This window comes from Heptranchias perlo, chromosome 3 (assembly GCF_035084215.1).
Source record: "Heptranchias perlo isolate sHepPer1 chromosome 3, sHepPer1.hap1, whole genome shotgun sequence".
Lineage (NCBI taxonomy): Eukaryota > Metazoa > Chordata > Chondrichthyes > Hexanchiformes > Hexanchidae > Heptranchias > Heptranchias perlo.
In genome coordinates this window covers 2233288-2305041 of record NC_090327.1, presented here as the reverse complement: position 1 = coordinate 2305041, position 71754 = coordinate 2233288, and the positions used below count along the sequence as shown (strand labels likewise).

General features: G+C 49.1%; 2 protein-coding genes across 3 annotated transcripts; one reads left to right on the top strand and one right to left on the bottom strand.

The window, feature by feature from the left end:
- Window positions 1-15886: 15886 nt before the first annotated feature.
- LOC137309373 (actin, non-muscle 6.2-like) lies at window positions 15887-67286 on the top strand. Of its 2 annotated transcripts, none has more exons than XM_067977632.1 (3): window positions 15887-15957; window positions 16061-16209; window positions 65447-67286. In XM_067977632.1, the coding sequence occupies exons 2-3, from the start codon at window positions 16084-16086 to the stop codon at window positions 66449-66451; spliced, it is 1131 nt and encodes a 376-aa protein (XP_067833733.1). In that variant the 5' UTR covers window positions 15887-15957; window positions 16061-16083; the 3' UTR covers window positions 66452-67286. The 2 variants fall into 2 exon arrangements, with proteins under 2 accessions (XP_067833733.1, XP_067833726.1); XM_067977625.1 differs by lacking the exon at window positions 65447-67286 and adding an exon at window positions 21818-22855.
- LOC137309362 (actin, non-muscle 6.2-like) lies at window positions 33242-47203 on the bottom strand. The gene is made up of 3 exons (XM_067977616.1): window positions 47125-47203; window positions 46872-47020; window positions 33242-35071 (listed from the first exon to the last, which is right to left on the bottom strand). Exons 2-3 carry the CDS (start codon window positions 46995-46997, stop codon window positions 34067-34069), a joined length of 1131 nt encoding a protein of 376 aa, XP_067833717.1. The 5' UTR covers window positions 46998-47020; window positions 47125-47203; the 3' UTR covers window positions 33242-34066.
- Window positions 67287-71754: the final 4468 nt, after the last annotated feature.

The following is a 71754-nucleotide window of genomic DNA, read 5'->3' as shown; positions in this document are numbered from 1 at the left end:
CGTGTGTGAGAGTGCATGTGTGTGTGAGAGAGTGCGTGTGAGAGAGTGCGCGTGTGAGAGTGTGAGAGAGTGCATGTGAGAGAGTGCATGTGTGAGAGTGCGTGTGTGAGAGTGCGTGTGTGAGAGTGTGTGTGTGAGTGTGCATGTGTGAGAGTGCACGTATGAGAGTCCGTGTGTGAGGGTGCGTGTGTGAGAGTGCGTGTGTGAGGGTGCGTGTGTGAGTGAGCGTGTGTGAGAGTGCGTGTGTGAGGGTGCGTGTGTGAGGATGCGTGTGTGAGGGTGCGTGTGTGAGGGTGCGTGTGTGAGGGTGCGTGTGTGAGGGTGCGTGTGTGAGGGTGCGTGTGTGAGAGTGTGTGTGTGAGAGTATGTGTGTGAGTGTGCGTGTGTGAGAGTGCACGTATGAGAGTCCGTGTGTGAGGGTGCGTGTGTGAGGGTGCGTGTGTGAGAGTGTGTGTGTGAGAGTGTGTGTGTGAGTGTGCGTGTGTGAGAGTGCACGTATGAGAGTCCGTGTGTGAGGGTGCGTGTGTGAGGGTGCGTGTGTGAGGGTGCGTGTGTGAGAGTGCGTGTGTGAGGGTGCGTGTGTGAGAGTGCGTGTGTGAGGGTGCGTGTGTGAGTGAGCGTGTGTGAGAGTGCGTGTGTGAGTGTGCGTGTGTGAGGGTGCGTGTGTGAGGGTGCGTGTGTGAGGGTGCGTGTGTGAGGGTGCGTCGTGTGTGAGGGTGCGTGTGTGAGGGTGCGTGTGTGAGGGTGCGTGTGTGAGTGTGTGTGAGAATGCGTGTGTGAGAGTGCATGTGCGTGTGAGAGTGCATGTGAGAGAGTGCGTGTGAGAGAGTGCTTGTGTAAGTGCATGTGTGAGAGTGCATGTGTGAGTGTGAGAGAGTGCATATGAGAGAGTGCGTGTGAGAGTGTGAGAGAGTGCGTGTGAGAGAGTGCGTGTGTGAGAGTGTGAGAGTGCGTGTGAGAGAGTGCGTGAGTGAGAGTGTGAGAGAGTGCGTGTGAGAGAGTGCGTGTGTGAGTGTGTGAGAGAGTGCATGTGAGAGATTGCCTGTGGGAGAGTGCGAGAGAGTGCATGTGAGAGAGTGCATGTGTGTGAGAATGCGTGTGTGAGAGTGCATGTGTGTGTGAGAGAGTGCGTGTGAGAGAGTGCGCGTGTGAGAGTGTGAGAGAGTGCATGTGAGAGAGTGCATGTGTGAGAGTGCGTGTGTGAGAGTGCGTGTGTGAGAGTGTGTGTGTGAGTGTGCATGTGTGAGAGTGCACGTATGAGAGTCCGTGTGTGAGGGTGCGTGTGTGAGAGTGCGTGTGTGAGGGTGCGTGTGTGAGTGAGCGTGTGTGAGAGTGCGTGTGTGAGGGTGCGTGTGTGAGGATGCGTGTGTGAGGGTGCGTGTGTGAGGGTGCGTGTGTGAGGGTGCGTGTGTGAGGGTGCGTGTGTGTGTGAGGGTGCGTGTGTGAGGGTGCGTGTGTGAGGGTGCGTGTGTGAGAGTGTGTGTGTGAGAGTGTGTGTGTGAGTGTGCGTGTGTGAGAGTGCACGTATGAGAGTCCGTGTGTGAGGGTGCGTGTGTGAGGGTGCGTGTGTGAGAGTGTGTGTGTGAGAGTGTGTGTGTGAGTGTGCATGTGTGAGAGTGCACGTATGAGAGTCCGTATGTGAGGGTGCGTGTGTGAGAGTGCGTGTGTGAGGGTGCGTGTGTGAGAGTGCGTGTGTGAGGATGCGTGTGTGAGGGTGCGTGTGTGAGGGTGCGTGTGTGAGGGTGCGTGTGTGAGGGTGCGTGTGTGAGGGTGCGTGTGTGTGAGGGTGCGTGTGTGAGGGTGCGTGTGTGAGGGTGCGTGTGTGAGGGTGCGTGTGTGAGAGTGTGTGTGTGAGAGTATGTGTGTGAGTGTGCGTGTGTGAGAGTGCACGTATGAGAGTCCGTGTGTGAGGGTGCGTGTGTGAGGGTGCGTGTGTGAGAGTGTGTGTGTGAGAGTGTGTGTGTGAGTGTGCGTGTGTGAGAGTGCACGTATGAGAGTCCGTGTGTGAGGGTGCGTGTGTGAGGGTGCGTGTGTGAGGGTGCGTGTGTGAGAGTGCGTGTGTGAGGGTGCGTGTGTGAGAGTGCGTGTGTGAGGGTGCGTGTGTGAGTGAGCGTGTGTGAGAGTGCGAGTGTGAGTGTGCGTGTGTGAGGGTGCGTGTGTGAGGGTGCGTGTGTGAGGGTGCGTGTGTGAGGGTGCGTGTGTGAGGGTGCGTCGTGTGTGAGGGTGCGTGTGTGAGGGTGCGTGTGTGAGGGTGCGTGTGTGAGTGTGTGTGAGAATGCGTGTGTGAGAGTGCATGTGCGTGTGAGAGTGCATGTGAGAGAGTGCGTGTGAGAGAGTGCTTGTGTAAGTGCATGTGTGAGAGTGCATGTGTGAGTGTGAGAGAGTGCATATGAGAGAGTGCGTGTGAGAGTGTGAGAGAGTGCGTGTGAGAGAGTGCGTGTGTGAGAGTGTGAGAGTGCGTGTGAGAGAGTGCGTGAGTGAGAGTGTGAGAGAGTGCGTGTGAGAGAGTGCGTGTGTGAGTGTGTGAGAGAGTGCATTTGAGAGATTGCCTGTGGGAGAGTGCGAGAGAGTGCATGTGAGAGAGTGCATGTGTGTGAGAATGCGTGTGTGAGAGTGCATGTGTGTGTGAGAGAGTGCGTGTGAGAGAGTGCGCGTGTGAGAGTGTGAGAGAGTGCATGTGAGATAGTGCATGTGTGAGAGTGCGTGTGTGAGAGTGCGTGTGTGAGAGTGTGTGTGTGAGTGTGCATGTGTGAGAGTGCACGTATGAGAGTCCGTGTGTGAGGGTGCGTGTGTGAGGGTGCGTGTGTGAGGGTGCGTGTGTGAGGATGCGTGTGTGAGGGTGCGTGTGTGAGGGTGCGTGTGTGAGGGTGCGTGTGTGAGGGTGCGTGTGTGAGGGTGCGTGTGTGTGAGGGTGCGTGTGTGAGGGTGCGTGTGTGAGGGTGCGTGTGTGAGAGTGTGTGTGTGAGAGTGTGTGTGTGAGTGTGCGTGTGTGAGAGTGCACGTATGAGAGTCCGTGTGTGAGGGTGCGTGTGTGAGGGTGCGTGTGTGAGAGTGTGTGTGTGAGAGTGTGTGTGTGAGTGTGCATGTGTGAGAGTGCACGTATGAGAGTCCGTGTGTGAGGGTGCGTGTGTGAGGGTGCGTGTGTGAGGGTGCGTGTGTGAGAGTGCGTGTGTGAGGGTGCGTGTGTGAGAGTGCGTGTGTGAGGGTGCGTGTGTGAGTGAGCGTGTGTGAGAGTGCGTGTGTGAGTGTGCGTGTGTGAGGGTGCGTGTGTGAGGGTGCGTGTGTGAGGGTGCGTGTGTGAGGGTGCGTGTGTGAGGGTGCGTCGTGTGTGAGGGTGCGTGTGTGAGGGTGCGTGTGTGAGGGTGCGTGTGTGAGGATGCGTGTGTGTGAGTGCGTGTGTGAGGGTGCGTGTGTGAGTGTGTGTGAGTGCATATGAGAGAGTGCGAGTGAGAGAGTGCGTGTGTGAGTGTGAGAGAGTGTGTGTGTGAGAGTGTGAGAGAGTGCGTGTGTGAGAGTGTGAGAGAGTGCGTGTGTGAGAATGCATGTGTGTGAGTGCGTGTGTGAGGGTGCGTGTGTGAGTGTGTGTGAGTGCATATGAGAGAGTGCGAGTGAGAGAGTGCGTGTGTGAGTGTGAGAGAGTGTGTGTGTGAGTGTGAGAGAGTGCGTGTGTGAGAGTGTGAGAGAGTGCATGTGTGAGAGTGTGAGAGAGTGCGTGTGTGAGAGCGTGAGAGAGTGCGTGTGTGAGAGTGTGAGAGAGTGCGTGTGTGAGAGTGTGAGAGAGTGCGTGTGTGAGAGTGTGAGAGAGTGCGTGTGTGAGAGCGTGAGAGAGTGCGTGTGTGAGAGTGTGAGAGAGTGCGTGTGTGAGAGCGTGAGAGAGTGCGTGTGTGAGAGTGTGAGAGAGTGCGTGTGTGAGAGTGTGAGAGAGTGCGTGTGTGAGAGTGTGAGAGAGTGCGTGTGTGAGAGCGTGAGAGAGTGCGTGTGTGAGTGTGAGAGAGTGTGTGTGTGAGAGTGTGAGAGAGTGCGTGTGTGAGAGTGTGAGAGAGTGCGTGTGTGAGAGTGTGAGAGAGTGCGTGTGTGAGAGTGTGAGAGAGTGCGTGTGTGAGAATGCATGTGTGAGAGTGCATGTGCGTGTGTGAGAGTGTGAGAGAGTGCGTGTGTGAGAATGCATGTGTGAGAGTGCATGTACGTGTGAGAGAGTGCATGTGAGAGAGTGCGTGTGGGAGAGTGCGTGTGTGAGTGTGTGTGAGTGCATATGAGAGAGTGCGTGTGAGAGTGTGAGAGAGTGCATGTGAGAGAGTGCGTGTGAGAGATTGCGTGTGGGAGAGTGCGTGTGTGAGTGTGTGTGAGTGCATATGAGAGAGTGCGTGTGAGAGTGTGAGAGAGTGCATGTGTGAGTGTGAGAGAGTGCATATGAGAGAGTGCGTGTGAGAGTGTGAGAGAGTGCGTGTGTGAGAGTGTGAGAGAGTGCGTGTGTGAGAGCGTGAGAGAGTGCGTGTGTGAGTGTGAGAGAGTGTGTGTGTGAGAGTGTGAGAGAGTGCGTGTGTGAGAGTGTGAGAGAGTGCGTGTGTGAGAGTGTGAGAGAGTGCGTGTGAGAGAGCGTGAGAGAGTGCGTGTGTGAGAGTGCATGTGCGTGTGTGAGAGTGTGAGAGAGTGCATGTGTGAGAGTGCATGTGCATGTGAGAGAGTGCATGTGAGAGAGTGCGTGTGAGAGAGAGTGCGTGTGAGAGATTGCGTGTGGGAGAGTGCGTGTGTGAGTGTGTGTGAGTGCATATGAGAGAGTGCGTGTGAGAGTGTGAGAGAGTGCATATGAGAGAGTGCGTGTGAGAGAGTGAGAGAGTGAGAGAGTGCATGTGAGAGAGTGCGTGTGTGAGAGAGTGCGTGTGAGAGATTGCGTGTGGGAGAGTGCGTGTGTGAGTGTGTGTGAGTGCATATGAGAGAGTGCGTGTGAGAGTGTGAGAGAGTGCATGTGAGAGAGTGCGTGTGAGAGTGTGAGAGAGTGCATGTGTGAGTGTGAGAGAGTGTGTGTGTGAGAGTGTGAGAGAGTGCGTGTGTGAGAGTGTGAGAGAGTGCGTGTGTGAGAGTGTGAGAGTGCGTGTGTGAGAGTGTGAGAGAGTGCGTGTGTGAGAATGCATGTGTGAGAGTGCATGTGCGTGTGTGAGAGTGTGAGAGAGTGCGTGTGTGAGAGTGTGAGAGAGTGCGTGTGTGAGAGCGTGAGAGAGTGTGTGTGTGAGAATGCATGTGTGAGAGTGCATGTACGTGTGAGAGAGTGCATGTGAGAGAGTGCGTGTGAGAGAGTGCGTGTGAGAGAGTGAGAGCGTGAGAGAGTGCATGTGAGAGAGTGCGTGTGGGAGAGTGCGTGTGTGAGTGTGTGTGAGTGCATATGAGAGAGTGCGTGTGAGAGTGTGAGAGAGTGCATGTGAGAGAGTGCGTGTGAGAGATTGCGTGTGGGAGAGTGCGTGTGTGAGTGTGTGTGAGTGCATATGAGAGAGTGCGTGTGAGAGTGTGAGAGAGTGCATGTGTGAGTGTGAGAGAGTGCATATGAGAGAGTGCGTGTGAGAGTGTGAGAGAGTGCATGTGTGAGTGTGATAGAGTGCATATGAGAGAGTGCGTGTGAGAGTGTGAGAGAGTGCGTGTGTGAGAGTGTGAGAGAGTGCGTGTGTGAGAGCGTGAGAGAGTGCGTGTGTGAGTGTGAGAGAGTGTGTGTGTGAGAGTGTGAGAGAGTGCGTGTGTGAGAGTGTGAGAGAGTGCGTGTGTGAGAGTGTGAGAGAGTGCGTGTGAGAGAGCGTGAGAGAGTGCGTGTGTGAGAGTGCATGTGCGTGTGTGAGAGTGTGAGAGAGTGCATGTGTGAGAGTGCATGTGCGTGTGAGAGAGTGCATGTGAGAGAGTGCGTGTGAGAGAGAGTGCGTGTGAGAGATTGCGTGTGGGAGAGTGCGTGTGTGAGTGTGTGTGAGTGCATATGAGAGAGTGCGTGTGAGAGTGTGAGAGAGTGCATATGAGAGAGTGCGTGTGAGAGAGTGAGAGAGTGAGAGAGTGCATGTGAGAGAGTGCGTGTGTGAGAGAGTGCGTGTGAGAGATTGCGTGTGGGAGAGTGCGTGTGTGAGTGTGTGTGAGTGCATATGAGAGAGTGCGTGTGAGAGTGTGAGAGAGTGCATGTGAGAGAGTGCGTGTGAGAGTGTGAGAGAGTGCATGTGTGAGTGTGAGAGAGTGCATATGAGAGAGTGCGTGTGAGAGTGTGAGCGAGTGCGTGTGAGAGTGTGAGAGAGTGCATGTGAGAGAGTGCATGTATGAGAGTGCGTATGAGAGAGTGAGTTTGTGAGAGTGCGTATGAGAGAGTGCATGTGTGAGAGCGCACATGTGAGAGCGTGTGAGAGTGCGTGTGGGAGAGTGTGTGTGAGAGAGTGCGTGTGTGAGTGTGTGTGAGAATGCATGTGTGAGAGTGCATGTGCGTGTGAGAGTGCATGTGAGAGAGTGCGTGTGAGAGAGTGCTTGTGTAAGTGCATGTGTGAGAGTGCATGTGTGAGTGTGAGAGAGTGCATATGAGAGAGTGCGTGTGAGAGTGTGAGAGAGTGCGTGTGAGAGAGTGCGTGTGTGAGAGTGTGAGAGTGCGTGTGAGAGAGTGAGAGAGTGCGTGTGAGAGAGTGCGTGAGTGAGAGTGTGAGAGAGTGCGTGTGAGAGAGTGCGTGTGAGAGTGTGAGAGAGTGCGTGTGAGAGAGTGCGTGAGTGAGAGTGTGAGAGAGTGCGTGTGAGAGAGTGCGTGTGTGAGTGTGTGAGAGAGTGCATGTGAGAGATTGCGTGTGGGAGAGTGCGAGAGAGTGCATGTGAGAGAGTGCGTGTGTGTGAGAATGCGTGTGTGAGAGTGCATGTGTGTGTGAGAGAGTGCGTGTGAGAGAGTGCGCGTGTGAGAGTGTGAGAGAGTGCATGTGAGAGAGTGCATGTGTGAGAGTGCGTGTGTGAGAGTGCGTGTGTGAGAGTGTGTGTGTGAGTGTGCATGTGTGAGAGTGCACGTATGAGAGTCCGTGTGTGAGGGTGCGTGTGTGAGAGTGCGTGTGTGAGGGTGCGTGTGTGAGTGAGCGTGTGTGAGAGTGCGTGTGTGAGGATGCGTGTGTGAGGGTGCGTGTGTGAGGGTGCGTGTGTGAGGGTGCGTGTGTGAGGGTGCGTGTGTGAGGGTGCGTGTGTGAGAGTGTGTGTGTGAGAGTGTGTGTGTGAGTGTGCGTGTGTGAGAGTGCACGTATGAGAGTCCGTGTGTGAGGGTGCGTGTGTGAGGGTGCGTGTGTGAGAGTGCGTGTGTGAGGGTGCGTGTGTGAGAGTGCGTGTGTGAGGGTGCGTGTGTGAGTGAGCGTGTGTGAGAGTGCGTGTGTGAGTGTGCGTGTGTGAGGGTGCGTGTGTGAGGGTGCGTGTGTGAGGGTGCGTGTGTGAGAGTGCGTGTGTGAGTGTGCGTGTGTGAGGGTGCGTGTGTGAGGGTGCGTGTGTGAGAGTGCGTGTGTGAGGGTGCGTGTGTGAGTGTGCGTGTGTGAGGGTGCGTGTGTGAGGGTGCGTCGTGTGTGAGGGTGCGTGTGTGAGGGTGCGTGTGTGAGGGTGCGTGTGTGAGGGTGCGTGTGTGAGGGTGCGTGTGTGAGGGTGCGTGTGTGAGGGTGCGTGTGTGAGGGTGCGTGTGTGAGGGTGCGTGTGTGAGGGTGCGTGTGTGAGGATGCGTGTGTGAGGATGCGTGTGTGAGGGTGCGTGTGTGAGGGTGCGTGTGTGAGGGTGCGTGTGTGAGGGTGCGTGTGTGAGGGTGCGTGTGTGAGGGTGCGTGTGTGAGGGTGCGTGTGTGAGGGTGCGTGTGTGAGGGTGCGTGTGTGAGGGTGCGTGTGTGAGGGTGCGTGTGTGAGGGTGCGTGTGTGAGTGTGCGTGAGAGGGTGCGTGTGTGAGGGTGCGTGTGTGAGGGTGCGTGTGTGAGGGTGCGTGTGTGAGGGTGCGTGTGTGAGGGTGCGTGTGTGAGGGTGCGTGTGTGAGGGTGCGTGTGTGAGGGTGCGTGTGTGAGGGTGCGTGTGGTTGAGGTGGATGAATGTATTTGTCAAACGATGTGGGGTTTATGCCGCTCTCACCTGATGAGGTTGGGAATGCACTGAGGGAGATACAGAGAGAATCACAATGTTCTGGGGAGGGGCTTTGCTCTCCCCCCCTCCCAACTCCCTCCAGATTCCCCCAGAACGAAGTCTCTCACCCTGAGCGGTCCCCTCCCCCTTCACTAATTCTCCCGTCTGCCTCTCCCACACCCAGTACTCTCCTGTGCTCGACTTTTCTCCCATATAAGGTATGGAATGCTCAGTCTACCTGCTGTTTGTTTGGACGAGTTCCTGCCCCCCGGGCACTCTCAGTGGAACAACTCACCCCTCCCGTCTCACTGTCTCGGGTTCAGTCTTCCTGCTCTCTCCCTGCCCATTTATCTCAAACTGTTGGTCACCCGTTGCTGCTTTCCCAGGCTGGACCTGCCCGTCTGGACCGGGGCTGAGGGCAGAGCGGGGCAGCGGGGGGGGGAAGGGGTAGCGTTTCCTCTTGTAATCAGACTATTGGAGGGAGGGCACGGGGATAATGAAATGGTCTCCACACCTCATGGTCCTGTTCACAAGACCACATTTGTCCAGCTGTGATTCCCTCTCCCGAGAGCAGTGGCTCTCACCGGGCTGTGTTCCCACTCGGGGCAGTAACCCCCCTGCACCTCACACAACCCATTCTTCTACATACACCCCAGACGATCAGCGTCAGCCGACTATTCAACCATAGGGAGCATCAACATCAAGCCGGATCCTCGTCTGCCATCAATAGAGACACACTCACTCACACACTCACACTCACACACTCACACTCACTCACACACTCACACTCACTCACACTCACACACTCACACTCACTCACACACACTCACACTCGCACACTCACTCACACACTCACACTCACTCACACTCACACACTCACACTCACTCACACACACTCACACTCACACTCACACACTCAAACACCCACCCAATCACACTTAGACTCACACACACATACACAATCACACTCACACTCACTCACACACACTCACACTCACACACACTCACACTCACACACTCAAACACCCACCCAATCACACTTAGACTCACACACACATACACAATCACACTCACACACACACTTTAATGTACTAAACATGCCTTTAATGTAGTAAAACCTCCCAAGGTGCTTCACAGGATCGATTATCAGACAAAATTTGACACCGAGCCACGTAAGGAGATATTAGGACAGGTGACCATAAGCTTGGTCAAAGAGGTGGGTTTTAAGGATCATCTTAAAGGAGGAGAGAGAGAGGGCGAGAGGTGGAGAGGTTTAGGGAGGGAATTCCAGAGCTTTGGGCCGAGGCAGCGGAAGGCACGGCCGCCAATGGTGGGGCGATTAAAATCATACATACGCACACACATACGTAGACACAAGTACATACTGACACACAGGTTTACACACACACACACATTTACACAGATACTCACTCACACCTGTGTATATGTGTGTGTCGGACGTACAGTAGCAAAGTGCTTATATAACGGTATTAATAATCATGAGTTCAAATCACCTTGTGGCAGTTTTTAAAAATCTGCAATATAAAAATCTCGGATTAGTAAAAGTGACCGTGAAGCTGTCGGATTGTCGTAAAAACCCAACTGGTTCAGTGATGTCCTTCGGGGAAGGAAACCTGCCGTCCTTACCCGGTCTGGGCCTGCACGTGACTCCAGTCCCCACACCAATGTGGTTGACTCTAAACTGCCCTCTGAAGTGACCCAGCAAGTCACTCAGGGCAACCATGGGATGGGCAATAAATGCCGCCTTCCAGCACCGCCCACATCCCGAGAATGAATATAAACACACTGTGGTCCAATAACAATAACTACCTTAACCTGACCTGCGACGCCAGCAATAAGTTGAACGACTTTCTTACATAGAATTTCCAGCACAGAAACAGGCCATTCGGCCCAACAGGTCTATGCCGGTGTTTATGCTCCACACGAGCCTCCTCCCTCCCCTCTTCATTTCACCCTATTAACTATGGTAGGATGAGAATGATGGCTCAGAAAACCATTTAAAGGGTACAGGGGATTCTGAAAGGAGAAGGAGTGTCTCCATTTGTTAACGAGACCCTAACTGATCTCAAAGATTTCTGGATTCATGTGGATTAGGTTCATGACCCTAACCTGCTTAGGGTACGTGTTATAGACTTTTGGGGTCAAGGGGCACGTTGTGACGAGGGACTCCCAATACAAATGGCTAAAGCTTCTGATATCCGTTTCGCGGGGAAGTTTAATTTGCCAACAATCCACTGGCACAACGGTGAGATTTATAGAAATCATACAGGACTGCTTCCTAACTCAAGTGTTAATGAAGTAACCAGGTATCAGTTGTGGCTCACACTCTCTCCTCTGAGTCAGAAGGTCATGGGTTCGAGCCCCACTCCAGTGACTTGAGCCCACATTCCAGGCCGACACTCCCAGTGCAGTACTGAGGGAGTGCTGCACTGTCAGAGGTGCCATCTTTCAAATGAGATGTTAAACTGAGGCCCCGTTTGGCCTCTCAGGTGGATGTGAAGGATCCCACGGCATGACTTTGAAGAAGATCAGGGGAGTTCTCCCCGGTGTCCTGGGTCAATATTTATCCCTCAACCAACATCATTAAAACAGATGATCTGGTCATTATCACATTGCTGTTTGTGGGATCTTGCTGTGCGCAAATTGGCTGCCACGTTTCCTACATTACAACAGTGACTACACTTCAAAAGTACTTCATTGGCTGTAAAGCAGTTTGAGACATCCTGAGGCTGTGAAAGGCGCTATAGAAATGCAAGGGTCGTCTTCTCCTTCAGGATAGCCATGTACTTTGCGTTCAGTGGTGATTCTAACACTGGAATGATATTGCAGGGCTATGGGGAAAAAGTGGTGGGATGGGATTAACTGGATTGCTCGATGGGCCGAATGGCCTCCTTCTGTGCTGTTATGATTCTATGAAACCTCGCTTAAAACACCTTCTCCACCCAGAAAGGTTTAAAAAGCTGTGTCTATCTACTTCGGAGACGCTTAGACTACTGGGTGACCTGATAGATATTTAAAATAATTGGCAAAGGAAGCAGAGGGGAGATGAGGAGAATTCTTTTTTTACGCAGCGGGTGGTGATGATCTGGAATGTGCTGCCCGAAAGGGCGGTGGAGGCAGATTCAATCGCGGCTTTCAAAAGGGAATTGGATAAATAGTTGATTCGGAAGAATGTGCAGGGCTGTGGGGAAAGAGCAGGGGGGAGGGGATGGGACTGAAAATCAGTGATATGCAAGAGGCCCGAATTGGAGGAGGGCAGAGATCTTGGAGGTTTGTGGGGACTAGACTGTGTTCATATTGTCAGATCAGTTCAGGTCAGGGAGGACCAGGGCCGAACGACGTTCGACGTCAGTCGAGGACAGCAGACCAACCGGTCTGGGCCCATATGTGACTCCATTCCGGCACCAACGTGGTTGACTCTTAACTGCCCTCTGGAGTTGCCTAGCAAGCTCCTCAAACTGCTACAAACACAGACTGCAGAGGTCCAGGAGGGAGGCCCACCGTCACCTTCTCGGGGCAACTCAGGATGGCCAATAAATGCCGGCCTTGTCAGCGACGCCCACAATTAATTAAAAAGAAACAAGTCCGATCGCTCGTGTGGAATCCCATCACCCGACCACACGTCCTGCTTTATTTTCCTGTCTTGTTTTCACCAGGTGGTCACCGGGATTTCCCGTTCAAACCCGGGTAGGTGTTTACCGTAAGGCTGTCCCTTTAAATGCCGAGGCGTGCCTGAGACTGCTCTGCTGGTGAATGACCAAATTAGGTAATTTCACTGCAGCTTGTGAAAGTCAGTGCCAGGAATGGGTGTGGTTTAACCCTTGGCGTGCTGGAAGCTTTCCTTCATAGTGTTCCCATTGTTCCAGTGCTTCCCCCCCTCCTCCTCTCCCCAAGGGGCTGACACTTGTTGGCGTACCTGGACATTCGAACCCCACCAGGACCCTGGATCCGACTTTCGGATGAGACGTTAAACCGAGGCCCCGCCTGCCCCTCTCAGGTGGATGGTAAAAGATCCCACAGCCACTGTACCAAGAAGAGCAGGGGAGTTCTCCCTGGTGCTCTGGGCCCAATATTTATCCCTCCACCAACATCACTAAAACAGATTATCTGGTCGTTATCACACTGCTGTTTGTGGGATCTTGCTGTGCACAAATTGGCTGCCACGTTTCCTACATTACAACAGTGACTACACTTCAAAAATACTTCACTGACTGTAAAGATTTTTGGGACGTCCTGAGGTGGTGAAAGACGCGATAGAAATAGAAACATAGAAAATAGGAGCAGGAGTAGGCCATTCGGCCCTTCGAGCCTGCTCCACCATTCAATACGATCATGGCTGATCCTCTATCTCAATACCATATTCCCGCTCTCTCCCCATACCCCTTGATGCCTTTTGTGTCTAGAAATCTATCGAGCTCATTCTTAAATATATTCAGTGACTTGGCCTCCACAGCTTTCTGTGGTAGAGAATTCCACAGGTTCACCACCCTCTGAGTGAAGAAATTTCTCCTCATCTCAGTCCTAAATGTCCTACCCCGTATCCTGAGACTGTGACCCCTCGTTCTGGACCCCCAGCCAGGGGAAACATCCTCCCTGCATCCAGTCTGTCTAGCCCTGTCAGAATTTTATATGTTTCAACGAAATCTCCTCTCATTCTTCAAACTCGAGTGAATACAGGCCGAGTCGACCCAATCTCTCCTCATACGACAGTCCTGCCATCCCAGGAATCAGTCTGGTGAACCTTCGCTGCACTCCCTCTATGGCAAGTATATCCTTTCTTAGGTAAGGAGACCAAAACTGCACACAATACTCCAGATGTGGACTCACCAAGGCCCTGTATAACCGCAGTAAGACATCCTTGCTCCTGTACTCAAATCCTCTTGCAATGAAGGCCAACATACCATTTGCTTCCTAACTGCTTGCTGCACCTGAATGTTTGCTTTCAGTGACTGGTGTACAAGGACACCCAGGTCCCTTTGTACATCAACATTCCCCAATCTATCACCATTTAAATAATACTCTGCCTTTCTGTTTTTCCTTCCGAAGTGGATAACTTCACATTTATCCACATTATACTGCATCTGCCATGTATTTGCCCACTCACTCAACTTGTCTAAATCGCCTTGAAATGGGAGTCTTTCAAGTTTTTCTTTTTATTTGGGCATTCGAACCCTAGCAGGACTCTGGGATGAGTTATCGTTGCTTCCATGAGAGCCGAGACAGCGAGTATTGACCGGCTATTCGACTGCAGAGGGGGAACACTTTCCAGCAGGGTTCCCCGCGTTCTCTTTCCCCCCTCTCTAGCTCAAGGGCGCTGTGGCCAAGTTAAGCCCCTCTGCTGTTGCCTTGGCTGAATTAACTCAACACAAAACAGGGATCAAGGTGAGAATCCCTACGTGGTCAGTTTTTGGTAAAATATTAAAATACCTACGTGGCAAAGAAGCAGAATGCAAAATGGTTAGAAAGGGTTAATTAGTTAGTAACTGAGATTGGTACAGGTGGCCTGGCCCTCCTGCTGGGCCATATGTTTGCGTAGTCAGCAGGCCTGCATTGTCTTATCAATGATTGGTCTTTGATGTGATTCAAGGACTGGTCTGAATGTCTCCATGTTTATGGCAGATCAATATAGGTAACAAGCTTAGCCAAAGTTGAAAGACATTCCAGGTTGGGAGATAAGCAACAGAAGGAACAGGGAAGAACATTCCAGGTTGTAAGGTGAGGAAGTATCCCCTTTGATGTCTAACAGCAACATGGTCAGCACATGGACGATCTATGATTGGCCGGCAATAATGTAAACTCGCATGGCAACCTGTGCCCGGCTTATGATTGGTGTTGACTCTTGTGTTAATGATGTTCCAACCCCTATCAATCTGTATAAAGGTATGAGTTTTTGTCTTTGTCTTTGTCTCCTTATTCTGTTAGAATCGTTCGGATTCTCTCAGGAATCTGAATTGAAGCTGCAGACTAAGACCTGCTATTAAAGTTGTGTTGAACTTTACGGTGTACTCGAATCAGTTCTTGCTGAACCAGACTGAGGGGAAAGAATCCGGTTCGTCAAAGGCTCAGTCCTGCCAGCCTGTGTGAGTCAGCTCCATGCCTGGTGTGTCTTTTAGCGGTTAGACCAGCATGGTGGGGCCTGGTTTCCAGTTTCAAGTCTCATTCACCCATCAGACCCTGTGCTCGCTGACCTACATTGGCTCCTGGTCCATCAACGCCTGGAATTTAAAATTCTCATCCTTGTGTTCAAATCCCTCCATGGCCTCCTCCCTCCCTATCTCTGTAACCTCCTCCAGCCCTACAACCCTCCGAGATCTCTGCGCTCCTCCAATTCTGGCCTCTTGCGCATCCCCGATTTTAATCGCTCCACCATTGGCGGCCGTGCCTTCAGCTGCCGAGGCCCTAAGCTCTGGAATTCCCTCCCTAAACCTCTCTGCCTCTCTCTCCTCCTTTAAGACTCTCCTTAAAACCTCTCTCTTTGACTAAGCTTTTGGTCACCTGTCCTAATATCTCCTTATGTGGCTCGGTGTCAAATTTTGTTTGACAATCGCTTCTGTGAAGCGCCTTGGGATGTTTTACTGTGTTAAAGGTTCTATATAAATGCAGGTTGTTGTGGTTGTCGCACTGAATTAATTATAATTGCCCTCAGAATACGATGGATGTTGAGGGGGGATTGATGGGTCGGCCCCACAGTGAGGCGGTAATTTTAACTTTGGGTGGAAGTGTAAAACGGGGGATATCTGTGGGGGATGGCGGACGGTGAGAGGTGCCCGCCTTCGCCCGTGTGACCTCACAGTGACGGCCAGTGTCGTCCAACAATTCCCCAGAAACAGTCCAGACCGACGGGCCCCACACGAGAGGGGGGTGAAACCCCGACTGAGGATTGGAATTGGAGTGGCTGTGAATCTCCTGGGGGATTTGAGTTGGGAGCGAGTGGCCGCTCTTGTTAAACGTGTCTCCTGCACTGTGTGGATGGGAGGGAGGAACGTGGAGTTCCTCAGGCCCATCGACCAATCCTAATTACTGCTCCGTGCAAGGCCGGAAGCTGCCTGTATCCTACGGGTCAGTTACCCATTCCCGAGTCACCACCTGACAGGGATGGAAATTGGTGAACATTGGAACAGGAGGAGGCCATTCAGCCCCTCGAGCCTGTTCCACCATTCAATTCGATCATGGCTGATCTGTATCTTAACTCCATTTACCCACCTCGATTTCGTAACCCTTAACACCCTTACCCAGTCTCAGTTTTGAAATTTTCAATTGACCCCCGGCCTCAACAGCTTTTTGGGGGGAGAGTTCCAGATTCCCACTCCCCTTTGTGTGAAGAAATGCTTCCTGACATCACCCCTGAACGGCCTGGCTCTAATTTTAAGGTTCTGCCCCCTTGTTCTGGACTCTCCCCCACCAGAGGGAATAGGGTAGAAAGAGAGAAACTATCAACTCCTTTAATCATCTTAAACCCCTCGATTAGATCACCCCTTAATCTTCTATCCTCGAGGGAATACAAGTCTAGTCTGTGCAACCTGTCCTCGTAAATTAAAGAGTTAAATGGTTAAATCCAACAGCAAATATTCATTAATACTGAAAATAAATAACAAAGCAGGGGCGGGGAAAGTTTATGTTTCAAAGTAGGAATAATGCCAATAAGTTACACATAAATTAAATTATTGGGGTCCCTCCCTGATCCTCATTGGCTGTTTCTGGCTCCGTCCCCTCACTCTCAGTGGTTGGCTGCCTCGTGGTCGGAATGGCGGGGGGGGGGGGTTGGAGCCTTGTCCTCTATAAAGGAAGAGGGGTGAGGAGGAGATAGTGTCTGTGGGGAGAGTCTGGGAACAGGAGCAGAAGCAGAATTCTCTACAAGGAGGTAGTGGGATACTGGCTTTAATGTAATGACTAGTTGGTGTAAACCGTGTTGGTTTTGGGGTCTTGTAACTCGATTAATGGGGTTCCTTTTTTCTCTGTTTCAGCCCCTTCCTTTAGTTTGTAAACCATGGCTGATGATGAAATTGCTGCTCTGGTGGTGGATAGTGGATCTGGGATGTGTAAGGTTGGGTTTGCGGGGGACGACGCTCCCAGGGCCGTGTTCCCCTCCATCGTGGGCCGGCCTCGACACCAGGTGAGTCCTTCGACTGAGAAGTATGAACTTGTTCAGTGTAAAGTGGTGCGGGCAACATTCTTGTTTTGGAATAGTTCTTTTGTTTCCTTGTATTAAGATTTGAATGCAGGCTTTATTGTAAGTGTCTCCTTGAGAGGATTGTGATTGTCTGGAACTGTTCTGAGGGGCCTTCTGTCAGTGAAGAGTCATCCTGGTGGATGATTGATGCGATCTTTAGTGGCTAACATTCCCTGGCCAGCCCAGCTTGCTCCATTGGTGATCGGAGACCCCTGTTCTTGCGGACTTTGGATCCAATTGGTCTGTGTTTCAAGTGTAAACACGGGAGTATTTCCACGATCATATTCTGGTCTTGCTGTGGCAGGAGTTTGACTGAATCTAGCTGCAATGTAAAAGTATGTTTTCAAGGAGTTGTATGAGGACCAAATTGGCCTGTAGCCAAGTCTTCAAATACTGACTGACCAATTGATGAGATGACTTGGTCTGACTCACCTTGTCACCTCCAGGTTTCCATCCCTGACCCTCCACCTCCTCCAAATCCAGATGCTAACCCTTCACCAAAACATGGGGTTAGCTTCCACATGTCTACTGGTGATGTCCAGCTCTACCTCTGGACTCCTGTGCTGTTAGACTGCTTTTTCCAACCTCCATTGCCCTGGACTCATTGCAGAAAGACTGAAGGCAGCCTCTCTGTGCCTCTGCTATTAACCCTGCTCCCTCGCCACTGACTCTGCCCCTCCCCTATCACTTGCTTTTAGTTTTCGCCATTCTTGGGGTGTGGCTGGTATTTATTGCTCCCCCGCCCAGTTGCCCTGAGACGATGGGAGGCGATCGAACTACATTGCATCCGTGAGGTTGAGCTGCGTGGCTAGCATGTTTCAGGAGGTGGTCACCTCACAGCTTGAGAATGCAGGCAGAGAGGGACTGGGTGACTGCTAGGCAGACAAGGAGGACCAGGCAGGAAGTGCAGGAGTCCCCTGAGGGCATCGCACACTCTCTCCAATATTCAGTTCTGAAGACTGGTGAGGGAGAGGGCTTCCCTGTGGAGTGCAGCCAGAGCCACGACCATAGCACCATGGGTGGCTCAGCTGTATGGAGGGGGGGTGAAAGGGGAACAGGCAGGTGTTTCTGCAGCTGCAGATGTGATTCCAGGATGGTATGTTGCCTCCCTGATGCCAGGGTCAAGGATGCGACTGAGTGGCTTCAGAACATTCTGGAGCGGGAGGGTGAACAGCCAGAGGTCGTGGTCCATATCGGTACCAACGACAGAGGTAGAAAGAGGGATGAGCTTCCTGCAGGCAGAGTTTAAGGAGATTAAGAAGCAGGACCTCAAAGGTAGTAATCTCTGGATTACACTCGGTGTCACATGCTAGTGAGTTTAAAAATAGGAGGATGGAGCAGATAAATGAGTGGCTGGAGAGACGGTACAGGAGGGAGGGCGTTAGATTCCTGGGGCTTTGGCACCAATTCTGGGGGAGGTGGGACCTGTACAGGCCGGACGGGTTGCACCTCAATGGAGCTGGGACCAATCCCCTCGGGAGGGGAAGGTTTGCTCGTGCTGTGGGGGGGGGGGGTTTAAACTAATTTGGTGGGGGGATGGGCACCAGGATGTAGCAATGAAAAGGAGAAACAAGGGGTATAAGAGATAGGAGTAGGCCATTTGGCCCCTCGAGCCTGCCCCGCCACCCAATGAGACCATGGCTGATCTGATTCTGGCCTCAACTCCACTTTCCCGCCCTTTCCCCATATCCTTTGACTCCCTTGCTGATCAAAAATTTGTCGAACTCGGTCTTGAATATATTCAATGACTCGGCCTCCACTGCTCTTTGGGGCAAAGAATCCCAAAGGTTCACAACCCTCAGAAGAAATTTCTCCTCATCTGTCTTAAATGGGCAACCCCTTATTCTGAGACTGGTTCTAGATTCCCCCATGTGGGAATCCTCTCAGCATTTACCCTGTCAAGCCCCCTCAGAATCTACTGTTTCAACTCCAATGAGTATAGGCCCAACCTGTTCAATCTTTCCTCATGAGACAACCCTTCCGTACCCGGAATCAACCTAGTGAACCTTCTCTGAACTGCCTCCAATGCAAGTATGTCCTTCCTTAAATAAGGGCACCAGAACTGTACGCAGTACTCCAGGTGTGGTCTCAGAGCACCCTGTACAGTTGTAGCAGGACTTCCCTGCTTTTATACTCCATCTCCCTAGAAATAAAGGCCAAAATTCCATTTGCCTTCCGGATGACCTGCTACACCTGTATGTTGACTTTGTGTTTCACGTACAAGGAAAAAACAGATTATCTGGTCATTATCACATTGCTGTTTGTGGGATCTTGCTGTGCGCAAATTGGCTGCCCTGTTTCCTACATTACAACAGTGACTACACTTCTAAAGTACTTCATTGGCTGTAAAACGCTTTGGGACGTCCTGAGGTTGAGAAAGACGCTATAGAAATGCAAATCTTTTTCCTTTCACACACCCTGCTTGATATTCTTTACTCTGACTTCAATGGGAAGGGAAAGCAGACGGCTGATTTGCTACCGTCAGTTTTTCATTAAACTGCTTTGAGCTGCTGGAACTGTTTGTTTTAGGTGATTGGCAAAAGAGCCAGAGGAGGAAATGAGAATTTTGTTTTAGTGAGTTCTGATCTGGAATTCACTGCCTGAAAGGGCGGTGGAAGCAGATTCAATAATAACTTTCAAATGGGAATTGGATAAATATTTGAAATGGAAAAATTTGTGGGGCTACAGGGAAAGAGCAGGGGAGTGGGACTAATTGGACAGCTCTTTCACAGAGCCAGCACAGGTATGAATCATAGAAAGTGGCCTGCTTCTGTGCCGTAATTCAGCCCATTGTGTCCGTGCTGGCCGAAAAAGAGCTATCCAGTTTAATCCCACTTTCCAGCACTTGGTCCATAGTCCTGAAGGTTCTGGCACTTCAAGTACTCTTTAAATGAGTTGAGGGTTTCTGCCTCTACCACCCGTTCAGGCAGTGAGTTCCAGACCCCCCAACACCCTCGGTGAAAACATTTCTCCTCAGCTCCCCTCTAATCCCTCTACCAATTACTTTTAATCTATGCCCCCTGGTCAGTGACCCCTCTGCTAAGGGAAATAGATCCTTTCTATCCACTCCTGTCATAATTTTATACACCTCAATTAAATCTCCCCTCAGCCTCCTTTCTTCCAAGGAAAACAACCCCATCCTATCCAATCTTTTCTCATAGCGAAAATTGTCCAGCCCTGGCACCATCCTCGTAAATCTCCTCTGTACCCTCTCTAGTGCAATCACATCTTTCCTGTCATGTGGTCAGTACTGTGTACAGTTCTGGTCAAGCTGTGAGGTAATGCATTTGAGGAGAGCAAGCAAGGCAAGGGAGTACACAATAAATGGGAGGATACTGAGGGGTGTAGAGGGAGAGAGGGACCTTGGAGTGCATGTCCACAGATCCCTGAAGGTAGCAGGACAGGTGGATAAGGTGGTTAAAAAGGCACGTGGAATACTTTCCTTTATTAGCCGAGGCATAGAATATAAGAGCAGGGAGGTTATGCTGGAACTGTATAAAACACTAGTTAGGCCACAGCTTGAGTACTGTGTACAGTTCTGGTCACCACATTACAGGAAGGATGTGATTGCACTAGAGAGGGTGCAGAGGAGATTTACGAGGATGTCGCCAGGGCTGGAGAATTTTAGCTGAGGGAAGATTGGATAGGCTGGGGTTGTTTTCCTTGGAACAGAGGAGGCTGTGGGGAGATTTGATTGAGGTGTAGAAAATGATGAGGGGCCGAGATAGAGTGGATAGGAAGGACCTATTTCCCTTAGCGGAGGGGTCAATAACCAGGGGGCATAGATTTAAAGTGATTGGTAGAAGGATTAGAACAGAAATGAAGAGAAATGTTTTCACCCAGAGGGTGGTGGGGTCTGGAACTCACTGCCTGAGAGGGTGGTAGAGGCAGAAACCCTCAACTCTTTTTTTTTTTTAAATCGCTGGATGTGCAGCTACAGGGCTACGGACCAAGTGCTGGAAAGTGGGATTGGGCTGGGTGGCTCATTTCCGGCTGTCACGGACACAATGGGCTGAATGGCCTCCTTCTGTGCCAATTTTCTATGATTCAATGTTTTATACAGTTCTTGCATAACCTCCTTGCTCTTATATTCTATCTCTTGGCTAATAAAGGAGAGTATCCCGTATGTCTTTTTAACCACCTTATCTACCTGTCCTGCTACCTTCAGGGATCTGTGGACATGCACTCCAAGGTCCCTCTCTTCCTCTACACCTCTCAGTATCCTCCCATTTATTGTGTACTCCCTTACCTTGTTTGCCCTCCCCAAATGCATTACCTCACACTTCTCCGGATTGAATTCCATTTGCCACTTTTCTGCCCACCTGACCAGTCCATTGATATCTTCCTGTAGTCTACAGCTTTCCTCCTCACTATCAACCACACGGACAATTTTTGTATCATCTGCAAACTTCTTGATCAAGCCCCCCACATTCAAGTCCAAATCAATAATATATACCGCAAAAAGCAAGGGACCTGGTACTGAGCCCTGCGGGACCCCACTGGAAACAGCCTCCCAGTCACACAAACTCCCATCAACAGAATGAGCAGCTAATCTGTTTTAGGTGTTGGTTGAAGGATAAATGTTGGCCAGGACACAGAACCCCCCCCCCCAGTGCCTTTGAATAGTGGCTGTGAGATCTCTTGCATCGACCCGAGGGCAGACGGGGTCTCTGTTTCATCCGAAAGACGACACCTCCAACCGTGCAGCACTCCCTCAGCGTGTTGGCCTGGGTTATGGGCTCAAGTCTCTGGAGTGGGTCTTGAACCCACGACCTTCTGACCCAGAGGTGAGCGGTACCGAGTTAAGCCAAGGCTGATGTCATAGACCGTTGAGTATAGTAACGTATTTACAGTACAAATCCTTCTGTCTTGGGGAGGCTAATGAAAGGCTTCATCAAATGCTTCGCTAATCTCCTGGAGCTCACTGTTTACATTTAGTGAGGGGGTTTCTATAGTGATGGAGCTATTACTGGACTGAAACTACCCCATGGACATTGTCTCCATTCTCTCTCTCTCCCCCTCCCCATTGGTTTCAAACTGACGCACACATTCCACCAATTGGGGCCTCTGGTTTACACCCAGAAGATCTGAATTCCCGGGTGCAAAGCACAAGTATTGGTAGAGACATAATACTGGCTCATCTGATCCCATTTCTCTTTCTTCCCCCTCCACCCCGCGCTGTCATCCAGTTCCTGTCCATCCCTCCACCCAGATTCCTGGGGCTTTCGTGAGGGAGGGAGGAGATCGACAGTTTTCCCCCACCTTCCTTCCAATAACTGACCAGGTGCCCAGACCTGATAGACTGGACTTTGCCCCTGGTCCCTCTCAAGTCTCCCTTCCTTGCCAGTACTTGCCTATCCCTTTTTTCTCTGGGTCTCTTGCCCGAGTTCTTTTATAATAATCCTCTTCAATACAAAGTTGGAGCATATTTGTGTTTTTTAAAAAAAAACACACTCCTCTCCAGAGGGTCCCAGATGGCTTTTTGTGATGGTCTTTGCCCTGGTTTATTCTGTGAATTCATCCTTTTGTTTTGCTTTGTCTCCCATTTTAGGGCGCGATGGTAGGAATGGGTCAGAAAGACAGTTATGTTGGTGACGAAGCCCAGAGCAAGAGAGGGATTCTGACCCTGAAATACCCAATCGAGCATGGGATTGTGACCAACTGGGATGACATGGAGAAGATCTGGCACCACACCTTCTACAATGAGCTGCGAGTGGCCCCAGAGGAACACCCTGTTCTCCTCACAGAGGCACCTCTGAACCCCAAAGCCAACCGGGAGAAGATGACCCAGATCATGTTTGAAACCTTCAACACACCAGCCACATATGTTGCCATTCAAGCCGTGCTGTCCTTGTACGCCTCCGGTCACACAACTGGTATCGTACTAGATTCTGGTGATGGTGTGTCCCACTCCGTGGCAATCTATGAAGGGTACGCCTTACCTCATGCCATCCTGCGACTAGACCTGGCTGGCCAGCATCTGACTGACTACATGATGAAGATCCTGACTGAACGTGGCTACTCCTTCATAACCACAGCCGAGAGGGAGATTGTGCGTGACATTAAGGAGAAACTTTCCTACGTGGCCCTGGATTTTGAACAGGAGATGCAGACGGCCGGCTCTTCTTCATCCTTGGAGAAAAGTTACAAGCTCCCTGATGGCCAAGTCATCACCATCGGCAATGAGCGTTTCCGCTGCCCAGAAACCCTCTTCCAACCCTCCTTCATTGGGATGGAGTCTGCTGGGATCCATGAGACCACTTACAACGGCATCATGAAATGTGACGTAGACATCAGGAAGGATCTGTATGCCAACACTGTCTTGTCTGGTGGAAACACCATATTCCCAGGTATTGCTGATCGGATGCAGAAGGAAATGACGGCCTTGGCTCCGAGCACAATGAAGATCAAGATCATTGCTCCACCCGAAAGGAAGTATTCAGTGTGGATCGGAGGCTCCATCTTGGCTTCTCTCTCCACCTTCCAGCAAATGTGGATCAGTAAGCAGGAGTACGATGAGTCTGGGCCCTCCATAGTCCATCGCAAGTGCTTCTAACGTGATTCAAGCCACGACCACTTACGGTCTGACCATCAGCCTCCACTCTCAGCGATTCACAATGACCGTGTGTAGGTGGAATCATGGCTCAAATTCTTTAACAATCGCCTCGTGTCAAGGTAAAGAGCAGGAGGACAGACCCATGCAGGTCATTGGCTGCGGTTCAGTGTAAAAGTTGATGGAATTGTTCTGTGGAGCAGGAGGATTGTTTCTGTGCTATCTGACTGGTACCAAACTTGCATAGCTGTCTTCCACCACCCATTAATCTTTTCACTGGTGCCTGTCCTGATCAGATTTATTTTACTGATCAGGGCCTCCGTTCTCCCTCTATTCCTGTCAGCAATTTGTGCTGAGTCTACTCACCAATCCTCTTTTTTTTTATTTGTTCATGGGATGTGGGCGTCGCTGGTGAGGCCGGCATTTATTGCCCATCCCTAATTGCCCTTGAGAAGGTGGTGGTGAGCCGTCATCTTGAACCGCTGCAGTCCGTGTGGTGAAGATTCTCCCACAGTGCTGTTAGGAAGGGAGTTCCAGGATTTTGACCCAGCGACGATGAAGGAATGGCGATATATTTCCAAGTCGGGATGGTGTGTGACTTGGAGGGGAACGTGCAGGTGGTGTTGTTCCCATGTACCTGCTGCTCTTGTCCTTCTAGGTGGTAGAGGTCGTGGGTTTGGGAGGTGCTGTCGAGGAAGTCTTGGTGAGTTACTGCAGTGCATCCTGTGGATGGTACACACTGCAGCCACAGTGCGCCGGTGGTGAAGGGAGTGAATGTTTAGGGTGGTGGATGGGGTGCCAATCAAGCGGGCTGCTTTGTCCTGGATGGTGTCGAGCTTCTTGAGTGTTGTTGGAGCGGCACAAGAAACGGCTGAGTGCACTGGATACAGCAAAGGCTATGGGCCCCGACAACATCCCGGCTGTAGTGCTGAAGACTTGTGCTCCAGAACTAGCTGCGCCTCTAGCCAAACTGTTCCAGTACAGCTACAACACTGGCATCTACCCCACAATGTGGAAAATTGCCCAGGTATGTCCAATCCAAAAAAAGCAGGACAAATCCAATCCAGCCAATTACTGCCCCATCAGTCTACTCTCAATCATCAGCAAAGTGGTGGAGGGTGTTGTCGACAGTGCTATCAAGCGGCACTTACTCACCAATCACCTGCTCACCGATGCTCAGTTTGGGTTCTGCCAGGACCACTTGACTCCAGACCTCATTACAGCCTTGGTCCAAACATGGAGAAAAGAGCTGAATTCCAGAGGTGAGGTGAGAGTGACTGCCCTTGACATCAAGGTAGCATTTGACCGAGTGTGGCACCAAGGAGCCCTCGTAAAATTGACGTCAATGGGATTCAGGGGGAAAACTCTCCAGTGGCTGGAGTCATACCTAGCACAAAGGAAGATGGTAGTGGTTGTTGGAGGCCAATCATCTCAGCCCCAGGACATTGCTGCCGGAGTTCCTCAGGGCAGTGTCCTAGGCCCAACCATCTTCAGCTGCTTCATCAATGACCTTCCCTCCATTATAAGGTCAGAAATGGGGATGTTCGCTGATGATTGCACAGTGTTCAGTTCCATTCGCAACCCCTCAGATAATGAAGCAGTCCGAGCCCGCATGCAGCAAGACCTGGACAACATCCAGGCTTGGGCTGATAAGTGGCAAGTAACATTCGTGCCAGGCAATGACCATCTCCAACAAGAGAGTCTAACCACCTCCCCTTGACATTCAATGGCATTACCATCGCCGAATCCCCCACCATCAACATCCTGGGGGTCACCATTGACCAGAAACTTAACTGGACCAGCCACATAAATACTGTGGCGACAAGAGCAGGTCAGAGGCTGGGTATTCTGCGGCGAGTGACTCACCTCCTGACTCCCCAAAGCCTTTCCACCATCTGCAAGGCACAAGTCAGGAGTGTGATGGAATACTCTCCACTTGCCTGGATGAGTGCAGCTCCAACAACACTCAAGAAGCTCAACACCATCCAGGACAAAGCAGCCCGCTTGATTGGCACCCCATCCACCACCCTAAACATTCACTCCCTTCACCACCGGCGCACTGTGGCTGCAGTGTGTACCATCCACAGGATGCACTGCAGTAACTCACCAAGACTTCCTCGACAGCACCTCCCAAACCCGCGACCTGTACCACCTGGAAGGACAAGAGCAGCAGGCACATGGGAACAACACCACCTGCACGTTCCCCTCCAAGTCACACACCATCCCGACTTGGAAATATATCGCCGTTCCTTCATCGTAGCTGGGTCAAAATCCTGGAACTCCCTTCCTAACAGCACCTTGGGAGAACCGTCACCACACGGACTGCAGCGGTTCAAGAAGGCGGCTCACCACCACCTTCTCAAGGGCAATTAGGGATGGACAATAAATGCCGGCCTCGCCAGCGACGCCCACATCCCATGATCGAATAAAGAAAGATATTGGGAGGAGGTCGAGACGGCTCATCCACTCGGCACTTCTGGCTGAAGATGGTTGCAAACGCTTCAGCCTTGTCTTTTGCATTCGTGCTGCACTCTGCCACCATTGAGGATGAGGATGTTTATCGAGACTCCTCCTCCCGTTAATTATCCACCACCATTCACGACTGGATGTGGCAGGACTGCAGAGCTTTGATCTGATCCGTTGGTTGTGGAATCGCTTCACTCTGTCTATAGCATGTTGCTTCCGCTGTTTAGCATGCATGTAGTCCTGTGTTGTAGTTTCACCAGGTTGGCACCTCATTTTTAGGTATGCCTGGGGCTGCTCCTGGCATGCTCTTCTACACTCCTCATTGAACCAGGGTTGATCCCCTGGCTTGTTGGTAATGGTGGAGAGTACTGGTGACCGAGGATGTGGAATTTTTGCTCTATTCCCAGCAATCTGAGGGGAAGCCATATTTGTTTTGCATTAATGCAATATTCTGTGATAGGTGGGGGAGTATTGATCTCGGGGAGGGTGAAATTACTGAACACTTATTTTGCTTTGTTACAATGTCTTGTATTTTCTTTGCAATCTGCATAATTGCTATAATGAATATTCTGGAAACCTTTAATAAAGTTGTGTGCATGTTGGTTTAGGCCATTTTGTGGCATTGTGTAACAGTTGCTATCTAAACAGCTTGACAATTCACCCACTAGACAGTTAGGGGCTATGATTATCATTCTGTTGTCCCTCCTCCCAACAACAACAACTTGCATTATACAGCACCTTTTTTACCGTAGTAAAATGTCCCAAGGCACTTCACAAAAATTGACACCAAGCCAGAGATATTGGGACAGGTGACAAAGCTCGGTTAAACAGGTAGGTTTTAAGGATCCTCTTAAAGGAGGAGAGGTTTTAGGGAGGGAATTCCAGAGCTTAGGGTCTAGGCACGGCCGCCAATGGTGGGGTGAAGTAAATCGGGGCAGCGTAAGAGACCAGCATTGGAGGAGCGCAGAGATCTCGGAGGCTTGCAGGGCTGGAGGAGGTTAGAGATAGGGTGAGGCCATGGAGGGATTTGAAAATGAGAATTTTACGAGGTTTTAAAATACAGCTTTAATGGGATAAGATCTGGTTTGGTGGGTTGAAGGCTGGGATCTGGCCTCCACTCTGTTACCTGTAATTACGTCTATGAGGTTGATCATGTGAACAATCACCTCTGCTTCTCAGCCCCTTTGGTCATTCAATCCCAGAATTTACAAATCTGTTAAACAACTCCTATTTGTATTTCTGGTTTTCTTAGTGGAAAATTCTCTTCAGAATGAAGTGGTGGTTAAACTGACAGTCGACCGGCAGGGACGGGCTGCATTTCTTTTTGTATTTCTGGCCCTCTCCATCAATTCACATTCTCATTGTACTTGAAAGGAAAACATTTGCAGGGCTATGAGGATAGGGTGGGGGAATGGGGCATTTTGAAGATGTCCCTTTTATCCCGACTCTTTGTTTTCTGTCAGTTGGCCAATCGTCTATCCGTGCCAGTTTATACCCTCAACACCATGAGCTCTTACCTTGTGCAGTAATCTTTTATGTGGCACTTTATTGAATGCCTTTTGAAAATCCAAATATACTGCATCCATTGGTTCCCCTTTATCCACCCTGCCTGTTATTTCCTCAAAGAATTCTAATAAATTGGTCAGACATGATTTCCCCTTCATAAAACCATGTTGACTCTCCTTGATTGTATTATGAGTCTCCAAATGTCCTGCTATTATTTCCTTAACTCTGGATTCTAGCATTTTCCCAATGATAGATGTTAAGCTAACTGGTCTATAGTTACCTGCTTTCTGTCTCACTCCCTTCTTGAATAGGGGCGTTACATTTGCGGTTTTCCAATCCTCTGGGACCTTTCCAGAATCTAGTGAATTCTGGAAGATTACAACCAATGCATCCACTATCTCTGTAGCCACTTCCTTTAAGACCCTCGGATGCAAGCCATCAGCTCCACGGGACTTGTCAGCCTTTAGACCCATTAGTTTACCTAGTACTTTTTCTCTAGTCATTTTTCTCTAGTTCATTCCTCCTTTGCCCCTTGATTTTCTACTATTATTGGTATATTATTAGTGTCTCCTACTGTGAAGACAGATACAAAATATCTGTTCAATTCCTCTGCCATTTCCTTGTTTTCCATTATTATTTCCTCAGTCTCATCCTCTAAGGGACCAATGTTTACTTTAGCTACCCTCTTCCTTTTTATATACTTGTAGAAGCTTTTACTGTCAGTTTTTATATTTCTTGCTAGTTTACTCTCATAATTTATTTTCTCCCTCTTTATTATTCCTTTAGTCATCCTTTGCTGGTTTTTAAAGTTTTCCCAATCTTCGGGCTTACCAGTAACCTTTGCCATGTTGTATGCTTTTTCTTTTAACCTTTGGGACGTCCTGAGGTCGTGAAAGGCGCTATATAAATGCAAATCTTCCTTTCCTTCTTTCTCTTGATTTTTACCACTGCCAGCAAATGCAATCTTTATTCCTTTACAAGTTTCTGTCAAGCAAAGATGACAATGGCTGGGTTCTTAGGTCCTGAAGAAACTAGAAAGTGAGCAATTTTGCATTCATTGCCCAACCCTAATTGGCCCGTAAGAGTTAACCACGGAGAGTGGATCTGGAATGAGGTTTCGGCCCAGTCTGGGCAGGGTCCCTTCCCTGAAGGACATTAGTGAAACCAGTTGGTTTTTTATGACAATCCAACAGCTTCATGGTCGTTACATTTGATTACCAGACTTATTGTATTCAATTCCCCAACACACCACGATGGGGTTTAAACCCACTGCCTCAGGATTGCCAGTCCAGTACCATAAACCACTAATCGACTGGACCCATCCTCTGGAAGGAACATTGGCCCCCACTCCTCCCCCACCCCCCCCTCTCTCAGAATGAAATCTCTCACCCTGAGCGGTCCCCTCCCCCTTCACTAATTTCCCTCCGTCTGCCTCTCCCACACCCAGTACTCTCCTGCACTTGACTTTTATGGTATGGAATGCTCAGTCTACCTGCTGCTTACATTGGGACAAGTTCCTATCCCCCGGGGCGCACTCAGTGCAACAATTTGCCCTTCCCGTCTCACTGACTCGGGTTCAGGCCTGTTTTACATAGAATCATAGAAAGGTTTCAACAAGGAAGGAGGCCTCTCAGCCCATTGAGACCGTGCCAGCTCTCTGCAAGAGCAATCCAGCTAGTCCTGAAGGAGATAGCTGCCAGACTGGGCTGGCAGTAGGTGGTGAGCGAACCAACACAAGGGTAAATCCTACTTTACCTCGTCCTCACCAATCTACCTATTGCAGATGCATCTGTCCATGACAGTATTGGTAGGAGTGACCACCGCATAGTCCTTGTGGAGACGAAGTCCCATCTTCACACTGAGGACACCATCCAACATGTTGAGTGGCACTACCACCGTGCTAAATGGGATAGATTCAGAACAGATCTAGCAGCTCAAAACTGGCCATCCATGAGGCACTGTGGGCCATCAGCAGCAGAAGAATTGTATTCCACCACAATCTGTAACCTCATGGCCCGGCATATTCCTCACTCTACCATTACCAACAAGTCAGGGGATCAAACCTGGTTCAATGAGGAGTGTAGAAGAGCATGCCAGGAGTAGCTCCAGGCGTACCTAAAAATGAGGTGCCAACCTGATGAAGCTACAACACAGGACTACATGCATGCTAAACAGCAGAAGCAACATGCTATAGACAGAGCAAAGCGATTCCACAACCAACGGATCAGATCAAAGCTCTGCAGTCGCCACATCCAGTCGTGAATGGTGGTGGACAATTAAACAACTAATGGGAGGAGGAGGAGGAGGCTCCGTGAACATCCCCATCCTCAATGATAACAGAGTCCAGCACGTGAGTGCAAAAGACAAGGCCATAGAACCATAGAAAATATACAGCACAGAAGGGGGCCATTCGGCCCATCGTGTCCACGCCGGCTCGAAGAACAACCAGGTGCTCATTCTAATCCCACCTTCCAGTACCCGGTCCGGAGCCCTGCAGCTTACAGCACTTTAGGTGCAGGTCCAGGTACTTTTGAAAGAGTTGAGGGTCCCTGCCTCTACCACCAATTCGGGCAGTGAATTCCATACACCCACCACCCTCTGGGTGAAAAGGTTTTTCCTCATGTCCCCTCTAATCCTTCTGCCAATCAGCTTAAATCGATGTCCTCTAGTTCTTGAACTCTCCGCTAGGGGAAACAGGTACTTCCTGTCTACTCTATCTGGGCCCCTCATAATTTTGTACACCTCAATCAAGTCTCCCCTCAGCCTCCTCTGCTCCACGGAAAACAACCCCAGCCTATCCAATCTCTCCTCGTAGCTGCAATTTTCAAGCCCTGGCAACATTCTTGTAAATCTTCTCTGCACTCTCTCCAGAGCAATTACGTCCTTCCCGTAATGTGGTGACCAGAACTGCTCACAATACTCCAGCTGTGGCCTTACCAGCATTTTATACAGTTCCATCTTCAGCCAGAAGTGCCGAGTGGATGATCCATCTCGGCCGCCTCCCGATATCCCCACCATCACAGAAGCCAGTCTTCAGCCAATTCACTCCACGTGATATCAAGAAACGGCTGAGTGCACTGGATACAGCAAAGGCTATGGGCCCCGACAACATCCCAACTATAGCGCTGAAGACTTGTGCTCCAGAACTAGCTGCGCCTCTAGCCAAACTGTTCCAGTACAGCTACAACACTGGCATCAACCCGACAATGTGGAAAATTGCCCAGGTATGTCCTGTCCACAAAAAGCAGGACAAATCCAATCCAGCCAATTACCGCCCCATCAGTCTACTCTCAATCATCAGCAAAGTGATGGAAGGTGTCGTCGACAGTGCTATCAAGCGGCACTTACTCATTGATGAAGTTGAAAATGGTTGGGCCTCGGACACTGCCCTGAAGAACTCCTGCTGCCATATAAGGTATTGGTGAGACCGCACCTGGAATACTGCATACAGTTTTGGTCTCCATACTTAAGAAAAGACATACTTGCTCTCGAGGCAGTACAAAGAAGGTTCACTCGGTTAATCCCGGGGATGAGGGGGCGGACATATGAGGAGAGGTTGAGTAGATTGGGACTCTACTCATTGGAGTTCAGAAGAATGAGAGGCGATCTTATTGAAACATATAAGATTGTGAAGGGTCTTGATCGGGTGGATGCAGTAAGGATGTTCCCAAAGATGGGTGAAACTAGAACTAGGGGGCATAATCTTAGAATAAGGGGCTGCTCTTTCAAAACTGAGATGAGGAGAAACTTCTTCACTCAGAGGGTGGTAGGTCTGTGGAATTTGCTGCCCCAGGAAGCTGTGGAAGCTACATCATTAGATAAATTTAAAACAGAAATAGACAGTTTCCTAGAAGTAAAGGGAATTAGGGGTTATGGGGAGCGGGCAGGAAATTGGACATGAAGCTGAGTTCGGATCGGTCAATGCCCTGTGGGTGGCGGAGAGGGCCCAGGGGCTATGTGGCCGGGTCCTGCTCCGACTTCTTGTGTTCTTTAGATTTGTGGTTGGGATCAGATCAGCCATGATCTTATTGAATGGCGGAGCAGGCTCGAGGGGCCGATTGGCCTACTCCTGCTCCAATTTCTTATGTTCTTATGTTCTTATGTCCTAGGGCTGACATGATTGGCCTCCAACAACCACTACCATCTTCCTTTGTGCTAGGTATGACTCCAGCCACTGGAGAGTTTTCCCCCTGATTCCCATTGACTTCAATTTTACTAGGGCTCCTTGGTGCCACACTCGGTCAAATGCTGCCTTGATGTCAAGGGCAGTCACTCTCACCTCACCTCTGGAATTCAGATCTTTTGTCCATGTTTGGACCAAGGCTGTAATGAGGTCTGGAGCCGAGTGGTCCTGGCGGAACCCAAACTGAGCATCGGTGAGCAGGTGATTGGTGAGTAAGTGCCACTTGATAGCACTGTCGACGACACCTTCCATCACTTTGCTGTTGATTGAGAGTAGACTGATGGGGCGGTAATTGGCTGGATTGGATTGATCCTGCTTTTTGTGGACAGGACATACCTGGGCAATTTTCCACATTGTCGGGTAGATGCCAGTGTTGTCGCTGTACTGGAACAGCTTGGCTAGAGGCGCAGCTAGTTCTGGAGTGAATTGAATTGACTGAAGACTGGCTTCTGTGATGGTGGGGATATCGGGAGGAGGCCGAGATGGACCATCCACTCTGGCTGAAGATGGTTGCAAACGCTTCAGCCTTGTCTTTTGCACTCACATGCTGGACTCTGCGATCATTGAGGATGGGGATGTTTCCAGAGCCTCCTCCTCCCGTTAGTTATTTAATTGTCCACCACCATTCACGACTGGATGTGGCAGGACTGCAGAGCTTTGATCGGATCTGTTGGTTGTGGAATCGCTTAGCTCTGTCTATAGCATGTTGCTTCTGCTGTTTAGCATGCATGTAGTCCTGTGTTGTAGCTTCACCAGGTTGGCACCTCATTTTTAGGTACGCCTGGTGCTGCTCATGGCATGCTCTTCTACACTCCTCATTGAACCAGGGTTGATCCCCTGGCTTGTTGGTAATGGTAGAGTGAAGAACATGCCGGGCCAAGAGGTTACAGATTGAGGTGGTTTACAATTCTGCTGCTGCTGATGGCCCACAGTACCTCATGGATGCCTAGTTTTGAGCTGCTAGATCTGTTCTGAATCTATCCCATTTAGCACGGTGGTAGTCGCACACAACACATTGGATGTGTCCTCACTGTGAAGATGAGACTACATCTCCACAAGGACTGTGCTGTGGTCACTCCCACTAATACTGTCATAGACAGGTGCATCTGTGACAGGTAGATTGGTGAGGACGAGGTCAAGGGGGTTTTTCCCCTTCGTGTTGGTTTGCTCACCACCTGCCGCAGGTCCAGTCTGGCAGCTATGTCCTTCAGGACTCGGCCAGCTCGGTCAGTAGTGGTGCTACCGAGCCACTCTTAGTGATGGACATTGAAGTCCCCCACCCAGAGTACATTCTGTGCCCTTGCGACCCTCAGTGCTTCCTCCAAGTGGTGCTCAACATGGAGGAGGACTGATTCTTCAGCTGTGGGAAAGCAGTAGGTGGTAATCAGCAGGAGGTTTCCTTGCCCATGTTTGACCTGATGCCATGAGATTTCATGGGGCCCGGAGTCAATGTTGATGACTCCCAGGGCCACTCCCTCCTATAACTGTACCGCCAACTCTGGTGGGTTTGTCCTGTCGGTGGGACAGGACATACCCAGGGATGGTGATGGAAGAGTCTGGGACGTTGGTTGAAAGGTATGATTCTGTGAGTATGGCTCTATCAGGCTGTTGCTTGACTAGTCTGTTGGACAGCTCACCCAATTTTGGCACAAGTCCCCAGATGTTAGTGAGGAGGACTTTGCAGGGTCGACTGGGCTTTGTTTGCCTTTGTCGTGTCCGGTGCCTCGTGGTTTGATGCAGTGTGATTCGTCTGGTTTTCTTATGAATTTTTGTAGTGAAATTATAGAACCGAGTGGCTTGCTCGGCCATTTCAGAGGGTGATTAAAAATCAATCACATTGCTGTGGGTCTGGAGTCACAGACTAGACTGGGCAAGGACGGCAGGTTTCCTTCCCTGAAGGACATTAGTGAACCAGGTGAGTTTAAGTGACAATCTGGTAGTTTCATGGCCACCATTACTGATCCCAGCTTTGTGTTTAATTAACTATTTAAATTCCCCAGCTGCCGTGGCAGGATTTGAACTCATTACTCCGAATTATTAGTCCAGGCCTCTGGATTACTAGTCTGGTAACATAACCACGATGGTACTGTAGCAAGATTGGACTGATTAACCTCCTGGATCCTGCAGGGAGAAAAAGTATAGGAGCATTGAAAGATTATACTGGGCTGAATGGCCTCCTGTGCTGGATGATTCTATGTAAAGAAAGTGGTGCATTCAATGAAGGGACTTCCATCCAACAGTAATGTTCAGAGACACAAGTGAAGATGTTACTTGTCAAATCTTTTATTGAATATTCCAGAATGTTCTGCAATAATCAGTGCAGGTGGAAAATACAGTACACCATCACAACACATTTCAAATTAACAACACCCAGGGCTTTCAGCAGAGATTGGGAGCAAATGGTTCCAGGAGATACCCTGCGAGTCGTCACAGCCATTCCTCAAAGGAGAGACCCTTTCAAAAGCCCCAATCTTCCCATTACAAGCAATTGCACCGTCCCACCAACGACATCAGAAGGGAGAGATAAAAAATACTCAAGTACAATAAAAAGATTCAGAATGGAAACCACCCAGGATTGGTGGACCTGCTGGAGGGCAGATTTGGGATCTGAAGGCCACAAACCCATTGGGAATTTGTAGAATTGAATACAGATGAAATCAGATCTTGAAAGCCCCTGACTTTCTCGAACTCCCATCATCGTTGTACCATGGGAGGGTGGGAGAAGGAAAACTCAATGGACCTTTGTCCTTTCTCAATCCAGCAATTCCTTTCTACAATATGGAAAGGGGTGAGCTGAAGTTTCTCCCAGGAAACCCAGACTGATCTCAACAATTTGCCCCCTCCAGATAAAACTTCCCAGGATCAAGATGAAGAGTTTCATCCTTTACCTCTCCCTGTACCCAAGCCAATGTGGAGGTGGGTTTTTTTTTTGAAGCTGTGTGGAAAGAGTTAAGACTGACATGTACCATGCAAAGGGCCTGAAACAAAAGCTGAAAACAGAAATCAGGCAGCATGTGGGGAGAAATGAAAAAGGTGTAATTTCAGGTATAACTCTTAGTCAGGCCTGGATCAGTTCCGATCCCTACTGCATGTTAGAAGCACTTGCGATGGACTATGGAGGGCCCAGACTCATCGTACTCCTGCTTACTGATCCACATTTGCTGGAAGGTGGAGAGAGAAGCCAAGATGGAGCCTCCGATCCACACTGAATACTTCCTTTCGGGTGGAGCAATGATCTTGATCTTCATTGTGCTCGGAGCCAAGGCAGTGACTTCCTTCTGCATCCGATCAGCGATACCTGGGAACATGGTTGTTCCACCAGACAAGACAGTGTTGGCATACAGATCCTTCCTGATGTCCACATCACATTTCATGATGCTGCTGAAAGTGGTCTCATGGATCCCAAGAGATTCCATCCCAATGAAGGAGGGTTGGAAGAGGGTTTCTGGGCAGCGGAAACGCTCATTGCCGATGGTGATGACTTGGCCATCAGGGAGCTCGTAACTTTTCTCCAAGGATGAAGAAGAGCCGGCCGTCTGCATCTCCTGTTCAAAATCCAGGGCCACGTAGGAAAGTTTCTCTTTAATGTCACGCACAATCTCCCTCTCGGCTGTGGTTGTGAAGGAGTAGCCACGTTCAGTCAGGATCTTCATCAAGTAGTCAGTCAGATCCCGGCCAGCCAGGTCTAGTCGCAGGATGGCATGAGGCAAGGCGTACCCTTCATAGATTGGCACAGTGTGGGACACACCATCACCAGAATCTAGTACGATGCCAGTTGTGCGACCGGAGGCGTACAAGGACAGCACGGCTTGAATGGCAACATACATGGCCGGTGTGTTGAAGGTTTCAAACATGATCTGGGTCATCTTCTCCCGGTTGGCTTTGGGGTTCAGAGGTGCCTCTGTGAGGAGAACAGGGTGTTCCTCTGGGGCCACTCGCAGCTCATTGTAGAAGGTGTGATGCCAGATCTTCTCCATGTCATCCCAGTTGGTCACAATCCCATGCTCGATTGGGTATTTCAGGGTCAGAATCCCTCTTTTGCTCTGGGCTTCGTCACCAACATAACTGTCTTTCTGACCCATTCCTACCATCACGCCCTAGAATGGGAGGCAAAAAAATGAAACAAAGGATGTTGCATCCTATCAGAAGCTAGAGGAAGCTTAACTGAGGGCTTTCTGCTGGAGAGGAAGCCATTATAGCAGGTTGACAAATCAACTGCTTCGGCATTGCTGGCAAGGCCGGATTAAGTGTCCATCCCTAGTTTCCCTGATAACAGAGAGTGTCTTGCTAGGCTGCTGCAGAGGGCAGTTAAGGGTCAACCATGTTGGTGTGGGGACTGGAGTCACAAGCCCAGACTGGGAAAGATGGCAGGTTTCTTTCCCCTGGAGACATTAGTGAACCAGTGGGGCTTTTACAACCTTCTGTTGAAAGAATTCAGCTTAATCCATTTTCTCATCTTTATTGTGCTGGTTGGAAATACTGGCCTTAAGTTATCTCAACCGTCCTGAATTTAATATTGCTGGCATTCTAAGGAGGAAAAAAAATTAATTCTCCTTGTCTCCCCTCTGGTTCTTTTGCCAATTACCTTCAATCTGTGTCCTCTGGTTACCAACCCTCCTGCCACTGGAAACAGTTTCTCTTTATTTACTCTACCAAAACCACTCATGAGTTGGAACATTAAGTCTCCTTAACTTCCTCTGCTCTCAGGAGAGCAACCTCAGCTTCTCCACATAACTGAAGTCCCTCGTTTCTCACCCCCACCCCGTCTGCTAGTTATTCACAATTGGATGGGCAAGAGGAGAGGGGAACGGAAGGACTGTGTTGCACCAGCCACAAGCTAAGATGTGTTTTATGTCAGAAGAATGCTGGAAACGACAGTACAAGATTAGGACCACTTATGACAATCAGATGATGAGACTAAGTTCTCTGCCCTTGCTATGAACGGTGACTGCCCAGATTTGGGCATTGGTTCAAATTCCATTACAACAGGAACAAGGAGGCAGTCTCTCCCACTGAGCTTACTGGAAGATCAGGCACGAAAAAGAGGCACCAGGGCAGGATAGGATTCGAAGAGATGAGCAAGGTTTGTAGCACCCAGCCTTGCACACTAAATATATAGGGCAAGAAAGACAGGTTATAAAGTGTCAGCCAAGAGACAATTAAACCACTCCCACACTAAGCAACAGACACTTACCCACATCTTGACTATGATTGTCACTGGCCAGGCTGGCATTTATTGCCCATTTCTGGGAGGGGGAGATGAGGAGTATGATTTTCAGCTGCTGAGATTTAATCTTTCTCCTCTCCAACAACAAAAAAGGAGGAAAAAAATTGGTGAGATCTTGCTGTGCACAAAATGGCTGCTGCATTGTCTTCAAAACCAAGGCACATGAAGCACAGATGGGAAAAGGGGCCACTTACAAACAAAACTTTTGTTCCCCCCCACCCAAATTTTTTCCTCCTTTTGCACAAGTATTATCCTGCCTCAGTGGGTAGCACTCTTTCCTGAGTCAGACAGTTCTGGGTTCAAGCCCCAGTCCAGAGACTGGAGCCCAGGGTGGTAGAAGTTTGGAACTCTCTTCTGCAAACAGCAATGACACTAGCTCAATTGCTAAATTTAAATGTGAGATAGATAGCTTTTTGGCAACCAAAGATATTAAGGGATACGAGCCAAAGGTGGGTATATGGAGCTAGATCACAGATCAGCCATGATCTTATCAAATGGCAGAGCAGGCACGAGGGGCTGAATGGCCTACTCCTGTAGTTATAATCTATGCAGACACTCCAGTGCAGCACTGGAGAAGATGAGAAGTTAAACCAAGCTCCCAACTCTGTGCTCAGGATAATGTAGACGATCCCATGGCACTATTTGAAGAGTCGTCGGGTGTTTTCCCAGTGTCCTGGCCAACATTCACAACAAAACTGGTTAATCTTCTCATTTGCTGTTTGCGGGACCTTGCTGTGCACAAATTGGCTGCCACTTGCACCTGTGACAAGGCTGCGAAATGCCTTGGGATGTCCAGTGGATAAGACAGTATAGATAAATTAAAAAGGTTTCCTTTCCCACTGACAGCACTGGGATTAGTTCCATGGGTGGGTGTACCTCACTCAGGTCATTAGTAGGCAAGTTTACACAATCAGTAACAAAATATTTAGCCACAACCCAATCCTTGGAACAGTACACACCCAACAGGATACTGCTCAGAAGATGGAAGAGGGACATTCCAACATCTTCCAACAGGGGGCATCTAATTATAGTCTACGAGATGTTTTGGGAGCTTTCAGTCAATACAGACCTGGGCATCATATTGCCACAGTTTAGTGTTACACAAAGTGGGTGCACACTAAACAGACCTCCCAATTTCCACCCACCCTTTAAAAAAGGATTCACCGAGTTACATCAAAACTACAGTAGAGAAACAGGCCATTCGGCCCAACTGGTCTATGCCGGTGTTTATGCTCCACATGAGCCTCCCACAGTATTTCATCTAACCCCATCACCATATCCTTCTATTCCTTTCTCCCTCAGTGTTTATCTCGCTTCCCCTTAAAATGTATCTGTGCTATTTGCCTCAACTACTCGTTGTGGTAGTGAGTTCCACATTCTAACCACTCTGGGGGAAGAAAAAGTTTCTCCTGAATTCCCTATTGGATTTATTAGCAACCATTTTATATTTATGACCTCTCCCCCACAAGTAGAAACATTCTCTACATCTACCCCATCAAACTCCATTATTTTAAAGGCCTCTATCAGGTCACCCCTCAGTTTTCTCATATCCAGAGGAAAGAAAGAGTCCCAGCCTGTTCAGCCTTTCCTGATAAGGGTATCCTCTCACTCCTGGTATCATCCTTGTGAATCTTTTTTGTACCCTCTATAATAGGGAGACCGGAACTGTTCACAATGCTCCAAGTGTGGTCTAACCAAGGTTCTATACAAGTTTAACCTTCTCTCCAATTCTCTCCCTCTAGAAATGAACCCCAGTGCTTGGTTTGTGTAAAGGTGGCCTTAACCTGCGTCACTACTTTTAGTGATTTGTGTATCTGTACCCCGATCCCTCTGCTCCTCTACCCCATTTGGATTCTTATTATCCAAGCAGTGTGTGGCCGCCTCATTCTTACCAAATGCACCGTTCACTTTAAATTGTTCAATAAAAGAAAAATCACACCCAGCCAGTCTGGTCATCTGTCTACATGCTGAACAACACCATGAAGGATGAAAATTCACTCGCTTGTATTCACTCTCAGGGATTGGGATGTCACTGGCAGGGCCAGCATTTATTTCCCATCTCTATTTGGGGTGTGTGGGGACCGGAGACACACAGACCCAGACTGGGTAAGGACGGCAGATTCCATAAATAGGACCAGGAGTCGGCCACACGGCCCCTCGGGCCCACTCCGCCATTCAGTAAGATCACGGCTGATATAAAATTTTAAAAAGGGCATCAGCGAAACTAGTTATGGTTTGTTTTAAAACTACAATCTGACAGCTTCATGGTCACTTTTACTGATCTTTATGTCCAGATTTTAAAATAAAAAACACCTGAATTTAAGTTCTCAAACTGCCAGGGTGGGATTTGAACTCATGAAATGACAAAACAAAAACAAAAGCCACCCTTGTATTTAGAGAACTTCCACTTATATATTGTACCCAATCACACCCTCAAGACATCCCAAAGCACCCTGCCACCTGATGGAATATTTTAGAAGCACAAGTCACTTTCTTTTGTAGTTACAAAAAACAGTGGCCAATTTGCACACAGCAAGATCCCACAAACAAAGTGAATTTGATGACGTGCTAATCCTTTGAGGTGGCATTGGTTGAGGGGAACATTTGACCAGGACCACCGGGAGAGCTCTGCACACTGCTCCAAAGAGTACATCCTGGATCTTTTATCATCAACCTGATCAGAGAAGGCAGGTCCCAGCTTAACACTCAGGCATCTTACTTGGATCTGGGCCTATGTGAGGCCAGACCCACTCCAATGTGGTTGTCTCTAACTGCCCTCTGCAGTGGCCTAGCAAGACACCCAGTTATATCAAAAATAGAAGTTATAGAAAGGTTACAGCACGGAAGGAGGCCATTCGGCCCATCGAGTCAGCACTGGCTCTATGCAAGAGCAATCCAGCTAGTCCCACTCCCTCGCCCTTTCCCCATAGCCCTACAAATTTTTTCCTTTCAAGTACTTATCCAGTTCTTTTGAAGGCCATGATTGAATCTGCCTCCACCACCCCCTCGGGCAGTGCATTCCAGATCCTAACCACTCGCTGTGTAAAAAAGTTTTTCCTCATGTCACTTTTGGTTCTTTTACCAATCACCTTAAATCTGTGTCCTCTGGTTCTTGACCCTTCCGCCAATGGGAACAGTTTCTCTCTATCTGCTCTGTCCAGACCCTTCATGATTTTGAATACCTCTATCAAATCTCCTCGCAACCTTCTCTGTTCCAAGGAAAATAACCCCAACTTCTCCAGTCTATCCATGTAATTTAAGTCCTTCATCCCTGGAACCATTCTAGTAAATCTCCTCCGCACCCTCTTGAGGGCCTTCGTATCTTTCCTATACTCCAGTTGTGGCCGAACCAGTGTTTTATAAAGGTTCATCATGACCTCCTTGCTTTTGTACTCTGCCTGTATTTATAAAGCCCAGGATCCTGTATGCTTTAACCTCTATCAACCCGCCCTGTCACCTTCAATGATGTGTACATATACCCCCAGATCTCTCTTCCTGTACCCCTTTTAGAATTGTACTAGTTTTTTTGCCTCATTGTTCCTACCAAAATGTATCACTGCATTTTTTTCTGTGTTAAATTTCATCTGCCAGGTGTCCGCCCATTCCACCTGTCTATATCCGCGTGAAGTCTATCACTATCCTCCTCACTGTTCACTACCCCTCCAAGTTTTGTCATCTGCAAATTGTGCCCTGTACACCCAAGTCATTAATATACATGAAGAAAAGCAGTGGTCCCAGCACCGACCCCTGGGGAACACCACTGTACACCTCCCTCCAGTCCGAGAAACAACCGTTCACCACTATCGTTTCCTATCTCTTAGCCAATTCTGTATCCATGTTGCTACGGCCCCTGTTATTCCATGGGCCGCAATCTTAATAGCAAGCCTATGATGCGGCACTTTATCAAAAGCTTTCTGAAAATCTACACACATCAACTGCATTGCCCTCAAATAACTATCAAGTTGGTTAAACACGGTTTGCCTTTAACAAATCCGTGCTGGCTTTCCCGAATCAATCCACACTTGCCCAAGTGACTTAATCCTGTCCCGGATTATCGTTTCCAAAAGTTTCCCCACCACCGAGGTTAAACTGACGGGCCTGTGGTTGCTGGTTTATCCTTACACCCTTTTTTGAATAAGGGTGTATCATTTGCAATTCTCCAGTCCTCTGGCACCACCCCTATATCTAAGGATGTTTGGAAAATTATGGCCAGTACCTCTGCTATTTCCACCCTTACTTCCCTCAGCAACCTAGGATGCATCCCATCCGGACCTGGTGACTTATCTACTTTAAGTAGAGCTAGCCTTTCTAGTACCTCCATCAATTTTTAAACCCATCCAGTATCAACTATCTTCCTTTACCAAGACTCTGGCAGCATCTTCTTCCTTGGTAAAGACAGATGCAAAGTACTCATTTAGTACCTCAGCCATGCCTTCTGCCTCCATGCATAGATCTCCTTTATGGTCCCGAATCAGCCCCACCTAGTTGCCCCGCTTTTCACCCTTGTTGGAATGTATCTTGTCTGTACCAGAATCATCTATAAAGGCTGCCCACTGTTCAACTACAGTTTTGCCTGCCAATCTATGATTCAATTATCTGGGCCAGATCTGTTCTCATCTGACTAAAATTGGCCCTCCTCCAATTGAGTATTTTTACTCAAGATTGCTCCATGTCCTTTTCCATAGCTATTCTAAACCTTATGATATTATGATCACTGTTCCCTAAATGCTCCCCCACTAACACTTGCTCCACTTGGCCCACCTCATTCCCCAGAATGAAGTCCAGCAATGTCCCCACCTCATTCCCCAGAATGAAGTCCAGCAATGTCTCCTTCCTCGTTGGGACAGGAACACTTCAAAGATTCCTCCCCTTCTTTTCTCCTTATATTATTACTGTCCCAGTCTATATTAGGAGAGTTGAAATCCCCCATTATCACTACTCTATGGCTTTTGCACCTCTAATTTCCCTGCAAATTTGCTCCTATATCCTCCCCACTAGTTGGTGGCTTTAGCATACACCCAGTAGTGTAATGGCACCTCCACTCTTCCTGAACTTGAAGGAAATAGATTCTGTCCTTAAACCCCACCCCCCCAAAGACATCCTCTCTCTCCAGCACTGCAACATTCGCCTTAATCAATACTGCCACCTCCACTCCCACTCCTTTCCTGAACACCTTGTATCCAGGAATATTTAGATCTAATCCTGCCCTTTTTTGAGCCAGGTCTCTGTTATTACCACATCATATTCCCATGTGGCTATTTGCACCTGCAGCTCACCAACCTTATTTACCACACTTAGTGTGTAAATACACAATGCACCGCAAACCAGTCTTAGTCTTTCTTGGTCGACCCCACCTAATACCTTAATCTTTCTTACTCTAGGGCTATCCGTCTCTCCTGATGGGAGTAAAAAGGAAGTAGTAAGGTTAGGTGACAGTAATAGTTCGGGGGATAGACACTGTTCTCAGCAGCCAAGAACGAGAGTCCCGGAGGCTGTGTTGCCTGCCCGGTGCCAGGGTTAAGGACATCGCCTCTAGTCTGGAGAGAAACTTGGAGTGGGAGGGGGAGGATCCAGTTGCCGTGGTCCACGTAGGTACCAACGACATAGGTAGGACGAGGGAAGAGGTTCTGCTGAGAGAGAGTTTGAGCAGCTAGGGACTAAATTAAAAAGCAGAACCTCAAAAGGTAAATCTCTGGATTATTACCTGAGCCACGAGCAAATTGGCACAGGGTCAATAGGATCAGGGAGATGAATGCGTGGGAGAAGTGGGTTTTGATACTGATGCCAGTGCCCCAGGAACTGGGGAACGAGAGAGACATTCTGTCAGGACGGACTTCACCTTAACTATGTTGGGACCAGTGTTCTGGCGAATCGAATAACTAAGGCTGTAGATAAGGCTTTAAAATAAATTGGGGCTGGGGGGAACAAAACAAACATTCGGGTGGAGGGAAATTTAGAATGTTAGAGAAAGGACAAGGAAGCAGTACAGGGAAGAGATGGGGGTAATGATAACCAGAGTGTCAGGAAGGGACAGAGCGAACAGACATTAGAGTGCACCAGCAAATAGGGTCAGAGTAGGAAAAAATGGTTAAAAGAGACAAAAATTAAAGGCTCTTTATCTGAATGTGTGCAGCATTCGTAATAAGATAGATAATTGACAGCAGAAATAGAAACAAATGGGTATGATCTCGTGGCCATTACAGAGACGTGGTTGCAAGGTGACCAAGGTTGGGAACTGAATATTCAGGGGGATCTGACATTTCGGAAGGATAGGAAAAAAGGTAAAGGTGGTGGGGTAGCTCTGTTAATAAAGGATGAAATTGGTATAATAGTGAGAAATGATCTTGGCTCAGAAGATCAAGATGTCGAATCAATTTGGGTGGAGGTAGGAAATAGCAAGGGAAAGAAATCACTGGTGGGAGTAGTATATAGGCCCCCTAACAGTAGCTACACTGTCGGGCAAAATATAAATCAGGAAATAAGGGGGGCTTGTAAAAAAGTTAATGCAGTAATCATCGGCAATTGTAACTTTCACATAGATTGGACAAATCAAATTGACAAAAATAGCCCTGAAGAGTTCATAGAGTGTATTAGGGACTATTTCTTAGACCAATAAGTCAGAGAACCAACCAGGGAACAGGCCATTTTGGATCTGATAATGGGTAATAGATAGGATTAATAAATGACCTCAAAGTAAAGGATCCCTCAGGAAACAGTAATCATAACATGAATAATTTCACATCCAGTTTGAGAGCGAGGATCTTGGATCGGAAACTACTGTATCAAACTTAAATAAGGGCAATTACAATGGCATGAGGACAGACGGAGAGGGCTAAAGTGGACTGGGTAAACAGATTAGATGGGATGATGGTGGATCAGCAGTGACAAACATTTCAAAAGATATTTTATGACTCGCAACAAAAATATATCCCTGAGGAGGAAAGACTCCACAAAAAGGGTGAACCAACTATGGCTAACTAAGGAAGTCAAGGATGGGATCAGGTTAAAAGAAAAAGTATACAACATGGCAAAGATTACTGGTAAGCGCAAAGATTGGGAAAACTTTAAAAACCAGCAAAGGATGACAAAAAAATAATAAAGAGGGAGAAAATAAATGAGAGTAAACTAGCAAGAAATATAAAAACTGACAGTAAAAGCTTCTACAAGTATATAAAAAGGAAGAGGGTAGCTAAAGTAAACATTGGTCCCTTAGAGGATGAGACTGGGGAAATAATAATGGAAAACAAGGAAATGGCAGGGGAATTGATCAGATATTTTGTATCTGTCTTCACAGTAGAAGACACTAATAACATACCAATAATAGTAGAAAATCAAGGGACAAAGGAGGAATGAACTAAAAACAATCACTATCACTAGAGAAAAAGTACTAGGTAAACTAATTGGTCTAAAGGCTGACAAGTCCCCTGGAACTGATGGCTTGCATCCAAGGGTCTAAAGGAAGTGGCTACAGAGATAGTGGGTGCATTGGTTGTAATCTTCCAGAATTCACTAGATTCTGGAAAGGTCTCAGCGGATTGGAAAACCACAAACGTAACATCCCTATTCAAGAAGGGTGTGAGACAGAAAGCAGGTAACTATAGACCAGTTAGCCCAACATCTGTTATTGGGAAAATGCTAGAATCCATTATTAAGGAAGTAGTAGCAGGACATTTGGAGACTCAAAATACAATCAAGGAGAGTCAACATGGTTCAATGAAGGGGAAAATCATGTCTGACTAATTTATTAGAGAGTTCTTTGAGGAAGTAACGGGCAGGGTGGATAAAGGGGAACCAATGGATGCAGTATATTCAGATTTCCAAAAGGCATTTGATAAGGTGCCACATAAAAGATTACTGCACAAGGTAAGAGCTCATGGTGTTGGGGGTAATATACTGGCATGGATAGAGGATTGACTAACTAACAGAAAACAAAGAGTCGGGATAAAAGGGTCATTTTCAAAATGGCAATCTGTAACTAATGGGGTGCCGCAGGGCTCAGTGCTGGGGCCTCAACTATTTACAATATATATCAATGACTTGGATGAAGGAACAGAGTGTTCTGTGGCCAAATTTGCTGATGATACAAAGATAGGTGGAAAAGCAAGTTGTGAGGAGGACACAAAGTGTCTGCAAAGGGATATTGACAGGTTAAGCGAATGGGCAAAAATTTGGTAGATTGAATATAATGTGGGAAAATGTGAAGTCGTCCACTTCGGGAGGAATAAATAAAAAGCAAAATGTTATATAAATGGAGAAATACTACAAAATGCTGCTGTACAGATCAAGGTGTCCTTGTACATGAAACACAAAAAGTCAACATACAGGTGCAGCAGGTAATCCGGAAGGCAAATGGAATATTGGCTTTTATTTCTAGGGGATGGAGTATAAAAGCAGGGAAGTTATGCTACAACTGTACAGGGTGCTGGTGAGACCACACCTGGAGTACTGCATACAGTTCTGGTGCCCTTATTTAAGGAAGGACATACTTGAATTGGAGGCAGTTCAGAGAAGGTTCACTAGGTTGATTCTGGGTACGGAAGGGTTGTCTTCTGAGGAAAGATTGAACAGGTTGGGTCTATACTCATTGGAGTTGAGATGAATGAGAGGAGATCTTATTGAAACATACAAGATTCTGAGGGGAATCGAGAGGATTTCCCCCATGTGGGAATCCAGAACTAGTCTCAGAATAAGGGGTTGCCCATTTGAGACAGATGAGAAGAAATTTCTTCTCAGGATTGTGAACCTTTGGAATTCTTTGCCCTAAAGAGTGGTGGAGGCCGAGTCATTATATATAAAAGACCGAGTTAGACAAATTTTTGACCAGCAAGGGAGTCAAAGAATATGGGGAAAGTAGAGTCGAGGCCAGAATCAGATCAGCCATGTTCTCATTGGGTGGCAGGGCAGGCTCAAGGGGCCAAATGGCCTAATGCTATCTTATACCCCTTGTTTCTCCTTTTCATTGCTACATCCTGGTGCTCATCCCCCTGCCAAATTAGTTTAAACCCCCCCCCCCACCCCACCAAAAGCACTAGCAAACCTTCCCCTCCCAAGGACATTGGTCCCAGCTCCCCCAGAATTGGTGCCAAAGCCCCAGGAACCTAAAGCCCTCCCTCCTGCACCATCTCTCCAGCCACTCATTTATCTGCTCCATCCTCCTATTTTTAAACTCACTAGCATGTGACACCAAGTGTAATCCAGAGATTACTACCTTTGAGGTCCTGCTTCTTAATCTCCTTAAACTCTGCCTGCAGGAGCTCATCCCTCTTTCTACCTCTGTCGTTGGTACCTCTGGCTGTTCACCCTCCCGCTCCAGAATGTTCTGCAGCCACTCAATTGACATCCTTGACCCTGGCATCAGGGAGGCAACATACAATCCTGGAATCACATCTGTGGCTGCAGAAACACCTGTTCCCTTATCAGTATCTCTCCTAACCACCCCCAGCCCTCCAGCTGAGCCACCCATGGTGCTATGGTCGTGGCTCTGGCTGCATGCTGCAGAGAAGCCCTCTCCCTCACCAATCTTCAGAACTGAATATTGGAGAGAGTGTGCGATGCCCTCAGGGGACTCCTGCACTTCCTGCCTGGTCCTCCTTGTCTGCCTGGCAGTCACCCAGTCCCTCTCTGCCTGCATTCTCATGATGTGGAGATGCCGGTGATGGACTGGGGTTGACAATTGTAAACAATTTTACAACACCAAGTTATAGTCCAGCAATTTTATTTTAAATTCACAAGCTTTCGGAGGCTACCTCCTTCCTCAGGTGAACGATGCATTCTCAAGCTGTGAGGTGACCACCTCCTGAAACATGCTAGCCACGCAGCTCAACCTCACGGATGCAATGTAGTTAGATCGCCTCCCATCGTCTCAGGGCAACTGGGCGGGGAGCAATAAATACCAGCCACACCCCAAGAATGGCAAAAACTAAAAGCAAGTGATAGGGGAGGGACAGAGTCAGTGGCGAGGGAGCAGGGTTAATAGCAGAGGCACAGAGAGGCTGCCTTCAGTCTTTCTGCAATGAAGGTTGGAAAAAGCAGTCTAACAGCACAGGAGTCCAGAGGTAGAGCTGGACATCACCAGTAGACATGTGGAAGCTAACCCCATGTTTTGGTGAAGGGTTAGCATCTGGATTTGGAGGAGGTGGAGGGTCAGGGATGGAAACCTGGAGGTGACAAGGTGAGTCAGACCAAGTCATCTCATCAATTGGTCAGTCAGTATTTGAAGACTTGGCTACAGGCCAATTTGGTCCTCATACAACTCCTTGAAAACATACTTTTACATTGCAGCTAGATTCAGTCAAACTCCTGCCACAGCAAGACCAGAATATGATCGTGGAAATACTCCCGTGTTTACACTTGAAACACAGACCAATTGGATCCAAAGTCCGCAAGAACAGGGGTCTCCGATCACCAATGGAGCAAGCTGGGCTGGCCAGGGAATGTTAGCCACTAAAGATCGCATCAATCATCCACCAGGATGACTCTTCACTGACAGAAGGCCCCTCAGAACAGTTCCAGACAAGCAACAGCAATCACAATCCTCTCAAGGAGACACTTAAAATAAAGCCTGCATTCAAATCTTAATACAAGGAAACAAAAGAACTATTCCAAAACAAGAATGTTGCCCGCACCACTTTACACTGAACAAGTTCATACTTCTCAGTCGAAGGACTCACCTGGTGTCGAGGCCGGCCCACGATGGAGGGGAACACGGCCCTGGGAGCGTCGTCCCCCGCAAACCCAGCCTTACACATCCCAGATCCATTATCCACCACCAGAGCAGCAATTTCATCATCAGCCATGGTTTACAAACTAAAGGAAGGGGCTGAAACAGAGAAAAAAAGGAACCCCATTAATCGAGGTACAAGACCCCAAAACCAACACAGTTTACACCAACTAGTCATTATATTAAAGCCAGTATCCCACTACCTCTTTGTAGAGAATTCTGCTTCTGCTTCTGCTCCTGTTCCCAGACTCTCCCCACAGACACTATCTCCTCCTCACCCCTCTTCCTTTATAAAGCACGAGACTCCACCCCCCCCTCCCACCCCCGCCATTCCGATGACATGAGGAAGCCAACCACTGAGAGTGAGGGGGCGGAACCAGAAACAGCCAATGAGGCTCAGGGAGAGACCCCAATAATTTAATTTATGTGTAACTTATTGGCATTATTCCTACTTTGAAACATAAACTTTCCCCGCCCCTGCTTTGTTATTTATTTTCAGTATTAATTAATATTTGCTGTTGGGTTTAACCATTTAACTCATTAATTTACGAGGACAGGTTGCACAGACGAGACTTGTATTCCCTCGAGTATAGAAGATTAAGGGGTGATCTAATCGAGGGGTTTAAGATGATTAAAGGAGTTGATAGTTTCTCTCTTTCTACCCTATTTCCTCTGGTGGGGGAGTCCAGAACAAGGGGGCAGAACCTTAAAATTAGAGCCAGGCCGTTCAGGGGTGATGTCAGGAAGCATTTCTTCACACAAAGGGGAGTGGGAATCTGGAACTCTCTCCCCCAAAAAGCTGTTGAGGCCGGGGGTCAATTGGAAATTTCAAAACTGAGACTGGGTAAGGGTGTTAAGGGTTACGAAATCGAGGTGGGTAAATGGAGTTAAGATACAGATCAGCCATGATCGAATTGAATGGTGGAACAGGCTCGAGGGGCTGAATGGCCTCCTCCTGTTCCAATGTTCACCAATTTCCATCCCTGTCAGGTGGTGACTCGGGAATGGGTAACTGACCCGTAGGATACAGGCAGCTTCCGGCCTTGCACGGAGCAGTAATTAGGATTGGTCGATGGGCCTGAGGAACTCCACGTTCCTCCCTCCCATCCACACAGTGCAGGAGACACGTTTAACAAGAGCGGCCACTCGCTCCCAACTCAAATCCCCCAGGAGATTCACAGCCACTCCAATTCCAATCCTCAGTCGGGGTTTCACCCCCCTCTCGTGTGGGGCCCGTCGGTCTGGACTGTTTCTGGGGAATTGTTGGACGACACTGGCCGTCACTGTGAGGTCACACGGGCGAAGGCGGGCACCTCTCACCGTCCGCCATCCCCCACGGATATCCCCCGTTTTACACTTCCACCCAAAGTTAAAATTACCGCCTCACAGTGGGGCCGTCCCCATCAATCCCCCCTCAACATCCATCATAGTCTGAGGGCAATTATAATTAATTCAGTGCGACAACCACAACAACCTGCATTTATATAGAACCTTTAACACAGTAAAACATCCCAAGGCGCTTCACAGAAGCGATTGTCAAACAAAATTTGACACCGAGCCACATAAGGAGATATTAGGACAGGTGACCAAAAGCTTAGTCAAAGAGAGAGGTTTTAAGGAGAGTCTTAAAGGAGGAGAGAGAGGCAGAGAGGTTTAGGGAGGGAATTCCAGAGCTTAGGGCCTCGGCAGCTGAAGGCACGGCCGCCAATGGTGGAGCGATTAAAATCGGGGGATGCGCAAGAGGCCAGAATTGGAGGAGCGCAGAGATCTCGGATGGTTGTAGGGCTGGAGGAGGTTAGAGAGATAGGGAGGGAGGAGGCCATGGAGGGATTTGAACACAAGGATGAGAATTTTAAATTCCAGGCGTTGATGGACCAGGAGCCAATGTAGGTCAGCGAGCACAGGGGCTGATGGGTGAATGGGACTTGAAACTGGAAACCAGGCCCCACCATGCTGGTCTAATCGCTAAAAGACACACCAGGCATGGAGCTGACTCACACAGGCTGGCAGGACTGAGCCTTGATCCCTGTTTTGTGTTGAGTTAATTCAGCCAAGGCGACAGCAGAGGGGCTTAACTTGGCCACAGCGCCCTTGAGCTAGAGAGGGGGGAAAGAGAACGCGGGGAACCCTGCTGGAAAGTGTTCCCCCTCTGCAGTCGAATAGCCGGTCAATACTCACTGTCTAGGCTCTCATGGAAGCAACGATAACTCATCCCAGAGTCCTGCTAGGGTTCGAATGCCCAAATAAAAAGAAAAACTTGAAAGACTCCCATTTCAAGGCGATTTAGACAAGTTGAGTGAGTGGGCAAATACATGGCAGATGCAGTATAATGTGGATAAATGTGAAGTTATCCACTTCGGAAGGAAAAATAGAAAGGCAGAGTATTAGTTAAATGGTGATAGATTGGGGAATGTTGATGTACAAAGGGACCTGGGTGTCCTTGTACACCAGTCACTGAAAGCAAACATTCAGGTGCAGCAAACAGTTAGGAAGCAAATGGTATGTTGGCCTTCATTGCAAGAGGATTTGAGTACAGGAGCAAGGATATCTTACTGCAGTTATACGGGGCCTTGGTGAGACCACACCTGGAGTATTGTGTGCAGTTTTGGTCTCCTTACCTAAGAAAGGATATATTTGCCATAGAGGGAGTGCAGTGAAGGTTCACCAGACTGATTCCTGGGATGGCAGGACTGTCGTATGAGGAGAGATTGGGTCGACTCGGCCTGTATTCACTCGAGTTTAGAAGAATGAGAGGAGATTTCGTTGAAACATATAAAATTCTGACAGGGCTAGAGAGACTGGATGCAGGGAGGATGTTTCCCCTGGCTGGGGGGTCCAGAACGAGGGGTCACAGTCTCAGGATACGGGGTAGGATATTTAGGACTGAGATGAGGAGAAATTTCTTCACTCAGAGGGTGGTGAACCTGTGGAATTCTCTACCACAGAAGGCTGTGGAGGCCGAGTCACTGAATATATTTAAGAAGGAGCGAGATAGATTTCTAGACACAAAAGGCATCAAGGGGTATGGGGAGAGAGTGGGAATATGGTATTGAGATCGAGGATCAGCCATGATCGTATTGAATGGTGGAGCAGGCTCGAAGGGCCGAATGGCCTACTCCTGCTCCTATTTTCTATGTTTCTATTTCTATCGCGTCTTTCACCACCTCAGGACGTCCCAAAAATCTTTACAGTCAGTGAAGTATTTTTGAAGTGTAGTCACTGTTGTAATGTAGGAAACGCGGCAGCCAATTTGTGCACAGCAAGATCCCACAAACAGCAGTGTGATAACGACCAGATAATCTGTTTTAGTGATGTTGGTGGAGGGATAAATATTGGGCCCAGAGCACCAGGGAGAACTCCCCTGCTCTTCTTGGTACAGTGGCCGTGGGATCTTTTACCATCCACCTGAGAGGGGCAGGCGGGGCCTCGGTTTAACGTCTCATCCGAAAGTCGGATCCAGGGTCCTGGTGGGGTTCGAATGTCCAGGTACGCCAACAAGTGTCAGCCCCTTGGGGAGAGGAGGAGGGGGGAAGCACTGGAACAATGGGAACACTATGAAGGAAAGCTTCCAGCACGCCAAGGGTTAAACCACACCCATTCCTGGCACTGACTTTCACAAGCTGCAGTGAAATTACCTAATTTGGTCATTCACCAGCAGAGCAGTCTCAGGCACGCCTCGGCATTTAAAGGGACAGCCTTACGGTAAACACCTACCCGGGTTTGAACGGGAAATCCCGGTGACCACCTGGTGAAAACAAGACAGGAAAATAAAGCAGGACGTGTGGTCGGGTGATGGGATTCCACACGAGCGATCGGACTTGTTTCTTTTTAATTAATTGTGGGCGTCGCTGACAAGGCCGGCATTTATTGGCCATCCTGAGTTGCCCCGAGAAGGTGACGGTGGGCCTCCCTCCTGGACCTCTGCAGTCTGTGTTTGTAGCAGTTTGAGGAGCTTGCTAGGCAACTCCAGCGGGCAGTTAAGAGTCAACCACGTTGGTGCCGGAATGGAGTCACATATGGGCCCAGACCTCGACTGACGTCGAACGTAGTTCGGCCCTGGTCCTCCCTAACCTGAACTGATCTGACAATATGAACACAGTCTAGTCCCCACAAACCTCCAAGATCTCTGCCCTCCTCCAATTCGGGCCTCCTGCATATCACTGATTTTCAGTCCCATCCCCCCCTGCTCTTTCCCCACAGCCCTGCACATTCTTCCGAATCAACTATTTATCCAATTCCCTTTTGAAAGCCGCGATTGAATCTGCCTCCACCGCCCTTTCGGGCAGCACATTCCAGATCATCACCACCCGCTGCGTTAAAAAAAGAATTCTCCTCATCTCCCCTCTGCTTCCTTTGCCAATTATTTTAAATATCTATCAGGTCACCCAGTAGTCTAAGCGTCTCCGAAGTAGATAGACACAGCTTTTTAAACCTTTCTGGGTGGAGAAGGTGTTTTAAGCGAGGTTTCATAGAATCATAACAGCACAGAAGGAGGCCATTCGGCCCATCGAGCAATCCAGTTAATCCCATCCCACCACTTTTTCCCCATAGCCCTGCAATATCATTCCAGTGTTAGAATCACCACTGAACACAAAGTACATGGCTATCCTGAAGGAGAAGACGACCCTTGCATTTCTATAGCGCCTTTCACAGCCTCAGGATGTCTCAAACTGCTTTACAGCCAATGAAGTACTTTTGAAGTGTAGTCACTGTTGTAATGTAGGAAACGTGGCAGACGATTTGCGCACAGCAAGATCCCACAAACAATAATGTGATAATGACCAGATCATCTGTTTTAGTGATGTTGGTTGAGGGATAAATATTGGCCCAGGACACCGGGGAGAACTCCCCTGATCTTCTTCAAAGTCATGCCGTGGGATCCTTCACATCCACCTGAGAGGCCAAACGGGGCCTCAGTTTAACATCTCATTTGAAAGACGGCACCTCTGACAGTGCAGCACTCCCTCAGTACTGCACTGGGAGTGTCGGCCTGGAATGTGGGCTCAAGTCACTGGAGTGGGGCTCAAACCCATGACCTTCTGACTCAGAGGAGAGAGTGTGAGCCACAACTGATACCTGGTTACTTCATTAACACTTGAGTTAGGAAGCAGTCCTGTATGATTTCTATAAATCTCACCGTTGTGCCAGTGGATTGTTGGCAAATTAAACTTCCCCGCGAAACGGATATCAGAAGCTTTAGCCATTTGTATTGGGAGTCCCTCGTCACAGCGTGCCCCTTGACCCCAAAAGTCTATAACACGTACCCTAAGCAGGTTAGGGTCATGAACCTAATCCACATGAATCCAGAAATCTTTGAGATCAGTTAGGGTCTCGTTAACAAATGGAGACACTCCTTCTCCTTTCAGAATCCCCTGTACCCTTTAAATGGTTTTCTGAGCCATCATTCTCATCCGACCATAGTTAATAGGGTGAAATGAAGAGGGGAGGGAGGAGGCTCGTGTGGAGCATAAACACCGGCATAGACCTGTTGGGCCGAATGGCCTGTTTCTGTGCTGGAAATTCTATGTAAGAAAGTCGTTCAACTTATTGCTGGCGTCGCAGGTCAGGTTAAGGTAGTTATTGTTATTGGACCACAGTGTGTTTATATTCATTCTCGGGATGTGGGCGGTGCTGGAAGGCGGCATTTATTGCCCATCCCATGGTTGCCCTGAGTGACTTGCTGGGTCACTTCAGAGGGCAGTTTAGAGTCAACCACATTGGTGTGGGGACTGGAGTCACGTGCAGGCCCAGACCGGGTAAGGACGGCAGGTTTCCTTCCCCGAAGGACATCACTGAACCAGTTGGGTTTTTACGACAATCCGATAGCTTCACGGTCACTTTTACTAATCCGAGATTTTTATATTGCAGATTTTTTAAAACTGCCACAATGTGATTTGAACTCATGATTATTAATACCGTTATATAAGCACTTTGCTACTGTACGTCCGACACACACATATACACAGGTGTGAGTGAGTATCTGTGTAAATGTGTGTGTGTGTGTAAACCTGTGTGTCAGTATGTACTTGTGTCTACGTATGTGTGTGCGTATGTATGATTTTAATCGCCCCACCATTGGCGGCCGTGCCTTCCGCTGCCTCGGCCCAAAGCTCTGGAATTCCCTCCCTAAACCTCTCCACCTCTCGCCCTCTCTCTCTCCTCCTTTAAGATGATCCTTAAAACCCACCTCTTTGACCAAGCTTATGGTCACCTTTCCTAATATCTCCTTACGTGGCTCGGTGTCAAATTTTGTCTGATAATCGATCCTGTGAAGCACCTTGGGAGGTTTTACTACATTAAAGGCATGTTTAGTACATTAAAGTGTGTGTGTGAGTGTGATTGTGTGTGTGTGTGTGAGTCTAAGTGTGATTGGGTGGGTGTTTGAGTGTGTGAGTGAGTGTGCGAGTGTGAGTGAGTGTGAGTGTGTGTGAGTGAGTGTGAGTGTGTGTGAGTGAGTGTGAGTGTGTGAGTGTGAGTGAGTGTGAGTGTGTGAGTGAGTGTGTCTCTATTGATGGCAGACGAGGATCCGGCTTGATGTTGATGCTCCCTATGGTTGAATAGTCGGCTGACGCTGATCGTCTGGGGTGTATGTAGAAGAATGGGTTGTGTGAGGTGCAGGGGGGTTACTGCCCCGTGTGGGAACACAGCCCGGTGAGAGCCACTGCTCTCGGGAGAGGGAATCACAGCTGGACAAATGTGGTCTTGTGAACAGGACCATGAGGTGTGGAGACCATTTCATTATCCCCGTGCCCTCCCTCCAATAGTCTGATTACAAGAGGAAACGCTACCCCTTCCCCCCCCCGCTGCCCCGCTCTGCCCTCAGCCGCGGTCCAGACGGGCAGGTCCAGCCTGGGAAAGCAGCAAAGGGTGACCAACAGTTTGAGATAAATGGGCAGGGAGAGAGCAGGAAGACTGAACCCGAGACAGTGAGACGGGAGGGGTGAGTTGTTCCACTGAGAGTGCCCGGGGGGCAGGAACTCGTCCAAACAAACACAGCAGGTAGACTGAGCATTCCATACCTTATATGGGAGAAAAGTCGAGCACAGGAGAGTACTGGGTGTGGGAGAGGCAGACGGGAGAATTAGTGAAGGGGGAGGGGACCGCTCAGGGTGAGAGACTTCGTTCTGGGGGAATCTGGAGGGAGTTGGGAGGGGGGGAGAGCAAAGCCCCTCCCCAGAACATTGTGATTCTCTCTGTATCTCCCTCAGTGCATTCCCAACCTCATCAGGTGAGAGCGGCATAAACCCCACATCGTTTGACAAATACATTCATCCACCTCAACCACACGCACCCTCACACACGCACCCTCACACACGCACCCTCACACACGCACCCTCACACACGCACCCTCACACACGCACCCTCACACACGCACCCTCACACACGCACCCTCACACACGCACCCTCACACACGCACCCTCACACACGCACCCTCACACACGCATCCTCACACACGCACCCTCACACACGCACCCTCACACACGCACCCTCACACACGCACCCTCACACACGCACCCTCACACACGCACCCTCACACACGCACTCTCACACACGCATCCTCTCACACGCACTCTCACACACGCACTCTCACATACGCACTCTCACACACGCACTCTCACACACGCACCCTCACACACGCACCCTCACACACGCATTCTCACACACGCATCCTCACACACGCACCCTCACACACGCACTCTCACACACGCATCCTCTCACACGCACTCTCACACACGCACTCTCACATACGCACTCTCACACACACGCACTCTCACATACGCACTCTCACACACGCACTCTCACACACGCATCCTCACACACGCACTCTCACACACGCATCCTCACACACGCACTCTCACACATACACTCTCACACACGCACTCTCACACACGCATCCTCACACATGCATCCTCACACACGCACTCTCACACACGCACTCTCACACACGCATCCTCACACACGCACTCTCACACACGCATCCTCACACACGCACTCTCACACACGCATCCTCACACACGCACTCTCACACACTCTCACACACGCATCCTCACACACGCACTCTCACACACGCACTCTCACACACGCATCCTCACACACGCACTCTCACACACGCATCCTCACACACGCACTCTCACACACTCTCACACACGCATCCTCACACATGCACTCTCACACATACACTCTCACACACGCACTCTCACACACGCATCCTCACACACGCACTCACACGCGCACTCTCACACACGCACTCTCAAACACGCACTCTCACACACGCATCCTCACACACGCATCCTCACACACGCACTCTCACACACGCATCCTCACGCACGCATCCTCACACACGCACTCACACACGCACTCTCAAACACGCACTCTCACACACGCACTCTCACACACGCATCCGCAGACACGCATCCTCACACACGCACTCTCACACACGCACTCTCACACACGCATCCTCACACACGCATCCTCACACACGCATCCTCACACATACACTCACACACACGCACCCTCACACACGCACACTCACACATGCACTCTCACACACTCTCACACACGCACACTCACACATGCACTCTCACACATGCACTCTCACACACTCTCACACACGCTCTCTCACACACGCATCCTCACACATACACTCACACACACGCACCCTCACACACGCACACTCACACATGCAATCTCACACACGCACTCTCACACACGCACTCTCACACACGCACTCTCACACACGCACTCTCACACACGCACTCTCACACACGCACTCTCACACACGCACACTCACACACGCACACTCCCACATGCACTCTCACACACGCACTCTCACACACGCATCCTCACACATACACTCACACACACGCACCCTCACACACGCACACTCACACATGCACTCTCAAACACTCTCACACACGCATCCGCACACACGCACCCTCACACACGCACCCTCACACACGCATCCTGACACACGCACCCTCACACACACACTCACACACGCACCCTCACACACGCACCCTCACACACGCACCCTCACACACGCACCCTCACACACGCACCCTCACACACGCATTCTCACACACGCACCCTCACACACGCACCCTCACACACGCACCCTCACACACGCACCCTCACACACGCACCCTCACACACGCACCCTCACACACGCACCCTCACACACGCACCCTCACACACGCACTCTCACACACACATCCTCACACACGCACCCTCACACACGCACACTCACACACGCACTCTCACACACGCACCCTCTCACACGCACCCTCTCACACGCACCCTCACACACGCACTCTCACACACGCACTCTCACACACGCACTCTCACTCACACACGCATCCTCACACACGCACTCTCACACACGCACTCTCACACACGCATCCTCACACACGCACTCTCACACACGCACTCTCACACACGCACCCTCACACACGCACCCTCACACACGCACTCTCACACACGCATCCTCACGCACGCACTCTCACACATGCACTCTCACACACGCATCCTCACACACGCACTCTCACACATGCACTCTCACACACGCATCCTCACACACGCACTCTCACACATACACTCTCACACACGCACTCTCACACACGCACTCACACACGCACTCTCACATACGCACTCTCACACACATGCACTCTCACACACGCATCCTCACACACGCACTCTCACACACGCACTCTCACACACGCACTCTCACACACGCATCCTCACACATGCATCCTCACACACGCACTCTCACACACGCACTCTCACACACGCATCCTCACACACGCACTCTCACACACGCATCCTCACGCACGCATCCTCACACACGCACTCTCACACACGCACTCTCACACACGCACTCTCACACACGCATCCTCACACACGCATCCTCACACACGCACTCTCACACATGCACTCTCACACACGCATCCTCACACACGCACTCTCACACACGCACTCTCACACACGCATCCTCACACACGCATCCTCACACATACACTCACACACACGCACCCTCACACACGCATCCTCACACACGCATCCTCACACGCATCCTCACACACGCACTCACACACGCACTCTCACACACGCACTCTCACACACGCACTCTCACACACGCACTCTCACACACGCACTCTAACACACGCACTCTCACACACGCATCCTCACACATGCACACTCACACATACACTCATACACGCACACTCACACACGCACTCTCACACACGCACTCTCACACACGCACTCTCACACACGCACTCTCACACACGCACACTCACACACGCACTCTCACACACGCACTCTCACACATGCACTCACACACGCACACTCATACATGCACACTCACACACGCACTCTCACACACGCACTCTCACACACGCACTCTCACACACGCACTCTCACACATGCACTCTCACACACTCTCACACACGCACTCTCACACACGCACACTCACACACGCACTCTCACACACGAACTCTCACACACGCACTCTCACACACGCACTCTCACACACGCACACTCACACACGCACTCTCACACACGCACCCTCACACACGCACACTCACACATGCACTCTCACACACTCTCACACACGCACTCTCACACATGCACTCTCACACACGCATCCTCACACACGCATCCTCACACATACACTCTCACACACGCACCCTCACACACGCACACTCACACACGCACACTCACACACTCTCACACACGCACTCTCACACATGCACTCTCACACACTCTCACACACGCATCCTCACACACGCACCCTCACACACGCACCCTCACACACGCACCCTCACACACGCACTCTCACACACGCACCCTCACACACGCACTCTCACACACGCATTCTCACACACGCACCCTCACACACGCACTCTCACACACGCACCCTCACACACGCACTCTCACACACGCACCCTCACACACGCACTCTCACACACGCACTCTCACACACGCACTCTCACACACGCACTCTCACACACTCTCACACACGCACACTCATACATGCACACTCACACATGCACTCTCACACACGCACTCTCACACATGCACTCTCACACACGCACCCTCACACACGCACACTCACACATGCACTCTCACACATGCACTCTCACACATGCACTCTCATACATGCACTCTCACACACGCACATGCACATGCATACATGCACTCTCACACACGCACATGCACATGCATACATGCACTCTCACACACACTCACGCACACACATGCACACACGTACAAGCATCCACACACAACATGCATATGCACGCACACACAGAACGGTTAAAAAAGCATACGGGATCCTGGGCTTTATAAATAGAGGCATAGAGTATGGAAGTTATGATGAACCTTTATAAAACACTGGTTCGACCACAACTGGAGTATTGTGTCCAGTTCTGGGCACCGCACTTCAGGAAAGAAGTGAAGGCCTGAGAGAGGGTGCAGAAGAGATTTACGAGAATGATTCCAGGGATGAGGGACTTTAGTTACGTGGATAGACTGGAGAAGCTGGGATTGTTCTCCTTGGAACAGGGAAGGTTGAGAGGAGATTTGATCGAGGTATTCAAAATCATGAGGGGTCTAGACAGAGTAGATAGAGAGAAACTGTTCCCATTGGTGAAGGGTCAAGAATCAGAGGACATAGATTTAAGGTGATTGGCAAAGGAACCAAAGGCGACATGAGGAAAAACTTTTTTACACAGCGAGTGGTTAGGATCTGGAATGCACTGCCCGAGGGGGTGGTGGAGGTAGATTCAATCATGGATTTCGAAAAGGAATTAGATAAGTACCTGAAAGAAAAAAATTTGCAGGGCTACGGGGAAAGGGCGGGGGAGTGGGACTAACTGGATTGCTCATAGCGAGAGCTGGCAGGAGCTCGATGGGCCGAATGGCCTCCTTCTGTACTGTAACCTTTCTATGATTCTATGAAAAAGCTGTTGAAGCTGGGGGTCCATTGAAAATTTGAAAATAGATTTTTGTTGGGTGAGGGTATTAAGGGTTAGGGAACCAAGGTGGATACAGAATACAGATCAGCCATGATCTGATTGAATGGCGGAACAGGCTTGAGGGGCTGAATGGCCTCCTCCTGTTCCTGTGTTCCTATGCACATTCTCACACGAACTAGGTCAAATCTGTAACTATAACCATGGTTTCTTATTTTTATTTGATTTAAAAACACTGCTCAGATTGGAGATTAAACACTCAACTAAAAGTCTCCCTCCCGGTTTAAAGCTGGGGGTTGAACAGAAATGCTTTGTAGGTGACAAACTTCTTTGGTGAGCTGGTATTTTGATTACAAACCTGCTCATGCTCTTATTCCAATCGAACACTTCCTGGTGTCGATCCAGTCAGTGATACAGTCTGACGTGTATCGGCCAGGGGAAAGTGCGGCAATGGAGCACGAGCAAGTTTGCAATCAAAATACCAGCGTCCCAACAAAGTTTGTCACGGTCAAAGGTTTCTGATCACGCCCCGGTGCCTATTCTCCGTGGTTTCTCGTTCACAGGCTGCACGTATTGAGAAACCCAGCGTGTACGGGAAATTGGCCCCTCGTATTTCAGAGCCGCTGAGCTGGTTCAGTTCAGTGAGTTATCTCCACTTGGAAAGAAAAAATCCTCCAGAATGGCCTCGCCCGAAACACCAGCATTGTCCAAGTGAGCAAAGGTTGGGGAGTGAGAGGGCGAGGGGCAGGGGGCCAACAGAGTGGATCAAACCAGGTGGAAAATGGCGGAGCTCTCATCTCCTGAGCAAATCGAGGTATTTTCTAAATGGTGAGAAACTAGGGACTGTGGAGGAGCAGAGAGATTTGGGGGCTCCAGGTACACAAGTCGTTTAAAGCTGGCCACCTGGTACAAGAAGCAATCAAAAAGGTGAATGGGATGTTGGCCTTTATCTCGGGGGCTGGAATACAAAGGGGAGGAAGTGATGTTCCAGCTGTGCAGAGCTCTGGTCAGACCACATCTGGAGAGACTGCCTTCAGTTCTGGGCCCCGCACCTCAGGAAGGACAGATTGGCCTTGGAGGGGGTGCAGCCCAAATTCACCAGAATGATACCGGGGCTAAAAGGGTTAAATTTCGAGGACAGGTTGTACAGACTGGGCTTGTATTCCCTCGAGTGTAGAAGATTAAGGGGTGATCTAATCGAGGGGTTTAAGATGATTAAAGGATTTGATAGGGTAGACAGAGAGAAACTATTTCCTCTGGTGGGGGAGAGTCCAAAACAAGGGGGCAGAACCTTAAAATTAGAGCCAGGCCGTTCAGGGGTGATGTCAGAAAGCATTTCTTCACACAAAGGGGAGTGGGAATCTGGAACTCTCTCCCCAGAAAGCTGTTGAGGCCGGGGGTCAATTGAAATTTTCAAAACTGAGACTGATGGATTTTTGTTGGGTGAGGGGATTAAGGGTTACAGAACCAAGGCGGGGAGATGGAGTGAAGATACAGATCAGCCATGATCTAATTGAATGGCAAATGTAAGGAATCTTACACCAGGTTATAGTCCAACGGTTTTATTTGAAAATCACAAGCTTTCGGAGATTATCTCCTTCGTCAGGTGACGAAGGGGATAATCTCCGAAAGCTTGTGATTTTCAAATAAAACCGTTGGACTATAACCTGGTGTTGTAAGATTCCTTACATTTGTCCACCCCAGTCCATCACCTGCATCTCCACATCATAATTGAATGGCAGAGTAGGCTCAAGGGGCTGAATGGCCTGCTCCTGTTACTAATGTTGCTGAAGAGGCTGGAAATTGCTCCCTCCCCCAGAACGAAGTCTCTCACCCTGAGCGGTCCCCTCCCCCTTCACTAATTCTCCCCTCTGCCTCTCCCACACCCAGTACTCTCCTGTGCTTGACTTTTCTTCCATATAAGGTATGGAATGCTCAGTCTACCTGCTGCTTACGTTTGGACAAGTTCCTGCCCCCCCCCGGGCACTCTCAGTGTCACAACTTGTGTACACGTGTCGTTGGCCCACCCACGTTCCAGGCGGTTTAAAGTCTCCACCTCTTTCCTGATCACTATCCACATCCTGATCACTATGCGCAGGTCTCCAGTCTGCAGTGTGAGCCTGCACAGTGGAAAGGGTGGGGGGAGGAGAGGAGAGGGGATTTGATTCCTGTTCCCGTTTTAACCGGGATTTGCGAGCCTCGACGGGAAAATCTAAACCTTCTCCAGGGCCCGTACTCCTGGTCCAAGTATCTGCTTCTCCCCGTCTCAGGTATCTACAGCCTTAGTTATTCGATTCGCCAGAACACTGGTCCCAACATAGTTAAGGTGAAGTCGATCCTGACAGAATATCTCTCTCATTCCCCAGTTCATGGGACACTGGCATCAGTATCAAAACCCACTTCTCCCACATTCATCTCCCTGATCCTATTGACTCTGTGCCAATTTGCTCGTGGCTCAGGTAATAATCCAGAGATTTACCTTTTGAGGTACTGCTTTTTAATTTAGTCCCTCGCTGCTCAAACTCTCAGCAGAACCTCTTCCCTCGTCCTACCTATGTCGTTGGTACCTACATGGACCACGGCAACTGAATCCTCCCCCTCCCACTCCAAGTTCCCCTCCAGCCTAGAGGTGATGTCCTTAACCCTGGCACCGGGCAGGCAACACAGCCTTTGGGACTCACGCTCTTGGCTGCTGAGAACAGTGTCTATCCCCCGAACTATTACTGTCACCTAACCTTACTACTTCCTTTTTACTCCCATCAGGAGAGACGGATAGCCCTAGAGTAAGAAAGATTAGGTATTAGGTGGGGTCGACCAAGAAAGTCTAAGACTAGTTTGCGGTGCATTGTGCATGTGCACACTAAGTGTGGTTAATAAGGTTGGTGAGCTGCATGTGCAAATAGCCACATGGGAATATGATGTGGCAATAAGAGACCTGGCTCAAAAAAGGGCAGGATTAGATCTAAATATTCCTGGATACAAGGTCTTCAAGAAAGATAGGGTGGGAGTGGAGGTGGCAGTATTGATTAAGGAGAATGTTGCAGTGCTGGAGAGAGAGGATGTCCTGGAGGGGTCAAGGACAGAATCTATTTCCTTAGTTGAGGAACAATCGAGGTGCCATTACACTACTGGGTGTATGCTAAAGCCACCAACTAGTGGGGAGGATATAGAGGAGCAAATTTGCAGGGAAATTTGAGGTGCAAAAGCCATAGAGTAGTGATAATGGGGGATTTCAACTCTCCCAATATAGACTGGGACAGTAATATAAGGGGCAAAGAAGGGGAGACATTTTTGAAGTGTTCCTGGCCCAACGAGGAAGGAGGCATTGCTGGACTTGGTTCCAGGGGATGAGGTGGGCCAAGTGGAGCAAGTGTTAGTGGGGGAGCATTTAGGGAACAGTGATCATAGTATCATAAAGTTTAGAATAGCTGTAGAAAAGGACATGGAGCAATCTAGAGTAAAAATACTCAATTGGAGGAGGGCCAATTTTAGTCAGATGAGAACAGATCTGGCCTGGATAATTGAATCATAGATTGGCAGGCAAAACTGTAGTTGAACAGTGGGCAGCCTTTATAGATGATTCTGGTACAGGCAAGATACATTCCAACAAGGGTGAAAAGTGGGGCAACTAGGTGGGGCTGATTAGGGACCATAAAGGAGATCTATGCATGGAGGCAGAAGGCACGGCTGAGGTACTAAATGAGTACTTTGCATCTGTCTTTACCAAGGAAGAAGATGCTGCCAGAGTCTTGGTAAAGGAAGATAGTTGATACTGGATACCCTTATCAGGAAAGGCTGAACAGGCTGGGACTCTTTCTTTCCTCTGGATATGAGAAAACTGAGGGGTGACCTGATAGAGGCCTTTAAAATAATGGAGTTTGATGGGGTAGATGTAGAGAATGTTTCTACTTGTGGGGGAGAGGTCATAAATATAAAATGGTTGCTAATAAATCCAATAGTGAATTCAGGAGAAACTTTTCTTTCCCCCAGAGTGGTTAGAATGTGGAACTCACTACCACAACGAGTAGTTGAGGCAAATAGCACAGATACATTTTAAGGGGAAGCGAGATAAACACTGAGGGAGAAAGGAATAGAAGGATATGGTGATGGGGTTAGATGAAATACTGTGGGAGGCTCATGTGGAGCATAAACACCGGCATAGACCAGTTGGGCCGAATGGCCTGTTTCTCTACTGTAGTTTTGATGTAACTCGGTGAATCCTTTTTTAAAGGGTGGGTGGAAATTGGGAGGTCTGTTTAGTGTGCACCCACTTTGTGTAACACTAAACTGTGGCAATATGATGCCCAGGTCTGTATTGACTGAAAGCTCCCAAAACATCTCGTAGACTATAATTAGATGCCCCCTGTTGGAAGATGTTGGAATGTCCCTCTTCCATCTCCTGAGCAGTATCCTGTTGGGTGTGTACTGTTCCAAGGATTGGGTTGTGGCTAAATATTTTGTTACTGATTGTGTAAACTTGCCTACTAATGACCTGAGTGAGGTACACCCACCCATGGAACTAATCCCAGTGCTGTCAGTGGGAAAGGAAACCTTTTTAATTTATCTATACTGTCTTATCCACTGGACATCCCAAGGCATTTCGCAGCCTTGTCACAGGTGCAAGTGGCAGCCAATTTGTGCACAGCAAGGTCCCACAAACAGCAAATGAGAAGATTAACCAGTTTTGTGTTGTGAATGTTGGCCAGGACACTGGGAAAACACCCGACGACTCTTCAAATAGTGCCATGGGATCGTCTACATTATCCTGAGCACAGAGTTGGGAGCTTGGTTTAACTTCTCATCTTCTCCAGTGCTGCACTGGAGTGTCTGCATAGATTATAACTACAGGAGTAGGCCATTCAGCCCCTCATGCCTGCTCTGCCATTTGATAAGATCATGGCTGATCTGTGATCTAGCTCCATATACCCACCTTTGGCTAATATCCCTTAATATCTTTGGTTACCAAAAAGCTATCTATCTCACATTTAAATTTAGCAATTGAGCTAGTGTCATTGCTGTTTGCAGAAGAGAGTTCCAAACTTCTATCACCCTGGACTCCAGTCTCTGGACTGGGGCTTGAACCCAGAACTGTCTGACTGACTCAGGAAAGAGTGCTACCCACTGAGGCAGGATAATACTTGTGCAAAAGGAGGAAAAAATTGGGGTGAGGTTTGGATGGGGGGGAAACAAGTTTTGTTTGTAAATGGCCCCTTTTCCCATCTGTGCTTCATGTGCCTTGGTTTTGAAGACAATGCAGCAGCCATTTTGTGCACAGCAAGATCTCACCAATTTTTTTCCTCCTTTTTTGTTGTTGGAGAGGAGAAAGATTAAATCTCAGCAGCTGAAAATCATACTCCTCATCTCCCCCTCCCAGAAATGGGCAATAAATGCCAGCCTGGCCAGTGACAATCATAGTCAAGATGTGGGTAAGTGTCTGTTGCTTAGTGTGGGAGTGGTTTAATTGTCTCTTGGCTGACACTTTATAACCTGTCTTTCTTGCCCTATATATTTAGTGTGCAAGGCTGGGTGCTACAAACCTTGCTCATCTCTTCGAAACCTATCCTGCCCTGGTGCCTCTTTTTCGTGCCTGATCTTCCAGTAAGCTCAGTGGGAGAGACTGCCTCCTTGTTCCTGTTGTAATGGAATTTGAACCAATGCCCAAATCTGGGCAGTCACCGTTCATAGCAAGGGCGGAGAACTTAGTCTCATCATCTGATTGCCATAAGTGGTCCTAATCTTGTACTGTCGTTTCCAGCATTCTTCTGACATAAAACACATCTTAGCTTGTGGCTGGTGCAACACAGTCCTTCCGTTCCCCTCTCCTCTTGCCCATCCAATTGTGAATAACTAGCAGACGGGGTGGGGGTGAGAAACGAGGGACTTCAGTTATGTGGAGAAGCTGAGGTTGCTCTCCTGAGAGCAGAGGAAGTTAAGGAGACTTAATGTTCCAACTCATGAGTGGTTTTGGTAGAGTAAATAAAGAGAAACTGTTTCCAGTGGCAGGAGGGTTGGTAACCAGAGGACACAGATTTAAGGTAATTGGCAAAAGAACCAGAGGGGAGACAAGGAGAATTAATTTTTTTCCCTCCTTAGAATGCCAGCAATATTAAATTCAGGACGGTTGAGATAACTTAAGGCCAGTATTTCCAACCAGCACAATAAAGATGAGAAAATGGATTAAGCTGAATTCTTTCAACAGAAGGTTGTAAAAGCCCCACTGGTTCACGAATGTCTCTAGGGGAAAGAGACCTGCCATCTTTCCCAGTCTGGGCTTATGTGACTCCAGTCCCCACACCAACATGGTTGACCCTTAACTGCCCTCTGCAGCAGCCTAGCAAGACACTCTCTGTTATCAGGGAAACTAGGGATGGACACTTAAACCGGCCTTGCCAGCGATGCCTACATCCCGACAAATGTGCGAGGCCTAAGCAGTTGATTTATCAACCTGCCATAGTGGCTTCCTCCAGCAGAAAGCCCTCAGTTAAGCTTCCTCTAGCTTCTGATAGGATGTAACATCCTTTGTTTCATTTTTTTGCTTTGTCTCCCATTCTAGGGCGTGATGGTAGGAATGGGTCAGAAAGACAGTTATGTTGGTGACGAAGCCCAGAGCAAGAGAGGGATTCTGACCCTGAAATACCCAATCGAGCATGGGATTGTGACCAACTGGGATGACATGGAGAAGATCTGGCACCACACCTTCTACAATGAGCTGCGAGTGGCCCCAGAGGAACACCCTGTTCTCCTCACAGAGGCACCTCTGAACCCCAAAGCCAACCGGGAGAAGATGACCCAGATCATGTTTGAAACCTTCAACACACCAGCCATGTATGTTGCCATTCAAGCCGTGCTGTCCTTGTACGCCTCCGGTCGCACAACTGGCATTGTACTAGATTCTGGTGATGGTGTGTCCCACACTGTGCCAATCTATGAAGGGTACGCCTTGCCTCATGCCATCCTGCGACTAGACCTGGCAGGCCGGGATCTGACTGACTACGTGATGAAGATCCTGACTGAACGTGGCTACTCCTTCACAACCACAGCCGAGAGGGAGATTGTGCGTGACATTAAAGAGAAACTTTCCTACGTGGCCCTGGATTTTGAACAGGAGATGCAGACGGCCAGCTCTTCTTCATCCTTGGAGAAAAGTTACGAGCTCCCTGATGGCCAAGTCATCACCATCGGCAATGAGCGTTTCCGCTGCCCAGAAACACTCTTCCAACCCTCCTTCATTGGGATGGAATCGCTTGGGATCCATGAGACCACTTTCAGCAGCATCATGAAATGTGATGTGGACATCAGGAAGGATCTGTATGCCAACACTGTCTTGTCTGGTGGAACAACCATGTTCCCAGGTATCGCTGATCGGATGCAGAAGGAAATCACTGCCTTGGCTCCGAGCACAATGAAGATCAAGATCATTGCTCCACCCGAAAGGAAGTATTCAGTGTGGATCGGAGGCTCCATCTTGGCTTCTCTCTCCACCTTCCAGCAAATGTGGATCAGTAAGCAGGAGTACGATGAGTCTGGGCCCTCCATAGTCCATCGCAAGTGCTTCTAACATGCAGTAGGGATCGGAACTGATCCAGGCCTGACCAAGAGTTGTACCTGAAATTACACCTTTTTTCATTTCTCCCCACATGCTGCCTGATTTCTGTTTCCAGCATTTTCAGCTTTTGTTTCAGGCCCTTTGCATGGTACATGTCAGTCTTAACTCTTTCCACACAGCTTCAAAAAAAAACCCCACCTCCACATTGGCTTGGGTACAGGGAGAGGTAAAGGATGAAACTCTTCATCTTGATCCTGGGAAGTTTTATCTGGAGGGGGCAAATTGTTGAGATCAGTCTGGGTTTCCTGGGAGAAACTTCAGCTCACCCCTTTCCATATTGTAGAAAGGAATTGCTGGATTGAAAAAGGACAAAGGTCCATTGAGTTTTCCTTCTCCCACCCTCCCATGGTACAACGATGATGGGAGTTCGAGAAAGTCAGGGGTTTTCAAGATCTGATTTCATCTGTATTCAATTCTACAAATTCCCAATGGGTTTGTGGCCTTCAGATCCCAAATCTGCCCTCCAGCAGGTCCACCAATCCTGGGTGCTTTCCAGTCTGAATCTTTTTATTGTACTTGAGTATTTTTTGTCTCTCCCTTCTGATGTCGTTGGTGGGACGGTGCAATTGCTTGTAATGGGAAGATTGGGGCTTTTGAAAGGGTCTCTCCTTTGAGGAATGGCTGTGACGACTCGCAGGGTATCTCCTGGATCCATTTGCTCCCAATCTCTGCTGAAAGCCCTGGGTGTTGTTAATTTGAAATGTGTTGTGATGGTGTACTGTATTTTCCACCTGCACTGATTATTGCAGAACATTCTGGAATATTCAATAAAAGATTTGACAAGTAACATCTTCACTTGTGTCTCTGAACATTACTGTTGGATGGAAGTCCCTTCATTGAATGCACCACTTTCTTTACATAGAATCATTCAGCCCAGTATAATCTTTCAATGCTCCTATGATTTTTCTCCCTGCAGGATCCAGGAGGTTAATCAGTCATAGAATCACAGAAGTTACAACATGGAAACAGGCCCTTCGGCCCAACATGTCCATGTCGCCCAGTTTATACCACTAAGCTAGTCCCAATTGCCTGCACTTGGCCCATATCCCTCTATACCCATCTTACCCATGTAACTGTCCAAATGCTTTTTAAAAGACAAAATTGTACCCGCCTCTACTACTGCCTCTGGCAGCTCGTTCCAGACACCACCCTTTGAGTGAAAAAATTGCCCCTCTGGACCCTTTTGTATCTCTCCCCTCTCACCTTAAATCTATGCCCCCTCGTTATAGACACTCCTACCTTTGGGAAAAGATTTTGACTATCTACCTTATCTATGCCCCTCATTATTTTATAGACTTGTATAAGATCACCCCTAAACCTCCTACTCTCCAGGGAAAAAAGTCCCAGTCTGTCTAACCTCTCCCTATAAGTCAAACCATCAAGTCCCGGTAGCATCCTAGTAAATCTTTTCTGCACTCTTTCTAGTTTAATAATATCCTTTCTATAATAGGGTGACCAGAACTGTACACAGTATTCCAAGTGTGGCCTCACCAATGCCCTGTACAACTTCAACAAGACATCCCAACTCCTGCATTCAATGTTCTGACCAATGAAACCAAGCATGCCGAATGCCTTCTTCACCACCCTGTCCACCTGTGACTCCACTTTCAAGGAGCTATGAACCTGTACTCCTCGATCTCTTTGTTCTATAACTCTCCCCAACGCCCTACCATTAACGGAGTAGGTCCTGGCCCGATTCGATCTACCAAAATGCATCACCTCACATTTATCTAAATTAAACTCCATCTGCCATTCATCGGCCCACTGGCCCAATTTATCAAGATCCCGTTGCAATCCTAGATAACCTTCTTCACTGTCCACAATGCCACCAATCTTGGTGTCATCTGCAAACTTACTAACCATGCCTCCTAAATTCTCATCCAAATCATTAATATAAATAACAAATAACAGCGGACCCAGCACCGATCCCTGAGGCACACCGCTGGACACAGGCATCCAGTTTGAAAAACAACCCTCTACAACCACCCTCTGTCTTCTGTCGTCAAGCCAATTTTGTATCCAATTGCCTACCTCACCTTGGATCCCGTGAGATTTAACCTTATGTAACAACCTACCATGCGGTACCTTGTCAAATGCTTTGCTGAAGTCCATGTAGACCACGTCTACTGCACAGCCCTCATCTATCTTCTTGGTTACCCCTTCAAAAAACTCAATCAAATTCGTGAGACATGATTTTCCTCTCACAAAACCATGCTGACTGTTCCTAATCAGTCCCTGCCTCTCCAAATGCCTGTAGATCCTGTCCCTCAGAATACCCTCTAACAACTTACCCACTACAGATGTCAGGCTCACCGGTCTGTAGTTCCCAGGCTTTTCCCTGCCGCCCTTCTTAAACAAAGGCACAACATTTGCTACCGACCAATCTTCAGGCACCTCACCTGTAGCGGTGGATGATTCAAATATCTCTGCTAGGGGACCCGCAATTTCCTCCCTAACCTCCCATAACGTCCTGGGATACATTTCATCAGGTCCCGGAGATTTATCTACCTTGATGCGCGTTAAGACTTCCAGCACCTCCCTCTCTGTAATATGTACACTCCTCAAGACATCACTATTTATTTCCCCAAGTTCCCTAACATCCATGCCTTTCTCAACCGTAAAGTCCAGGAGAATCCAGGGCAATCTTGCTACAGTACCATAGTGGTTATGTTACTGGACTAGTAATCCAGAGGCCTGGACTAATAATTTGGAGTCATGAGTTCAAATCCTGCCACGGCAGCTGGGGAATTTAAATTGTTAATTAAACACAAAGCTGGGTTCATTAATGGTGGCCATGAAACTACCAGATTGTCATTAAAAACCCACTTGGTTCACTAATGTCCTTCAGGGAAGGAAAGCTGCCGTCCTTGCCCAGTCTAGTCTGTGACTCCAGACCCACAGCAATGTGGTTGATTTTTAATCACCCTCTGAAATGGCCGAGCAAGCCACTCGGTTCTATAATTTCACTACAAAAATTGATAAGAAAATCGGACAAACCACACTGCATCAAACCACGAGGCACTGGACACGACAAAGGCAAACTAAGCCCAGTCGACCCTGCAAAGTCCTCCTCACTAACATCTGGGGACTTGCGCCAAAATTGGGCGAGCTGTCCAACAGACTAGTCAAGCAACAGCCTGATAGAGCCATACTCACAGAATCATACCTTTCAACCAATGTCCCAGACACTTCCATCACCATCCCTGGTTATGTCCTGTCCCACCGACAGGACAGATCCACCAGAGCTGGCGGTACAGTGATATACAGTCAGGAGGGAGTGGCCCTGGGAGTCCTCAACATTGACTCTGGACCCCATGAAATCTCATGGCATCAGGTCAAACATGGGCAAGGAAACCTCCTGCTGATTACCACCTACCGTCCTCCCTCAGCTGAAGAATCAATCCTCCATGTTGAGCACCACTTGGAGGAAGCACTGAGGGTATCAAGGGCACAGAACGTACTCTGGGTGGGGGACTTCAATGTCCATCACTAAGAGTGGCTCGGTAGCACCACTACTGACCAAGCTGGCCGAGTCCTGAAGGACATAGCTGCTAGACTGGGCCTGCGGCAGGTGGTGAGCAAACCAAAATGAAAGGGAAAAACCCACTTGAACTCGTCCTCACCAATCTACCTGTCACAGATGCACCTGTCTATGACAGTATTAGTGGGAGTGACCACTACACAGTCCTTGTGGAGATGTAGTCTCATCTTCGCACTGAGGACACCATCCATCGTGTTGTGTGCGACTACCACCGTGCTAAATGGGATAGATTCAGAACAGATCTAGCAGCTCAAAACTGGGCATCCATGAGGCACTGTGGGCCATCAGCAGCAGAATTGTAAACCACCTCAATCTGTAACCTCTTGGCCTGGCATGTTCCTCACTCTACCATTACCAACAAGCCAGGGGATCAACCCTGGTTCAATGAGGAGTGTAGAAGAGCATGCCATGAGCAGCACCGGGCATACATAAAAATGAGGTGCCAACCTGGTGAAGCTACAACACAGGACTACATGCATGCTATACAGCAGAAGCAACATGCTATAGACAGAGCTGAGCGATTCCACAATCAACAGATCAGATCAAAGCTCTGCAGTCCTGCCACATCCAGTCGTGAATGGTGGTGGACAATTAAATAACTAACGGGAGGAGGAGGCTCTGTAAACATCCCCATCCTAAATGATAGCAGAGTCCAGCATGTGAGTGCAAAAGACAAGGCTGAAGCGTTTGCAACCGTCTTCAGCCAAAAGTGCCGAGTGGATGATCCATCTCTGCCTCCTCCCGATATCCCCACCATCACAGAAGCCAGTCTTCAGCCAATTCAATTCACTCCAGAACCGGCTGCACCTCGAGCCAAGCTGTTCCAGTACAGCTACAACACTGGCATCTACCCGACAATGTGGAAAATTGCCCAGGTATGTCCTGTCCACAAAAAGCAGGACAAATCCAATCCGGCCAATTACAGCCCCATCAGTCTACTCTCAATCATCAGCAAAGTGATGGAAGGTGTCGTCGACAGTGCTATCAAGCGGCACTTACTCACCAATCACCTGCTCACCGATGCTCAGTTTGGGTTCCGCCAGGACCACTCAGCTCCAGACCTCATTGCAGTCTTGGTCCAAACATGGACAAAAGAGCTGAATTCCAGAGGTGAGGTGAGGTGAGAGTGACTGCCCTTGACATCAAGGCAGCATTTGACCGAGTGTGGCACCAAGGAGCCTTAGTAAAATTGAAGTCAATGGGAATCAGGGGGAAAACTCTCCAGTGGCTGGAGTCACACCTAGCACAAAGGAAGATGGTAGTGGTTGTTGGAGGCCAATCATCTCAGCCCCAGGACATGGCAGCAGGAGTTCCTCAGGGCAGTGTCCGAGGCCCAACCATTTTCAACTGCTTCATCAATGAGTAAGTGCCGCTTGATAGCACTGTCAACGACACCTTCCATCACTTTGCTGATGATTGAGAGTAGACTGATGGCCGTAATTGTCCAGATTGGATTTGTCCTGCTTTTTGTGGACAGGACATACCTGGGCAATTTTCCACATTGTCGGGTAGATGCCAGTGTTGTAGCTGTACTGGAACAGTTTGGCTAGAGGCCCGGCTCGTTCTGGAGCTCACGTCTTCAGCACTATAGCTGGGATGTTGTCGGGGCCCATAGCCTTTGCTGTATCCAGTGCACTCAGCCGTTTCTCGATATCACATGGAGTGAATTGGCTGAAGACTGGCTTCTGTGATGGTGGGGATATCGGGAGGCGGC

Excerpts from the sequence above, each read along its gene's own strand:
- LOC137309373 (XM_067977632.1), top strand. The coding sequence starts at position 16,084 with ATGGCTGATGATGAAATTGCTGCTCTGGTGGTGGATAGTGGATCTGGG. Across the intron at positions 16,210-65,446 it reads TGGGCCGGCCTCGACACCAG|GGCGTGATGGTAGGAATGGG; the intron begins GTGAGTCCTTCG and ends CTCCCATTCTAG.
- LOC137309362 (XM_067977616.1), bottom strand. The coding sequence starts at position 46,997 with ATGGCTGATGATGAAATTGCTGCTCTGGTGGTGGATAATGGATCTGGG. Across the intron at positions 35,072-46,871 it reads TGGGCCGGCCTCGACACCAG|GGCGTGATGGTAGGAATGGG; the intron begins GTGAGTCCTTCG and ends CTCCCATTCTAG.